Below are 72,089 nucleotides of genomic sequence, written 5' to 3' on the forward strand. Positions count from 1 at the left end.
TGTCGGTGTGTGTTTGTGTGCGCGTTTGTGTGTGAGAGGGAGTGCGTGTATGTGGATTAGAGAGACCACTAATGATGTAAACCTAGTATAAGGGAAGGGGGAATGGTGTGACATGTGTGTCACAGAGAGACAAAGGCATGTGTAGTAGCGGAATAGCGTGGGTGCGGGCGGGGAGCAGACTATTTGGAAGAGACATCGAGTGTGTGTGGGAGAGGGGTGTGAGAGCGAGCGAGCGAGAGAGAGAGATAGACAGACAGAGAGAGAGAGAGAGAGAGGGAGAGCGACGGAGAGAGAGAGAGGAAGAGAGGGGGGAGAAGGGTGGTTTGTGTCCATAAATGGCGTATAGATATGGAGACAATGTTGATGTTGTTCGAAATTGGCCTATGTACAGAGACGCAAGGGAAGCGAGTCATCGTGTGTGTGATAGGGACTTCATGAGAGATCTAGAATAGACGGTGTAGAGAACAACATGCGAGATTGAGAACGATGATACATTAGGGAGCTATGGAAAGAGTCATGGCATATATGTATACAGGGAAGGAGCTGGGGCGGGTCCGCATGTGGGAGAGGTGTGTGAGGTGAGTGTGCGAGAACCACATAACTAGGGAGTTAGACATTGGGGGCGACGTTTTGTGTGTATGGCAAAGATACACTCTACATAGTGTGTGTGCTTGGCAAAGAGAGATGCCGGGAGACCTAGAGAGTGGGGGAAGAGATGTGTGCATGCTCAAGAGACAAGATAGAGACCTATATTGGGGTCCGGACTTTAGAAGAGAGGGGGCGTTAATGTGCTCATGTGTTCGTGTCTGGGGGAGAGAACGACTTGTGTATTGAGATATATATGGTCAATAGTGTGTGCACTCATGGTTGATCAATTTGTTTCACAGTTTGGACTATGAGATAACGATACTTTTGAACATGCGTGATATACATTGATGTACCAGAATTACAAACCTAAGATTGGAATTTTGGAATTCGACTCCATCATTAGCTTTTGTAATTCATTTAAACGGAGATACATTTTTAAGCCGGGATTTCGTGATTTCAAATTCATATATCAAACCTAGAGATATACACATAGGGGCATGTTCAAACTTTATAACCATCCACTTTATTCATACACATACACATTTTTGCTTCAGTCATCATATTTAGGATAAACACATTTGGAATTTCATTTGAATTGGACCGTATGATGGTATTTGCTTGTACTAGCTCAATGATCCATATTTGAATTTAATGGACAATCTAAGTTTCGAGTTGGAGACATTGATTTTCAAAACTTGCACTTTTTTTGCATGCAAAACAAATAAATTCTCACCCATGATATCATAGTTGGCCGTACAAGAGCAGAACACTTATAATTTCAGGCGCCAAAAGCTTTGAAACTTCCCGCTCACATCGAAATATCTCGCGCCCGAAAGTTTAGCCCTGCGATATTCCTGTTTTACCCCTGCCACATGAACGGAAAAGGGCTGCTTTGGTAACTCCATTGTTTTCCCCTCTTTGCCCCCAACATTCTTCCCCAGAGCCCCTCCCCGACCCCCCAACCCCGGCAAGCCGCCGAATCTAGTCCTCCACCACAGCGGTGGGCCTCACACCCCGCCGGATCTACCTTACGCACCTTGGAACCCCCAACTGCCAACTCACCACTTCACCGGAGCCGCTTCAGCGACTGGCTTGTCCACTACTCCAGATCTCCTTGACCGCCATCATGGTCCACCACACCGGATCTGCTTAACCGGCGCCCTCGTCCACCACAGTGTAGGCCCTTCACTGACTCCCTCGTCCGCCCCATCGCTGGCCCTTCATACAAGCCCTCGTCCGCCGCAACAGATCCGCCTCACCGAAAGCACTGTACACCGCGCCCGCCGAAGCCTTCGTCCACTGCATCGGACCTGCTCCACGGATGCCATATTCAACTCCACCGGCTCCTGCTTTACTGATGCCGCAGCCTCATCAGGTTATTTTGATTTGTACTCCTTAGGTTTTTCTCTTCTTGGTCGTGCAACTATTCACTTACCACAGATGAGCTTTCTTGCATGTCAACAGGCGCCGCAACCGAAGCACCGGAGTCGCTTGAGCGACGGCGATAGCCGGCCCAAACTCAACCGTAACACGAGCACCATCGACGATCCTTAGCTATCAAGTATGACAACGATACCCATACGCCGCCGAGAATCGGGTATTATTATCCAACGGCCGGTGCCCTAGGTTCACTTTCTTAGCATAAGCACCACACCATTGAATTTATTCAGGACATCATTCAATTTTTCATGAGACGCGTTATTCTGCTTGCCCCTATAGGGCCATACTTCTGGCAGTGAACATGTTACATGTGCTAAATTACATACCAGTGCACATATAGTTAATATGCTTTAGTTTTGTCCTAAGTATTATTGTACTTCCTAGATATCATTGCCTACTATTTTACTTCTTGCATGCTATATTTATGATAATGGTGTTGTTCTGATGCCACCTGTTGGTTCCATCAGACTGCTTCATGTTCTCTATGCTTAATTACACATCAGCAAACTAGCATGTGGTTCCGCTGCTTTTTGTTCATTTTACCCTACATTTTCTGATGCTAGCTATTACATCACTGCTCCGAGCCTCTGTTCATTACTTTTTTGTGTGTTCTTGATCTTCCCAAGTTGCATGACTAATTTGATGCTTCTATTAATTGTGGAGCTGCCAGCCCCATCAAGCAAAATATTTGTTCTTTTGGGGCTGGCACCTCGAACAAGCATAAAAATAGAGGGAAGCAGATATATTGTCGCGTATGCACATACCCTTCTTTCATTAGTTTAGATGAACCATTGATGATCAATTCGAACCAGTGCATGCGATTAAAATTAATTTTACCTAAATAGAGGGTGCAGAATAAACTACAACAACTAGATTTGCAACCATGGGATGTTGATGATATCTTCAAAGAACATTGCAACAGCAGCGAGGCTTCACAACAACATATGGTAAGCCAGTGTGTTTTAGTACATGACAAATGTAATGCGTGTGGCTGCTTTCTTGGCTTGTGCCCTCAGCCTGTAATCCTACAGAATTACAAATAGTTCAGTTGTCTGCTTTGCTGTATTGCTTGATTCGAATGCTTGATTTGAATGCTTGTTTGTTGCTTGTTACACTATACCTGAGTTGGCCAATATGTCAGCAGTGCCTGTTGTACTGTCGTAAAGAAATGCATGCCTAGTTCATTTGAGTCCTTAACTTTTCCTCTGAACTTCATCACAAGACTGTCTTCGTAGTTTATATGAGGCCACACTATTAAGTGCTTTCTCAGATTATTTCAACTGCTTAGATGCTTTGGCAACTTAAATATAGCGGTGGTACACTCCCTTTCAACTAGGGATGTCAACTGGGTCCTGTTTAATCCCGATTAAAGTCCACTAGTGGTATGATAATTCAAAAGAGTTTTTGTTTTTTGAGGAAAATGAACTAGGGAGCTAGCAAAAACTAACTAGATGGGACTGGCGAATGTCGTTTATTTGCCACTTACATCCCTAGTTTCATCTTACCATTTTAATCTCTTTTCGGCTGATGCTGCTTCGAACCATTTAAATATAGCTTGCCATGCTCAGCAATAATTCGTATGTCGTTTACCATGTAAGCTTACTGCCTGGATCATGCGATAACCATCTCTTACTTATGTCCAGCGGAAACCTTTCAGGATGCCGCTCATACTAGGACACAATGTACAACCCCAGAATCTATTTGTGGAAGCAGTGCGCCATCCATGTTACCAGATGGTAGTATTTCAGAGGCAACACCGCTGGAGAACAGTCTGAGCACAGATATTATAGTTCTTGAGGCTCTACTAGAGGCAGAAAGAGATGGTGTGGCTGCCATGAATGAGGTAATCTCGACCTTGAAGCTGGAAATCATGCAATTAGCTGCACGCATTATGAAAGCAACCCAAGAATTGGAGGAAGTAAGAATGTTGCATTTGAAGACGGAGGAGGTCCTGCTGCTTCTGCTATCTGAAGCCCAGGGTAATCTCAGTTCTTCTTTAGATACTAGTTGAAATTGTCATTAGATTATTGTACTTGCATGTTGTGTCATGTCTCTGAATGGATTATGTTGTAAGACCCCCTATGTTGTCCATGAGTTGTAATGATCCGAATTTTGCACGCGAGGTAATCCTCAGTACTTGTATGATTGACATAAGGTGAACTGTTTTTTGTGTGAGCATATTGTATTGGATGAAATAACTGTTTGACTCAAAGTGTATCCAACCTACTGAATTCAAGGTCATGGCATTTCTAAATCATAATCATATATAAAGGTGGAATAAATCTTTGTTGTGGTTTTGAAGAAATAAATAACAAAACGTAGAATTATCTGTGGATATTCGTAATCGAATAAAAATTGGATTTGGATTTAGTTGCCAGGGCCCAGGGCAAACATGAATGCTAATTCTCCCAAGTTTTGAACGAAGTGGCTAAACACCCACTATCATTTGTGGGCTGCCCGAAGCAAGTGTTTGCGAGATGGAAATTACTGTCTACCCCTGACACTTGACATCCTTATCGACCGGATTTACACTGTTGTCGATAGGGGTAGACTTGTAACTTCAATCAGACGTGACATGACGGCCTCTGAGCCCATTCAGACACGGTGGGAACCAAACCTGGGCGGCAAAACACATTTGATTCAAGCTCGTCCGAAAGACATGTGTCTCTCCCTCCATTTCCCCATTCATCCACGGTGGGCGGCAAAACAAACTCTCCTCGTCCGAAATTGATGTAGGCTAATATTTTAAATAGGGGTAGATGTGTAACTTCCCTCAGACGTGACACAACCGCCCTACCTGTCAGCCCCGTTCATACACCGTGGGTGCCAACCATGGGCGGCAAAACACCCTCTCCTTGCCCGAAATCGTTACCGCCAAATATTTGGGAGATGCGAGATTACCGTCCTATCCCCAACCGACGTGATGTTCGAAATTTTAAACGGGGGATAAGTTCGTAACTTTCCCACATTTCAGACAAGCACGTCCCAAAGTTACGAACTTATCCCCCTCCCTTTCCCCATTCATACACCCTCGGCGCCACGACAACCTCCCCACTACGGCCAGCCTCCTCCGTCCGCCACCCCATCCTCCACCTTGCCGGAGCCGCTACCCCTACCCCGTCGTCCACTACAAGAGATGGACGTCTCTCATCCATGGCGCCGGACCAGGATCCTTTCATTGCGTCATCTCGCTTCATCGGCGCCGTCGTCCACCTTGTCGTTGCCGCTCCTACGACCGCCTCGTCCGCGGCAACATGATTTATCCCCCGACTCGGCCGTCTGCCGTCTAAAGTCTTCTTCCCCGCCGCCGACAGCCATCGCACTCACAGCACCCTCAACGAATCAGCAGGGGCCTACACGGCGTCGCAAGAGAGGTGGTACTCTTCCATATGTGCTTAAGTTATTGATCTCACCCGGAAAATAGATCGTAAATTGTTTACTGTACTTTTATTGTCCGTACCAAATCGTAGTGGATAGTTGAAAGCAAACATTGGTTGCGAAGTAGCTTCGTCTGGTTTGCACCTTCAGATCCGCCATGGCACGGTCACTATACTCGTAAAGCTTATGGTTTCCCCCTTTGTATTCACTACCATCATCGTAGGTGCTTCACTGCTTCGTGTCATGCTAGCACTGCTTTTCGAGACCTCAACCCATCAAGCGAAACAACATGCCACTCATAATTCCAAAGCTTACGTCTTGAAATATGAATCGGATATGATGCTCGTATTACTAAAACAGAGAACGTTTAATTGATCACCTAATGTTCCTATATTCGTTTCGAAAAGCATGTGCGCCACCCACTGGTCCAGCTAGTTCCACTTTCCTGATTTTACTCTTGATGCTTAGGGTTGTCCCCTTTTATCTACTCTACTATGATCTGTGTACGTGCTTTCTGTCATACTAGCCTTACTCCACCCTTCAAGCTAAACAACACAACACTCAAAATTCCAAAGCTTAATTGTTCAAATATGATTGTGATATGATATTGATATTAGTTAACAGACACATTTAATTAGTTAGCTAAAGGTCCCACTTGAGTTTCCAAATGCATGTCGCGACATATAGAGAGACAGCAGAATTGCATTTCTTTGTCACTTGTTGATTGTACTTTCTTGTCCATACCAAATCTTAGTTGTTATTTCAAAGCAAACATCGGTTGCTAACTACACTTTGCGCGGTTTGTAGCTTCAGATCTGCCATCCCACTGCCACGGTCAACACTATACTCATCATGCTTACGGTTTCCCCATTTTATGATGACCACGATCAGCCTACGTGGTTCGTGTCGTAATAGCACTGCTCCACCCATCGAGCTAAACAAGCTTAGTTGTACAAATTCAAATATGATATTATGCTGATATTAGTAAAACTGAGAGATGTTTAATTGGTCAGCTAAATGTTCCTACTTTAGTTTCGAAATGCATGTGAGCCACATATGGAGAGACCGGAAGGAATAGTATTTCTCTGTGCACTCTGGTTCATCATGGGTGGCCAACCGACATTGTATAGAAAGACTTGTAATATCTTCAATCTGCTTGCTCTTCTGCTCTTCTTTAAGATGATCCTCTTCTCTTGCGGTCGACTGGGTCAGGTCGAGTTATTCTCCCTTAGTATATTTTGAATATGTCAGGTCAGGTCGACTTGTTCTTCTTTACTATATGTTGAAGATGTCATCTGCGAAGTATCATCACTTCTGGAGCTATCATATTTTCAGTAGTAGGCCACATTATATTAATGCACATACGAAATTACAGCATGCATGGCACCTCTTAGAAGAATTGCAGAGATAGCACAAAGTGGTTTACAGGGAGGAAGTATTGGATTAGAATCACTTCTGCATTACAAAGATAATCTCACTTGTTTTTATGTTTTCATGCATGTCAGGTATTGAACATTATCAAAATGAATATGAGAATGGGCGCACGAGAGGAATATTGCGGCACAATCCACTGGCTAACAAACTTGGCATGGTGGAGGATGGCCTATCTTATTCACCCATAAAGGTGCTTGCTCTAACTTGGCAAGGTTGTATTGGTCGCACATATTTTGCATCTGACCTCTTGCATTACTTCTACTTTGTTACACCATCTGCTTAGTTTAAGCATCATATATGAGTATACGCCATACCTATCCATTTTATGTACCTATTCCATGTGTCGTCATACTATGTTTTTTCAGTCAAATGTTGTTCTTTCGTAATAGATGTCCAAAAGGAAGAGGGTGAGTGCAGATCCTCAAGGAGTACAAACTGGGTATTTGGAAAAGGTAGTGATACCTGTTAAATCAGATAGATCAGCAGCCACAGAAAACATAGGCCCAACTGTACCACACTTTACCCCTACTCCAGTGGCCAAACCCCTATTAGAACTGCAGAGAGCCCAGCGTCAGGTACTGTCTATGATATCAATTCAAAATTTGAACTCCTAAATTTCTGCATGTGCCTTACTTTCTCTCTTGTATGAAAACTAATTTCAGATGAATCTCCTTGCTCAAAGGATCATACGATCTCACGACAATACTGGGCTCTGCATTGCTCTTGTCAGTACCTCTTTCCCTTTGTCAGCATACTTACACTCATTGATGTTTGATTATGTAGCATCACTGTAAATGTTCACTTCTTTATCCTCCCTTTGCTTGAAATTAAAAGATCTATATTTACTCTTAGATAAATGTAGAACTAACACAATGGTTATGAAGTTTTGGATTGCTCATGTAAGTACCTGTTGTCATGTACTCCCTCTGTATCGAATTAATTGTTGATCAATTGGATGTATTTAGAACTTAATAGTGCTAGATACATCCATTTGAGCGACAAGTAATAACGGACGGTGGTGGTATTACTGTACTTCCATCGCGAGATAGTTGCTTGTCTAGCATTACTCTGCATCTTATCTGCCCTGCCCTCCACTTTCTCCAAATTATCATATCTACATTTACTCTTACCAAAATGTTGAATAAAGCCAATGCCACTGCACACGTTGATGTCTGCATTCCTCTTGTCAGTACCTTTTGCCTTGTAACGATGTACTTAATTAATTGCTATTTGATTATGTATCATCAGTCTACACCTGAGCTTCATTATCCTCTGTTTCTTCCAATATTATTTGATCTATATTTACTCTTTGCAAAATGTAGAATAATGGCAACGCTTATAAAGAATTTTCTTTGGGGAATTTATTGAATTATCCTTCCATCAACATGGAGAAGGGCTTTGTCCAGCCCGTGTTAACATGTAATGTAAGTTCATCCTTCTCAAGCCTTCAAACTTTGTTCTAGTATAGATTTGGATAGGCATCATTTCCTCCACTTCTGTTTACTTTGCTGTTTACATCTGATTGGATGTTTGCAACAACTACCTGTTTTAAATTGTAGTTGTAAAAACATGTTTCTTATGCAGAACAGATCCATTTACTTGCTTATATAATTGTAAAACCTGTTACGTGTCTCCTTATTTCTCTTTCAGAGTCGTATCTCTTATGCCAGGTGATACGTCTCCAACGTATCTATAATTTTTTATTGTTCCATGCTATTATGTTATCTGTTTTGGATGTTGATGGGCTTGATTATACACTTTTATATTATTTTTGGGACTAACCTATTAACCGGAGGCCCAGCCCAAATTGTTGTTTTCTTGGCTATTTCAGTGTTTCGAAGAAAAGGAATATCAAACGGAGTCCAAACGGAATGAAACCTTCGGGAGAGTTATTTTTGGAACGGAAGCAATCCAGGAGACTTGGAGTAGACGTCAGGGAAGCTTCGAGGTGGCCACAAGGCAGGGAGGCGCGCCTGCCCCCCTGGGCGTGCCCCCCTGGGCGTGCCCCCCACCCTCGTGGGCCCCTCATGGCTCCCATGACCGACTTCTTTCGCCTATATATGTCCATATACTCTAAAAACATCGGAGAACACAATAGATCAGGAGTTCCGCCGCCGCAAGCCTCTGTAGCCACCGGAAACCAATCTAGACCCGTTCTAGCACCCTGTCGGAGGGGGGATCCCTTACCGGTGGCCATCTTCATCATCCCGGCGCTCTCCATGACGAGGAGGAAGTAGTTCACCCTCGGGGCTGAGGGTATGTACTAGTAGCTATGTGTTTGATCTCTGTCTCTCGTGTTCTTGAGGTGATATGATCTTGATGTATCGCGAGCTTTGCTATTATAGTTGGATCTTATGATGTTTCTCCCCCTCTACTCTCTTGTAATGGATTGAGTTTTCCCTTTGAAGTTATCTTATCGGATTGAGTCTTTAAGGATTTGAGAACACTTGATGTATGTCTTGCATGTGCTTATCTGTGGTGACAATGGGATATCACGTGATCTACTTGATGTATGTTTTGGTGATCAACTTGCGGGTTCAGTGACCTTGTGAACTTATGCATAGGGGTTGGCACACGTTTTCGTCTTGACTCTCCGGTAGAAACTTTGGGGCACTCTTTGAAGTTCTTTGTGTTGGTTGAATAGATGAATCTGAGATTGTGTGATGCATATCGTATAATCATACCTGTGGATACTTGAGGTGACATTGGAGTATCTAGGTGACATTAGGGTTTTGGTTGATTTGTGTCTTAAGGTGTTATTCTAGTACGAACTCTATGATAGATCGAACGGAAAGAATAGCTTCGTGTTATTTTACTACGGACTCTTGAATAGATCGATCAGAAAGGATAACTTTGAGGTGGTTTCGTACCCTACAATAATCTCTTCGTTTGTTCTCCGCTATTAGTGACTTTGGAGTGACTCTTTGTTGCATGTTGAGGGATATTTATATGATCCAATTATGTTATTATTGTTGAGAGAACTTGCACTAGTGAAAGTATGAACCCTAGGCCTTGTTTCAACGCACTGCAATATCATTTGTGCTCACTTTGATCATTAGTTACCTTGCTGTTTTTATATTTTCAGATTACAAAAACCTATATCTACCATCCATATTGCACTTGTATCACCATCTCTTCGCCGAACTAGTGCACCTATACAATTTACCATTGTATTGGGTGTGTTGGGGACACAAGAGACTCTTTGTTATTTGGTTGCAGGGTTGCTTGAGAGAGACCATCTTCATCCTACGCCTCCCACGGATTGATAAACCTTAGGTCATCCACTTGAGGGAAATTTGCTATTGTCCTACAAACCTCTGCACTTGGAGGCCCAACAACGTCTACAAGAAGAAGGTTGCGTAGTAGACATCAAGCTCTTTTCTGGCGCCGTTGCCGGGGAGGTGAGTGCTTGAAGGTATATCTTTAGATCTTGCAATCGAATCTTTTAGTTTCTTTTTTTATCACTAGTTTAGTTTATAAAAGAAAAATACAAAAAAATGGAATTGAGTTTTTCTCATATGCTTCATCTTTTTATATCTTTCGTGAGAATGATGGAAAGGAAAATTGTGCTCAAGTGCTAGAAGAAGAAGTTTATAAAATGTTTGGCACTAAATCTTTTAATGATGAGCATGATTGCAATGTTGTTAGTATGAACTCTTTGAATATCCATAGTACTAATGATGATTGCACTAGTCATGATGAAAATGTCTCTTATAAGCATGTCAACTTTTGTGGAGTGCATAGAGTTTGCAAGTACACACCAAACAGGGAAGATAGATTTTGCAAGAGGCATAAGTATTTGGAAACTAAATGGTTGCAAGAGAGGCTAGATGTTTGTGCTGAAAATTTAAAATTTCTTTGCCCTACTTGTGAACTTTGCAATGAACGTAGTCATTTAAATCTCCAATGCAAATTGTTTCATGATTGAATCATGTCCAAAAATTGTGATGACTTGATTTTCCTTGCACATCATAATGAACTTAGTTTGCTTTTGGGTTACGAAGAAATGAAACATAGAACTAAGCATATTCCATAATATAACCTTGAGAAATTCCTCGATATTGATCTAGAAGAAATTTTTATGTATTGTGCGGTGAATTGCATTGAAAATCCTTATATTGCCAATTACATAAAGAAAAGAAAACAAGTAGAGGATGAAGAGAATACTAATGAAAGGGAAGAGACTTCCCAATATCCTCCTATTATTTCTTATGATGAATCAGGTAACGAGGAGGAGCCTTCTATTCAACCCATCTCATTAATAAGGAGCTCAAAAAAGAGGGTCAAACCCACACATGATGTGAAGAATAAAAAGAAAAGACGGAGAAGCAAAGGTAGAAAGGTATCCCTCCCAAATGATGTTGCTCCTATTACTCATTGTGATGATGATAATTGCTATACTATTGGTGCTATCCATACTATTAATGATGAGAGTGATTATGCTTATGATATGAAAAGGCCCGAGCTTGGGGATGCTATGTTAGATGAGAATGACATGTTTGAGAATATATTTGATGCAATTAATGTTTGTCCCAAGCTTGGGGATGCTATGTTTAATGAAGATGATATTTTTAGCCTCCCAAGTTTTGATGAGCAAATTTATTATGATGATAGCATGCCTCCTATTTATGATAATTATTGTGATGACACTTATGCTATAAAGAGTAGTGATGATTATATTTATAAAACTTGTCATGATTATGATTACCCTTTTTCTGAACACTACTCTTTTAATGTGGAAACAATTTATAGTATTCGAGTCTCTTATGATACTCCCACTATTCCGAAAGAGAAGAATTTTGCTTATGTGGAGAGTAACAAAATTTCTATGCAAGTAGATCATGAAAATAATGCTTTAGGTGATGGTTATATTGTTGAATTCATTCATGATGCTACTTAAAATTATTATGAGGGAGGAACATATGCTTGTAGGAATTGCAATAATATCAAGTTTCCTCTCTATGTGCTTAAAGTTTTAAAGTTATGCTTGTTTTGCTTTCCTATGCTAGTTGATTCTTGTTCCCATAAATTGTTTGCTCACAAAATCCCTATGCATAGGAAGTGGGTTAGACTTAAATGTGCTTTCCATGTGTTTCATGATGCTCTCCTTATGTTTCAATTCTTATCTTTTATGTGAGCATCATTGAAATCATCATGCCTAGCTAGGGGCGTTAAACGTTAGCGCTTGTTGGGAGGCAACCCAATTTTATATTTGTTCCTTGATTTTTGCTCCTGTTTAGTAATAAATAAGTCATATAGCCTCTCATTAGATGTGGTTTTATGTTTTAATTAGTGTTTGTGCCAAGTGGAACCTTTGGGAAGACTTGGGTGAAGCCTTTGTGATCTTGCTGTAAAAAACAGAAACTTTAGCACTCACGAGACTAGCTGCCATTTTTTACTGGAGAGTGATTTTAGGTTGATTCTTTTTGCAGAGGATTAATAGACAAATTCCTCAGGTCCATCAATTTATTTCAGAATTTTTGGAGTTCCATAAGTATACGTTTGATACAGATTACTACAGACTGTTCTGTTTTTGACAGATTCTGTTTTCTATGTGTTGTTTGCTTATTTTGATGAATCTATGGCTAGTATCGGAGGTTATGAACCATAGAGAAGTTGGAACACAGTAGGTTTAACACCAATATGAATAAATAATGGGTTCGCAACATTACCTAAGTGGTGATTTATTTTCTTATACTAACGGAGCTTACGAGTTTTCTGTTAAGTTTTGTGTTGGGAAGTTTTCAAGTTTTGGGTAAAGATTCGATGGACTATGGAATAAGGAGTGGAAAGAGCCTAAGCTTGGGGATGACCAAGGCACCCCAAGGTAATATTAAAGGACAACCAAAAGCCTAAGCTTGGGGATGCCCCGGATGGCATCCCCTCTTTCGTCTTCGTTCATCTGTAACTTTACTTGGAGCTATATTTTTATTCACCACATGATATGTGTTTTGCTTGGAGCATCATTTTAGTTTCTTTTGTTTTGCTTGCTGTTTGAATAAAATACTAAGATCTGAAATTCTTAAATGTTAGAGAGTCTTCACATAGTTGCATAATTATTCAACTACTCATTGATCTTCACTTATATCTTTTGGAGTAGTTTGTCATTTGCTCTAGTGCTTCACTTATATCTTTTTAGAGCACGGCAGTGGTTTTATTTTGAAGAAATAGATGAACTCTCATGCTTCACTTATATTATTTTGAGAGTCTTTAGAACAGCATGGTAATTTGCTTTGGTTATGAATTTAGTCCTAATATGATGGGTGATACGTCTCCAACGTATCTATAATTTTTTATTGTTCCATGCTATATTATATTCTGTTTTGGATAATTAATGGGATTTATTATACACTTTTATATTGTTTTTGGGACTAACCTATTAACCGGAGGCCCAGCCCAAATTGCTGGTTTTTTGCCTATTTCAGTGTTCCGCAGAAAAATAATATCAAACGGAGTCCAAACGGAATGAAACCTTCGGGAACGTGATTTTCGGAACAAACGTGATCCAGAGGACTTGGAGTGGACGTCAAGCAACAGACGAGGAAGCCACGAGGTAGGGGCGCGCCTACCCCCCATGGGCGCGCCCTCCACCCTCGTGGCTCCACCGACCTACTTATTCCTCCTATATATACCTACATACCCCCAAACCTTCAGAAGCGACCACGAAAACCTAATTCCACCGCCGCAACCTTCTGTACCCGTGAGATCCCATCTTGGGGCCTTTTCCGGCGTCCTGCCGGAGGGGGCATTGATCATGGAGGGCTTCTACATCAACACCATAGCCTCTCCGATGATGTGTGAGTAGTTTACCTCAGACCTTCGGGTCCATAGTTATTAGCTAGATGGCTTCTTCTCTCTCTTTGGATCTCAATACAAAGTTCTCCTCGATTCTCTTGGAGATCTATTTGATGTAACTCTTCTTTTTGCGGTGTGTTTGTCGAGATCCGATGAATTGTGGGTTTATGATCAAGATTATCTATGAACAATATTTGAATCTCCTCTGAATTCTTTTATGTATGATTGGTTATCTTTGCAAGTCTCTTCGAATTATCAGTTTGGTTTGGCCTACTAGATTGATCTTTCTTGCAATGGGACAAGTGCTTAGCTTTGGGTTCAATCTTGCGGTGCTCGATCGCAGTGACAATAGGGGAAACGACACGTATTGTATTGTTGCCATCGAGGATAGAAAGATGGGGTTTATATCATATTGCATGAGTTTATCCCTCTACATCATGTCATCTTGCTTAAAGCGTTACTCTGTTCTTATGAACTTAATACTCTAGATGCATGCTGGATAGTGGTCGATGTGTGGAGTAATAGTAGTAGATGTAGAATCGTTTCGGTCTACTTGTCATGGACGTGATGCCTATATACATGATCATACCTAGATATTCTCATAACTATGCTCAATTCTATCAATTGCTCGACAGTAATTCGTTTACCCACCGTAATACTTATGCTATCTTGAGAGAAGACACTAGTGAAACCTATGGCCCCCGGGTCTATTTTCCATCATATTAATCTCCCAACAACTAGCTATTTCTGGCGCCGTTTATTTTGCTTTATTTACTTTTACTCTTTATCATAAAAATACCAAAAATATTATCTTATCATCTCTATGAGATCTCACTCTTGTAAGTGACCGTGAAGGGATTGACAACCCCTTTATCGCGTTGGTTGCGAGGTTCTTATTTGTTTGTGTAGGTGCGTGGGACTCGCGCGTGGTCTCCTACTGGATTGATACCTTGGTTCTCAAAAACTGAGGGAAATACTTACGCTACTTTACTACATCACCCTTTCCTCTTCAAGGGAAAACCAACGCAGTGCTCAAGAGGTAGCAAGAAGGATTTCTGGCGCCGTTGCCGGGGAGTCTACGCACAAGTCAAGACATACCAAGTACCCATCACAAACTCTTATCCCTCGCATTACATTATTTGCCATTTGCCTCTCGTTTTCCTCTCCCCCACTTCACCCTTGCCGTTTTATTCACCCTCTCTTTTCGTTCGCCTGTTTTTCGCTTGCCCTTTTGTGTCCCATGTGCCGTCATGGCTAGTCCTTTATCTACTCCTTTGTCTCCCGAGTTTGAGGTTCTTCACTTCAAACAAAGACAAGGAGAAAACTTAAAAGATGCTTGGTTTAGAATGATGGAATCTTATCGTAATTGTACCCTAGAGGTGAATTTTAGAATTTTGCTTCGCAACTTTTATGTTGGATTGAATATGTCTCATAGACAACTCTTGGATTGCGTTGCCAAAGGCAATTTTATTGAAATTGATCCCAGTATTGCGCATGAAATTATAGAAGGTATAGTTGGAAAACTACCTCAACAAAAGGGGCCTCATCATACCTAGGAAGAAACGCAAGTTTTTGAGAAAATTTGCGAAGTAACAAAGATTTTACAAAAATCTCTTGAACCTCTCAAGAGTGTTAGCGGAAATCTCCACCGCATGAATATGTTGATTACCCTTTGCAATAAGCGGTTGGATTCTTTAGGTCTCAAAGTTTCCGAATATGAAGGGAAATGTAAGGAACCTCCCGGATTCGAGCATAACTCCGCTAAAAAATTAAAGACCCAAGATGATAATACCTAGATCTATCCTTGTTTTTATGCCTAGCTAGGGGCGTTAAACGATAGCGCTTGTTGGGAGGCAACCCAATTTTATTTTTAGTATTTTTGCTTCTTGCTTCTGTTTAGGAATAAATCTTTGATCTAGCCTCTGGTTATATTTGTTTTTATGTTTTAATTAGTGTTTGTGCCAAGTTAAACCTATAGGATCTTCTCCGATGATAGTTATTTGATCTTGCTGAAAATTCCAGAAACTTTCTGTTCACGAAAACAATTGTTAAAGATCACCAGAACGTGATAAAATACTGATTCCAATTGCAGTAGATCAATAAACAAATTATCTAGGTCTTCCTGTTTTGGTAGATGTTTCTGAGTTCCAGAAGTTTGCGTTAGTTACATATTACTACAGACTGTTCTGTTTTTGACAGATTCTGTTTTTCGTGTGTTGTTTGCTTATTTTGATGAATCTATGGCTAGTAAAATAGTTTATAAACCAAGTTGGAATACAGTAGGTTTAAAACAAATATAAATAAAGAATGAGTTCAATACAATACCTTGAAGTGGTGTTTTGTTTTCTTCTGCTAACAGAGCTCACGAGATTTTCTGTTAAGTTTTGTGTTGTGAAGTTTTCAAGTTTTGGGTAATGATTTGATGGATTATGGAACAAGGAGTGGCAAGAGCCTAAGCTTGGGGATTCCCAAGGCACCCCAAGGTAAATCTAAGGACACCAAAAAGCCAAAGCTTGGGGATGCCCCGGAAGGCATCCCCTCTTTCGTCTTCGTCCATCGGTAACTTTACTTGGAGCTATATTTTTATTCACCACATGATAAGTGTTTTGCTTGGAGCGTCTTGTATGATTTGAGTCTTTGCTTTTTAGTTTACCACAATAATCCTTGCTGTAAACACCTTTTGAGAGAGACACACATGATTCGGAATTTATTAGAATACTCTATGTGCTTCACTTATATCTTTTGAGCTATATAGTTTTTGCTCTAGTGCTTCACTTATATCTTTTAGAGCACGGTGGTGGTTTTGTTTTATAGAAACTATTGTTCTCTCATGCTTCACTTATATCATTTTGAGAGTCCTATAAAACAGCATGGTAATTTGCTTAAATTGAGAAATTAGTCCTAATATGATAGGCATCCAAGATTAGTAAAAACTTTCTTATAAGTGCGTTCAATACTAAGAAAAGTTTGATGCTTGATGATTGTTTTGAGATATGGAGGTAGTGATATTAAAGTTGTGCTAGTTGAGTAGTTGTGAATTTGAGAAATACTTGTGTTGAAGTTTGCAAGTCCCGTAGCATGCACGTAAGTAAACGTTGTGTAACAAATTTGAAACATGAGGTGTTCTTTGATTGTCCTCCTTATGAGTGGCGGTCGGGGACGAGCGATGGTCTTTTCCTACCAATCTATCCCCCTAGGAGCATGCCCGTAGTGCTTGGTTTTTGATGACTTGTAGATTTTTGCAATAAGTATGTGAGTTCTTTATGACTAATGTTGAGTCCATGGATTATACGCACTCTCACCCTTCCATCATTGCTAGCCTCTTCGGTACCATGCATTGCCCTTTCTCACCTTGAGAGTTGGTGCAAACTTCGCCGGTGCATCCAAACCCCGTGATACGATATGCTCTATCACACATAAACCTCCTTATATCTTCCTCAAAACAGCCACCATACCTACCTATTATGGCATTTCCATAGCCATTCCGAGATATATTGCCATGCAACTTTCCACCGTTCCGTTTACCATGACACGTTTCATCATTGTCATATTGCCTTGCATGATCATGTAGTTGACATCGTATTTGTGGCAAAGCCACCGTTCATAATTTTTCATACATGTCACTCCTGATTCATTGCCCATCCCGGTACACCGCCGGAGGCATTCATATAGAGTCATACTTTGTTCTAGTATCGAGTTGTAATAATTGAGTTGTAAATAAATAGAAGTGTGATGATCATCATTCATAGATCATTGTCCCAAAAAAAGAGAAAGGCCAAATATAAAAAGAAAGGCCAAAAAAAGAATAAAAAGGGGCAATGTTACTATCCTTTTTCCATACTTGTGCTTCAAAGTAGCACCATGATCTTTATGATAGAGAGTCTCTTGTTTTGTCACTTTCATATACTAGTGGGAATTTTTCATTATAGAACTTGGCTTGTATATTCCAACAATGGGCCTCCTCAAATGCCCTAGGTCTTCGTGAGCAAGCAAGTTGGATGCACACCCACTTAGTTTCTTTTGTTGAGCTTTCATGCATTTATAGCTCTAGTGCATCCGTTGCATGGCAATCCCTACTCCTTGCATTGACATCAATCGATGGGCATCTCCCTAGCTCGTTGATTAGCCGCGTCAATGTGGGACTTTCCCTTTTTGTCTTCTCCACATAACCCCCATCATCATATTCTATTCCACCCATAGTGCTATATCCATGGCTCACGCTCATATATTGCGTGAAAGTTGAAAAAAGTTTGAGATTACTAAAGTATGAAACAATTGCTTGGCTTGTCATCGGGGTTGTGCATGATGAGAACATTCTTGTGTGATGAAAATGGAGCATGACCAAACTATATGATTTTGTAGGGATGAACTTTCTTTGGCCATGTTATTTCGAGAAGACATAATTGCTTAGTTACTATGCTTGAAGTATTATTACTTTCATGTCAATATTAAACTTTTATCTTGAATCTTTCGGATTTTAATATTCATACCACAAATAAGAGAATTACATTGAAAATTATGCTAAGTAGCATTCCACACCAAAAATTTTGTTTTTATCATTTACCTACTCGAGGACGAGCAGGAATTAGGCTTGGGGATGCTTGATACGTCTCCAACGTATCTATAATTTTTTATTGTTCCATGCTATATTATATTCTATTTTGGATGATTAATGGGCTTTATTATACACTTCTATATTATTTTTGGGACTAACCTATTAACCGGAGGGCCAGCCCAAATTGCTGTTTTTTTGCCTATTTCAATGTTTCGCAGAAAAAGAATATCAAACGGAGCCAAACAGAATGAAACCTTCGGGAACGTGATTTTCGGAACAAACATGATCCACAGGACTTGGAGTGGACGTCAAGCAACAGACGAGGAAGCCACAAGGTAGGGGGCGCGCCTACCCCCCTGGGCGCGCCCTCCACCCTCGTGGGCCCCTCATGGCTCCACCGACCTACTTCTTCCTCCTATATATACCTACGTACCCCCAAACGATCAGAAGCGACCACGAAAACCTAATTCCACCGCCGCAACCTTCTGTACCCGTGAGATCCCATCTTGGGGCCTTTTCCGGTGTCCTGCCGGAGTGGGAATTGATCATGGAGGGCTTCTACATCAACACCATAGCCTCTCCGATTTTGTGTGAGTAGTTTACCTCAGACCTTCGGGTCCATAGTTATTAGCTAGATGGCTTCTTCTCTCTCTTTGGATCTCAATAGAAAGTTCTCCTCGATTCTCTTGGAGATCTATTTGATGTAACTCTTCTTTTTGTGGTGTGTTTGTCGAGATCCGATGAATTGTGGGTTTATGATCAAGATTATCTATGAACAATATTTGGATCTCCTCTGAATTCTTTTATGTATGATTGGTTATCTTTGCAAGTCTATTCGAATTATCAGTTTGGTTCGGCCTACTAGATTGATATTTCTTGCAATGGGAGAAGTGCTTAGCTTTGGGTTCAATCTTGCAGTGCTCGATCCCAGTGACAGTAGGGGAAACGACATGTATTGTATTGTTGCCATCGAGGAGAAAAAGATGGGGTTTATATCATATTGCATGAGTTTATCCCTCTACACCATGTCATCTTGCTTAAAGCGTTACTCTGTTCTTATGAACTTAATACTCTAGATGCATGCTGGATAGCGGTCGATGTGTGGAGTAATAGTAGTAGATGCAGAATCATTTCGGTCTACTTGTCACGGACGTGATGCCTATATACATGATCATACCTTGATATTCTCATAACTATGCTCAATTCTATCAATTGCTCGAGAGTAATTCGTTTACCCACCGTAATACTTATGCTATCTTGAGAGAAGCCACTAGTGAAACCTATGGCCCCCGGGTCTATTTTCCATCATATTAATCTCCCAACAACTAGCTATTTCTGGCCCCGTTTATTTTTCTTTATTTACTTTTACTCTTTATCATAAAAATACCAAAAATATTATCTTATCATCTCTATCAGATCTCACTCTCGTAAGTGACCGTGAAGGGATTGACAACCCCTTTATCACGTTGGTTGCGAGGTTCTTATTTGTTGGTGTAGGTGCGTGGGACTCGCGCGTGGTCTCCTACTGGATTAATACCTTGGTTCTCAAAAACTAAGGGAAATACTTACGCTACTTTACTGCATCACCCTTTCCTCTTCAAGGGAAAACCAACGTAGTGCTCAAGAGGTAGCAATGGGCATCCAAGAGGGATATAATAAAAAACTTGCATATAAAGTGCATTGAATACTATGAGAAGTTTTATACTTGATGATTGTTTTGAGATATGAAGATGGTGATATTAGAGTCATGCTAGTGGAGTAGTTGTGAATTTGAGAGATACTTGTGTTAAAGTTTGTGATTCCCGTAACATGCACGTATGGTGAACCGTTATGTGATGAAGTCGGAGCATGATTTATTTATTGATTGTCTTCCTTATGAGTGGCAGTCGGGGACGAGCGATGGTCTTCTCCTACCAATCTATCCCCCTAGGAGCATGCGTGTAGTACTTTGTTTTGATAACTAATAGATTTTTGCAATAAGTATATGAGTTCTTTATGACTAATGTTGAGTCCATGGATTATACGCACTCTCACCCTTCCACCATTGCTAGCCTCTCTAATACCGCGCACCTCGCCGGTATCATACACCCACCATTACCTTCCTCAAAACAGCCACCATACCTACCTATTATGGCATTTCCATAGCCATTCCGAGATATATTTCCATGCAACTTTCCACCGTTCCGTTTATTATGACACGCTTCATCATTGTCATATTGCTTTGCATGATCATGTAGTTGACATTGTATTTTGTGGCAAAGCCACCTTCATAATTCTTTCATATGTGCCACTCTTGATTCATTGCACACCCCGGTACACCGTCGGAGGCATTCATATAGAGTCATATCTTGTTCTAAGTATCGAGTTGTAATTCTTGAGTTGTAAGTAAAGAAAAGTGTGATGGTCATCATTATTAGAGCATTGTCCCATGTGAGGAAAGGATGATGGAGACTATGATTCCCCCACAAGTCGGGATGAGACTCCGGACGAAAAAAAAAGAGAAAAAGAAAGAAAAGAGGCCAAAGAAAAAGAAGAGAAAAAGGCCCAAATAAAAAATAAAAAATGAGAGAAAAAGAGAGAAGGGACAATGCCACTATCCTTTTACCACACTTGTGCTTCAAAGTAGCACCATGATCTTCATGATAGAGAGTCTCCTATGTTGTCACTTTCATATACTAGTGGGAATCTTTCATTATAGAACTTGGCTTGTATATTCCAATGATGGGCTTTCTCAAAATGCCCTAGGTCTTCGTGAGCAAGCGAGTTGGATGCACACCCACTTAGTTTCTTTTGTTGAGCTTTCATACACTTATAGCTCAAGTGCATCCGTTGCATGGCAATCCCTACTCACTCACATTGATATCTATTGATGGGCATCTCCATAGGCCGTTGATACGCCTAGTTGATGTGAGACTATCTTCTCCCTTTTTGTCTTCTCCACAATCACCATTCTATTCCACCTATAGTGCTATGTCCATGGCTCACGCTCATGTATTGACTGAAGATTGAAAAAGTTTGAGAACATCAAAAGTATGAAACAATTGCTTGGCTTGTCATCGGGGTTGTGCATGATTTAAATATTTTGTGTGATGAAGATAGAGCATAGCCAGACTATATGATTTTGTAGGGATAGCTTTCTTTGGCCATGTTATTTTGAGAAGACATGATTACTTTGTTAGTATGCTTGAAGTATTATTATTTTTATGTCAATATTAAACTTTTGTCTTGAATCTTATGGATCTGAATATTCTTGCCACAATAAAGAGAATTACATGGATAAATATGTTAGGTAGCATTGCACATCAAAAATTCTGTTTTTAGCATTTACCTACTCGAGGACGAGCAGGAATTAAGCTTGGGGATGCTGATACGTCTCCAACGTATCTACAATTTTTTATTGTTCCATGCTATTATATTATCTGTTTTGGATGTTGATGGGCTTGATTATACACTTTTATATTATTTTTGGGACTAACCTATTAACCGGAGGCCCAGCACAAATTGTTGTTTTCTTGCCTATTTCAGTGTTTCGAAGAAAAGGAATATCAAACGGAGTCCAAACGGAATGAAACCTTCGGGAGAGATATTTTTGGAACGGAAGCGATCCAGGAGACTTGGAGTAGACGTCAGGAAAGCTTCGAGGTGGCCACGAGGCAGGGAGGCGCGCCTGCCCCCTGGGCGCGCCCCCATCCTCGTGGGCCCCTCGTGGCTCCCCTGGCTGACTTCTTTCGCCTATATATGTCCATATACCCTAAAAACATCGGAGAACACAATAGATCGGGAGTTCCGCCGCCGCAAGCCTCTGTAGCCACCGAAAACCAATCTAGACCCGTTCTGGCACCCTGCCGGAGGGGGGATCCCTCACCGATGGCCATCGTCATCATCCCGGCGCTCTCCATGACGAGGAGGGAGTAGTTCACCCTTGGGGCTGAGGGTATGTACCAGTAGCTATGTGTTTGATCTCTGTCTCTCGTGTTATTGAGGTGATACGATCTTGATGTATCGCGAGCTTTGCTATTATAGTTGGATCTTATGATTTTTCTCCCCCTCTACTCTCTTGTAATGGATTGAGTTTTCCCTTTGAAGTTATCTTATCAGATTGAGTCTTTAAGGATTTGAGAACACTTGATGTATGCCTTGCATGTGCTTATCTGTGGTGACAATGGGATATCACGTGATCTACTTGATGTATGTTTTGGTGATCAACTTGGGGGTTCAGTGACCTTGTGAACTTATGCATAGGGGTTGGCACACGTTTTCGTCTTGACTCTCTGGTAGAAACTTTGGGGCACTCTTTGAAGTTCTTTGTGTTGGTTGAATAGATGAATATGAGATTGTGTGATGCATATCATATAATCATACCCGTGGATACTTGAGGTGACATTGGAGTATCTAGGTGACATTAGGGTTTTGGTTGATTTGTGTCTTAAGGTGTTATTCTAGTACGAACTCTATGATAGATCGAATGGAAAGAATAGCTTCGTGTTATTTTACTACGGACTCTTGAATAGATTGATCAGAAAGGATAACTTTGAGGTGGTTTCATACCCTACAATAATCTCTTCGTTTGTTCTCCGCTATTAGTGACTTTGGAGTGACTCTTTGTTGCATGTTGAGGGATAGTTATATGATCCAATTATGTTATTATTGTTGAGAGAACTTGCACTAGTGAAAGTATGAACCCTAGGCCTTGTTTCAACGCATTGCAATATCGTTTGTGCTCACTTTTATCATTAGTTACCTTGCTGTTTTTATATTTTCATATTACAAAAACCTATATCTACCATCCATATTGCACTTGTATCACCATCTCTTCGCCGAACTAGTGCACCTATACAATTTACCATTGTATTGGGTGTGTTGGGGACACAAGAGACTCTTTATTATTTGGTTGCAGGGTTGCTTGAGAGAGACCATCTTCATCCTACGCCTCCCACGGATTGATAAACCTTAGGTCATCCACTTGAGGGAAATTTTCTACTGTCCTACAAACCTCTACACTTGGAGGCCCAACAACGTCTACAAGAAGAAGGTTGCGTAGTAGACATCACCAGGCAGAACTTTAGGGAAGATAGTGAGCCAAACCATCTTGAGGATAGCAAGATGACCCCAAGGTCCTGTCTTGATGAAGACAGTGAGTTGAAGCTACTCACCAGCAGGTGTGAGACAACCTCTGTGCAGCCGCTGCCTCAATCAGTTCAACTTCTTCAGTCTCAACTTAAAGCGGAAAGGCTTGCTTCAGCTCAGCTCCGACTTGAAGTCAAAGATATAATGAAGATGTCAGGGGACTGCCGTGCACACTATGGTGCCATACAGCTAGGGATGAAGCATCTATCGTTGACACAACTAAGGTCTCATCAGCTTGTTCGGCTGCTTGCAGGGCCCGACCTTGCCAGGCCTAGTGCCTTTTGAAGTGTTCTCAGTTTTGTATATTCTTTTGTCAGTGCGTTTATATGCACTGGTGGCGACCTTTGATGCCCAGTGTATGTAATCCGCGGTCATGTTGTGCTTTATTATCACCGGTAGCGAACTTTGATTCCCAGTGGATGTAATATGCCATAATTTCTTTATTGTATAGTCTAGGTTTATTCTTTGGTCAGTATGCTGTAATTTAGGCCGGAAGGTTCAGTGGATCTCAGTGTTGTCGGTCTTCAGGCCGGCCCGTTACTCATATGGTCCAAAACGTGGGCCTGTAATCATCTTGGGTCATTAGCAGGTCTAAACCTATAGTAGTTTCCCGCCTTTAACAGGCCGAATAAAGTTCTGGCCAGCTGCGCCAGAGAATACCATGGGCTTTTAACAGGCTAAAACCTAGATTGGGCTAGCGTTGAGCCGAAAAATTCACGGGCAAATACAGGACGAAACTACCTAAGGCCCATGTTGGGCCCAAATAGGATGAGCAGTTAACATGCCAAAATATATCTCGGGCCTGTTTGGCCCAATAAAATTGTGGGCTTTAAGCAGGCCGGTATCCACACGGGCCATAGGCCCAAAAGTGTCACGGGCCATTATCAGATGGGCTGTAACCAGGCCGGATTCAACGCGGGCTGTGATTAGGCCCAACTGTTACACGGGCCATTAACAGGCCGATAGGCCAATTGGGCTGAAATTTATCCACGAAGACTACGGGCCATTAAGAGGCCTAAAGTTACTTCGGACAAGAAATAGCCTAGTTTCTGCGTGGGCCGTTAAATGGCCTAAAGTTAAACCGGGCCGACAACGTCCCAGATACTCCACGGGCCGCTAATAGGCCGAAACTATTATCGGGCCGAACTGGTAAACGGGCATTTAACAAGCTGAAATACAAACCTGTCTTAGAATGGGCCCAAAGGTACATTGGCCTGTTAACGGGCCTGATCCAATATGGGCCGTAATTTGGCCCAAAACTCGGCAGGCTGTGAATGGGCCTGATCTGATATGGGCCTCGATTTGACCCAAAACATGGCAGGCTGTTAACGGGCCAGCCCACTAGTGTCTGAAAAAACATGGTGGGCCTTTAGCTGGGCCGGCCTTTTCACCGGAATGGGCCTCTATTGGGCCATGCCACGTGTCGACATATCATAAGCGCCTCCTGTCCAATGAGTGGATGACATCTGTCCCAACAAGGAGCTGACACGTGGTTCCGTCGGCCAATGAGAATTTTACACGTGGAAAATCCCCATTGGTCCGGGCTGTTAACGGGTTATCGGATCCAAAACCGCACCCGATAGCTTAACGGCGAGCCGTTACGGTCGATGCCACATGTCGGTCACCCTTGACGCAAGCACTTCTACGCGCGATTTATCGTCATGGAAGTGGACACTTCCGTGATGATAATTTTGGTAATGTCATGGAACACTTCTACGACAGCACATGTATGACTATCTTGATTCTGTCATAAATTTGTCATGGATGTACATGCATGACAGAAAACGTGACCTACTGTGACAAACACGTATCATCACGGAAGTGTATTTTTTTGTAGTGTTGGGGGAGGCTTTGCCAGTTACTTAATCTTTTCCTGATCATCCTCTTAAGAAAAATGAAATACTTGATATCTTCTATAATGGGCTAACCGATGCTTCTAGGGACTTCCTAGATAGTTGTGCTGGTTGTGTTTTCAGGGAACGAACTGTTGGACAAGCTGAAGAATTATTGAATAACATATTGAAAAATTATGATGATTGGACTCTTCCTGAACCACCGGCTAAACCCACTCTGTCGGGGATATACCCCGCGGTATGACCCAGCCGGGAGTATGACCCGGCCAGACTTGACGCTTCATCGTAACCCGCCGGAAGATTGGCAACTCATGAGCCTGGCGACTTAATGATGGCCCCGACGGCGGGTCAGACGGATGACAAGGGCCCAAGGCCCAGTAGGTCGGGACGTGTTATTATGGGCCGGCTTAAGATGGAAGGCATGAGGAATACTTCCTTTACGAGGAAGCAAGACCCGTACTTGTATCCGACTTGTAATAGAGAATAAGTTAGTTCTAATCCTACTAGGACTCTACATGTAAAGCCGCCTCTTCAACTTATATAAGGAGGGGCAGGGCACCCCAAAGAGGGACAAGGAACAAGAAACAATCTTTAGGGCTAGACACAAAGAGCCGGCTTACCGGCGATTCACTCATGATCATAATGAGACCTAGCCTCAAACAGCATGTAGGGTTATTACCGGATGATGTTTCCCGGGGCCCGAAGCTGTCTAGACCCTTGTCTTGTGCGTTGATCCGCCCTGCGTCTCTCGATTCCGCTCAACCCCTCTCAAGCTACTACATAGATGCGCTGGCCTCGCGACTAAGTCCTCACCCTAGAACATCTGCCGTGACAATTCCACGACAGTTGGCGCCCACCGTGGGGCCTGCGCACGGTGGTGATGAGTTCTTGGAGGGATCTTCCCAGGGATCGAGGAGTTCGCAATTTTTTGGATGAAGAAAAGATCTACGTCAAAGATGAACAATCAGAAGAGCATATACAAGATTATGATCGAGAGAGAACTAGGGTTGCGTCGGCTCCTCCGCCGCTGTCCAGAAAAATCACGGAGATCGAGATTAAATCTTTCCGATGTAATTTTTCCTCCCCGGATTACGCGGCGTATATGCCGAGGCCGACGTAAAGCAAACTTGCGCTATGGTCCGAGTCATCGTAGTCCTTGTTTTCCTCCAATCGACCAAGTTGGGCATGTGTACATACAAGGGATCAGACCAGCTGCCACGTGAAAGCTTGCAAAACAATGGGAAGGGCCCACAGTAGCAATGGTACTACTTCAATTAGTATTCTGCTACGTGATGGCCAAGTTGATCTACAACTCCAAATTTTTTATTGGCCAAAATTGTTACATGGGGAAGCGACCAGGTGGGATTTGCTTTGGAAAATTCATGCAGGAAGACTATCACGTGGTCAAAAAGCAAAACACCAGGGATTAGCGAGGGTTTAAAAAAAATATGGCCACGACCCGGAAACGGAGCCGGCCATGATCTAGATTCCTCCTGCGGCCGCGACCTCGTTTCGGGCGCCCGCCTCTGCTACCTTGCGTACGCCCCGGTGGTTTCCGACGCGTCGCCGTCCTCCACACGGCGGCCTACCTCCGCCGCCCGGCTCCAGGCCGCCGCCGCAGGCCCGCTTCGACCACTGCTGTGAAGCGCCACGGCCTCCTGAGCCGCCCATGGACGGCGCCTCTCTGACTCGCCGCCAGCCCTGCTGTGCCTCACGAGGACCTCCGCCGTGGCGACCGAGCCCGCCTTGAGCCGCGTTCCGCCGGTCTCCGCAGATTCCGCTCCGAGTCGCCCTCGCCTCCATGGCCTTAAAATGTCTGTGTCATTGACTCCAAGCCGGCCTCTGCTTCAAGTTTGTCGCCTCGCCGCTGCGGGCGCATCTTGCGCCGAGCCGCCCCACGTCGAGTGGTCTCCGCTGTTGTGAGCCGCCCGGCCATCGAGTGACCTTTGCCTGCAAGCCGCCGCTGCAGTTTGGTTCCACCCCGGGCGTCGGGTGGCCTCACGCCAAGTCACCTGAATATTTGTGTCACATTTGCTCTTGACGGACTGAAAGTTTTTACTGGTCATTTTGTTTAACCCACCGGGACGGAGATACTAGCTACTATTGCTATCGTTCAAGTGATACATGCCAATTGACAAGAAGAGAAAACTGAAAGTGTCGATCATTGGTTCTCTCAAAATAGTGGATAATAACATACTACTGATGAACAAGACATTGGGATTTAATGCTGCAGTGGAACCAGTATAAGGAGATATCAATTCTGCGTATATTGAGGAACATTCTGGATTTCATGGCATCAGCTAAGTGGAGCTGGTAGGAAGAAGTAGCGGATTTCCCAAAATACATGTTCGGGCGAGATGATTTTTGCCTGGTACATAAGGTCAAATTGTTCAAATATACTGTGTACTATTCGCCCTTGATGGACCAAACAGAATTCTTCGGCACCTTGAGTACTTGGTAGAGACCGCTGATCATCAAAGTGATGTGTTTACGCTGGATGGGCGGTACTCAGCAGAATTTTTCTTGGCCGGCTGACTGTATCTACCGGCTTATCTTTATGGTCGCCTTGTTATCACAACTGGATCGACCTCCGACAAATACCAGGTGCTATTTACCTTATTTACTTTTAAGCACATATTAATTCATCCGAGCAAAACTACTTTGCCTTGCTGTATTTTATGTGCAGGAGAATTATCCATTACAAAGTGGTATTATGCCGCGGAGATGGCGGCACGCCAACATCTTTTGGCACAGGTGGTCGTCGTTACTCAACGGACTCCCGCACCGGCTTACAACGCCGTGACCGTCTCTCGTGACCGCGCCGGCTTACAATGTCGTGGCCGTCCCTCGCGACCACGCCGGCTCACAACAAGGAGGACAACTTGCCCGTCCGCACCGGCTTACAGCGCCACGGCCGGTTCATCTGTCTGTGTCGCCTCAGATGTTGCGGTCGTCTTTACCGTCCGTCTCTCGCGGCCTGGTCTACATCAACACACCGGGCCGCACCTGTCTGCATGAGCTGTTTATTGAGTATGAGCAAGTCACTGCTTGGGTAGCCCGGTTTTCTTCCAACAAATTGGAGGCAAGTTATCATGTCTTATCAGCCGCCGTCTGCACTAGATGGCTCAATGGGTAGGTGCACAAGTCGCCGCCACTACGGTTTTGTTAACTTCAAACAGTCAGTTGGAAGGAACCATTGGCCGAGTTGCTGACACGGCTCATACGAGATCATTTATAACCCGCCGCAGTCACCTCAACCTTCTGTGGATTCACATCACGCTATCAATGCCAATGATGTACACCTTCTGCTATGGTCAAATATGGAGAATCTCAAGCCAACTCCTCGAGTCATCTTGAGACTCGAGGGCTATAATGGTATGACTCGGCAAAATTAGCCGGTTTCAATGAATTCAAGAACTCTGGGTCATTGAACGGAAAAATAACCCGGCCCCGGAGATTACTGCTAGATCGATGAAAATTTAAAAGCCGTCAGAAGATTTCCGGCTCAAGATAAGGATTCTGGTTCAAAATCCAGTTCAAGGGATATTTATCTGCCACAAAGTTTTGAAGCTCTCAAATCCGGTTCAAGGTAAATTTGTTTATCATAAAGCTTTGAAACTCTCAATATCCGGTTTTTTCCGGTTCAAAAAGAATTTATCTCTCGCAAAAGTTCGAGTTCTCAGGAAAAATTAAAGGGACCAAAGAGAGTCTGTTACAAAGCACAACTCAAATATAGGTACCCTACTTTAATGACCATTGGGAGCTAATTGTATTGGAATTTAACTTAACCCTTTGGGTGTGACCCTGATCGTATTCGAATCAGAGTCGTTAAATATTCTCATGATCACTAGGGGGCTTCCTGTTCAAACATAGGTCGTATTCGAACCAAAGAGAACATAGCTGCCGGTACCCTCTTGATCGGCACACTGCCAAGCTCACTAGGGGGCTTCTTGATCGTATTCGAATCATAGCTCAACCCCTTTTGGGAACCGACGTGGATCGTATTCGAATCAGCGTCGTTAAACAACTTTCAAGGTCATTTGGGGGCTTCCTGTTCAAACATAGGTCGTATTCGAACCAAAGAGAACATAGCTGTCGATACCCTCTTGATCGGCAACGCCAAAGCCACTGGGGGCTATATGATCGTATTCGAATCTTAGCTTAACCCCTTTGGGACGGTTTTCTGATCGTATTCGAATCAGAAGCCTCAAATTTTTGAAGTCTCTTTTTGCAAACAATTTTTGGATTTTATTTGAAGCTCTTTTGATCATATCTAAAGTGTATATGAGTGGTTGCTATTTAACCCGGTTTGACTTTGGATGATAAGTCGCCATCATATGACAATCATAAACATTTGGAAGTCTTGATTTCTAAAGATTGGGTTATCACCCTTACTGCACAGGTCACATAAACCGGCAGTGAAAATTCAATATCACAGGTATAATATTATTATTATAGTTATGTTTCAAAGTTATGATTCATAACAGGCTTATCTGTGACTCCTTGTTACACATCAATGGTTATATGTGAGATATTATGACCCGCCCTGCGGTAAACCGCCAAGGGATCTTGTGATCTAATTATGTGCAGGATAAGACTACATTTGGGTAGTTACCCGCCCTGGTTTTTGACGTAAAGTCGCCAGGGCATATGTTGTTTAAACTCTGCAAGATTTACAGAGCTATGACTTACATAAATGATTAAATTCAAGCCCATCATCAAAGATGGAAATTGGTGTCTCAAAAGGGTTATCAATTCTTGATTTTCTCAATGGCTATAAGCCGCCGGGTTGTACAAATTCCGGCTTACAATGGAGGCGTATTAAATCGCCATCAGCCAAGAGCCGTCGGGTATTTAAGCTCCGGAGTTAATTATCAACAGATGAGGTTTTCAAAGTCGTTGTGGCGCAATGGCTATTATTTTATCAATGTATATGATTTATTCTACAATGGAAGGAATAGTCCTGAGTCGCTGCAGGCTTACGACCTGGCACTTGGGGGCTACATTATTCAATTTGATATTACATCGAATATGCAAGTCCCATGTCACTGCCAGCATGTACCATGGCACTTGGGGGCTAATGCAAAGTCATTTTTTGCTCAACTTATTGAAGACCCGACTCATCATTCTAAATGAGCCGGCCCTTGGGGGCTACCAATTGGTCCTGTCAAAAGTTCAAGGTACACAAGCATTAATCCATTATATTGAACTATCCACTATTCAGTTGGTAGAGTACAAAGCTCTTAACCTTGTGGACGTGGGTTCAAGCCCCATGGTGGAGATTGTATTATATGATGTTATTATCAATAAATTATATACAAAGTCCCAGCTCAGTATTATCTTACGAAGCCGGCCCTTGGGGGCTACACATTGTTGTTCAAGTTTACATGGTTATATCTACAAAGTCCCTGCTCATTATTGCATAATGACCCGACCCTTGGGGGCTACACTGGTTGAAGTTTTCATGAGCATAAGACAATTACAAGTCCCATGTTGCTGCAAGCATGACAACTCGGCACTTGGGGGCTATAGGTGATATGCATATAAGGGAGAAAAAATCTTCAAATTCTCAGTTTGGAGCAGACCAGATTAACCCGGTGTCTGCAGCAATCATGACCCGGCATCATTTATTTATAACCCAACAATTTTGGCAATCATAAGTCGGCAAGATCTACATCTTTAAGCCGACTGAATATCAGTTGAATATTTCAAGACCAATATTTTTGTCAATTCAGAGCTTTGAAGGCTGACTCAAATGGATTATTTCTTATAATATTTCTCTACAAGAGCCAATGTTAGCAAATTGGTTATGAAGCTGGCCTATTGACCCGGATTTTTTTAGAAGAAGTGCCTGGATATTTTGCATTGGCAAGGTTTGGACATATCTGTTTAAAGAGATTTGCTATAAGATCTTGAGTATGCATCCAGGAGGAAAATGACAAGGACTTAAAGATGATCAGGTGCCGGTTCAGGAAAATATTTAACCCGGAGCACAACCTATCAAGTTTGTTCTTGTGTTTATTTTACAGGATCAGTTTAACATGGATAAATCCAAATTAAACTGGGGGCTAATGTCGGGGATATACCCCGCGGTATGACCCAGCCGGGAGTATGACCCGGCCAGACTTGACGCTTCATCGTAACCCGCCGGAAGATTGGCAACTCATGAGCCTGGCGACTTAATGATGGCCCCGACGGCGGGTCAGACGGATGACAAGGGCCCAAGGCCCAGTAGGTCAGGACGTGTTATTATGGGCCGGCTTAAGATGGAAGGCATGAGGAATATTTCCTTTACGAGGAAGCAAGACCCGTACTTGTATCCGACTTGCAATAAAGAATAAGTTAGTTCTAATCCTACTAGGACTCTACATGTAAAGCCGCCTCTTCAACTTATATAAGGAGGGGCAGGGCACCCCAAAGAGGGACAAGGAACAAGAAACAATCTTTAGGGCTAGACACAAAGAGCCGGCTTACCGGCGATTCACTCATGATCATAATGAGACCTAGCCTCAAACAGCATTTAGGGTTATTGCCGGATGATGTTTCCCGGGGCCCGAAGCTGTCTAGACCCTTGTCTTGTGCGTTGATCCGCCCTGCGTCTCTCGATTCCGCTCAACCCCTCTCAAGCTACTACATAGATGCGCTGGCCTCGCGACTAAGTCCTCACCCTAGGACATCTGCCGTGACAATTCCACGACACACTCCGAAGAAGAGGGGTATATTATATCTCAGTCCCGAAGATATGCAAGAGGCAAAGAAATCAATGAAGGAAAAAGGTATTAAAGCTGAGGATGTTAAAAGTTTACCTCCTATTGAAGAAATACATGGGCTTAATACACCACCATTTACTAAGGTGGTAGAGGTAAATTCTCTAATGAAATTCAATGATAATGATAATCCTCACAATATGCATCCTAGTCAATGCCTTTATGAGTTTGAAAACTATATTAGAAAGCAAGATCACTTCAATGCAAATGTTATGAAACAATTGAAATATAATTCTGATATGATTGCTCGCTTGAGTGACTTGTTATTTAGAATCTCAAATGATGTTAGAGGTATTGGAAAGCATGCTTCTATGGTTCAAACTCAATTAGAACAAGTTGCTAAATCACAAAGAGAATTACTTGATGAAATGAAATAATATGCATGACTTTGCTGTTAGAGTTGCAACTAGAGGAGGTAAAATGACTCGGGAACCACTTTATCCTAAGGGACACCCAAAAAGAAGTGAACAAGACTCACAAAGATTAGACACTGATGCACCTAGTCCTTCTAGAAAGAAAAAGAAAAAGAAAAATGATAGGACTTTGCACACTTCAAGTGAACCTGAAATAGAGAAACCTCCTGATAATGATAATGAAACTTCTATCTCTGATGCTGAAACTCAATCAGGAAATGAACACTCACCTAGTGATAATGAAAAAGATAACGATGAGGTTCATGAAGACTCTCAACCAAATGAAAAAGAACCAGATAATGATGTTGAGATAGAAGCACCTGTTGATCTTGATAACCCACAACGTAAGAATAAAAGGTATGATAAAAGAGACTTCATTGCTAGAGAACACGGTAAAGAAAGAGAACCGTGGGTTCAAAAACCTATGCCTTTTCCACCCAAGTCAACTAAAAAGAAAGATGATGAAGAATTTGAACGCTTTGCTGAAATGTTGAGGCCAGTCTTTTTGCGTACTCGCTTGACTGACATCTTGAAAATGCCTCCTTATGCAAAGTATATGAAAGACATCATCACAAATAAGAGAAAATACCAGAAGCTGAAATCTCCACTATGCTTTATAATTACACTTTTAAAGATGGAGTACCTAAAAAACTTGGAGATCCGGGAATGCCAACTATACCTTGCTCTATCAAAAAGAATTATGTGAAAACTGCTTTATGTGATTTAAGAGCTGGTGTTAGTGTTATGCCTTTCTCTTTATATAAAAGACTTGACTTGAATAAGCTCACACCTACTGAAATATCTTTGCAAATGGCTGGCAAATCAACTGCCATACCTATCGGTATTTGTGAGGATGTGCCCGTTGTTGTTGCTAATGTTACTATTTGGACTGACTTTGTTATACTTGAGATGCCCGAGGACGACAATATGTCGATTATCCTTGGTAGACCCTTCTTGAATACTGCAGGGGCTGTTATTGATTGCAATAAAAGCAAGGTCACTTTTCATATCAATGGTAATGAGCATACGGTGCACTTTCGGAAGAAACAATTCCAAGTGAATGGTACTAACGTTATTGAAAAATCTCCGACAAGCACTATTGGAAGTTTTCAAATACCTCTACCTACTGCCAAAAAGAAATATGAAATGCTTATTGTTGGGGACATTCATATCCCCATTGAGGTAACTTAGTGATTTACGAAAGTTCTTTGGTTTCATGCTAATCGAAAGTGGTTGTTAATAAGACCTGATCAACCTTATTAATGAATCATTTTTTAGCGGTATGAAGTTGATGAATTCAGTAAGCACTATCTTCTGTCCTTACTTTTAGTTTTCTGTTTTTATTAGTTAAATAAAATAAAATGCCATTTTTGTCTGTTTTCTGAATTTCCCGTGCAATAAAAAATGACCCAAAAATAAAAGTTCTCAGAATGCCCTGAAAATTGAATACGATTTTTTTCTGAATATTTCTGAATTTCTGGTGCAAATAATATCAGAGGGAGGTGCACCAGGTCGGCACAACCCACCTAGGCGCGCCAGGACCCCCAGGCGCGCCCTGGTGGGTTGTGGTCCCCACGTGGGCCCCCTCACTTATCACTTTAGCCCACATCATCACTTACCTGCAGAAAAAAATCTCCATTGCTCTCTCTCCCGTGTTCTTGCTCTCAAACCTGTGAATTTCGATCTCTTTGCTCGAAGCTCCGTTTCCGAAACTGTTTCGGGGGATTGTTGCTTGGTATGTGACTCCATCGTTTGTCCAATTAGTTTTTGTTTTAGTAGTTTATATTTTGAATAATTAGCTACTCTTGGTGCTGCTATAGATGAGCTTGCATGTTGAATTCTTAGTGTTCTAAGTAGTTTGAATGCTTGCTATGGCCTCTATGTATCCCTATGAGTAGTTGCTATCAATTTGATAAAGTTTTGTTGACAAATTTTTGTCACCCCAAAAAATTTATTTTCAGAAAATTGTACGCGGACATGAATATCTTCAGGAAGTTTGGCTCTAAGAAGAACTCCAAGGGTGTTATTGGGGAGTCTTGTGATAGTGATCTCCACCCTCGGAGGCTGGCGGAGGTACGGCCGTGCGAATGGCCGCACACCCCGTTCCTGGAAGAGGCTGGAATTCTTCAGGAGTTCACACAATATGCTGCTAATGCCGGCCTCACCGACTTCATCACAGATGAGTGTGACCAACATCAAATCCTCACAAACATCTTTGTTCAAAGCTTTACTTTCTTGCCTAGAAATAATCCTCCTGAAGTGAGCTTTGATTTATATGCTGAAAACCATCAGATACCACTTACTGAATTTTGTGACATATTTATGATCCCCTCTGATGGGAGCTTAGCTGAGCCTAGGCCGGCTGGGTTTGAGGACTTTTATCGCACTTTGACTATGGGAGATGAGAGAGGGGTGTCAGCCACCATTGCTGCTAGCGTACACTTTCCTACAGTACATTATTTTGCGTTATTTGTTTCTAAGTGCTTGCTTGCTAGAAAGAAAGTAAGTGCGCTCAGCACACCAGACTTTGTTGTTTTACGCCGGGCATTAGAAGGCGACAACACTTATAGCTTGGGAGCTATTGTGGCTCGTTGCCTCCATCTTAATAAATCCCAGGGGGAAATACATGGTGGGATTTTTTCTACTCGTTTGGATACGCCCTCATGATTACCCTCTGACCAAGGTTTACCTAGACCGAGCAGCCATGGATCACCACCATTTCACTGATAACAAATCTCCTAATATTCATATTCCTTATAACCTGGTCTTTAGCGTTAAAACTCGTGATATTATTCCTTTGCCTGCACCTGCTTTGTTTGACTCTATTGCCAGGGGCGGATACCGGATTATGCCTGCGGACATCATCACCTACCGGAACGCTCAGGCTGCTGCAGAAGCAGAGGAGGAGCCTCAGCAGTGGGATGAGTGGATGCCTGCTCCTCAGGATCCCTACTACCCTCCAGGCTACTGACCGATTACCAACTTAGGCCAAAAGCCTAAGCTTGGGGGAGTACGTGTTTCTCACCGACATTATATTCATGTTCATGCATATCATTCCATTTGTCGGTGTTCACACTTTTTCATTGTATCATCCATGCTTAAATTTATTTTCTTGCTTTCTTCTTGTGTGTTTGAAAAACTTTAGAAAAAACAAAAAATAGTTGTAGTAGTTTACTTTCTATGCATGCTTAGTAGTAGCACTAAAAAGAAAACCCAAAAATATTTCCTTGTTCTTCTTTTGCTTTTTGGGAGCTTTCCCGTGTAAATAGTTTTTCTCGTTTTTGCTTTTCCCTTTTATTTGCTTGTTCAAGAAAACCAAAAACTCCAAAAATATTTCAGTGTGTTTCTCTGAATTTCTTTTCCTTTTTATTCGAGTCTTACCGAGGAGAAGACCACGATGAAAATGTTGAGTGGCTCTCATATGAATATCTGTTGATCTAATAAAGAGCACATTTTACCTTGTCTTCTCCTATTGAATAAAATGTTTTGCAGATTCCAGCTTAGTCCACGACACTCTTGCACTATTATTATTTTCATATCATTCGGTCGTGCAAGTGAAAGGCAATAATGATGATATTCGATGAACTGGCCGTGGCAGAGAGAAACTGGTATGAACTCGACTTGTTCTGTTTGTGTAAATATGTTTAACCTAGTATCCATGATTCAGTCCATTATGATTAAACATGCTGCAATGACAATTAGAGATTATAGTTTCTCATGCCATGCATAAGTAGCTGGGAGTTGATAATGATTTATCTTGGATATCAACATAGCGTTAAAATGATTGTGATGTAGTATGATGATATGGTATCCTCCTCTGAATGTTCGAGCGGCTTGACTTGGCACATGTTGATGCATGTAGTTGAATCAAAACCAACATAGCCTCTATGATATTTATGTTCATGGTGTTCATATCCTACTCATGCTAGTGTCCAATGTTACTTATGCACAATGCATGGTTATGATCGTTGTTGCTCTCTAGCTGGCCGCTTCTCAATCTAATTGCTAGCCTTCGCCTGTACTAAGTGGGAACTTTGCGTGTACATCAAAAACCTTGAACCCAAAGTTATTCCAGATGAGTCCACCATACCTACCTATATGCGGTATTACCATGCCGTCCTAAGTAAATTTGCATGTGCCACCTCTAAAAACTTCTAAAAATCATCCTTTTTGTGTGCTTGAATCGTTCATGGAACAACAGGAGGTGGTCGGTATCTTCCATGCTAAGCGGGTTATTCTCAGGTCGAGTGTTTATTCACTCGCCATCGCACGAGAAAAGGGCGGTATTAGGGATGCCCAGTCCCAAACTGCAAACATGAAAAAGAGTTCATCTTTGAAATAATCAAACAAAAACTCCCAATGGAGTTAAAACCTTTACTTTTATCGCTTGGGAACCGCCACTAGCGTGCTTAGCATGGAAGATGTTGATAACTGATGGTCGTGAAGTGAATAAGAAGGATGCATGTCTCAAAATACCATTTACCTCTGTTTTAAAACTTGAGCTCTGGCACCTCTGCAAATCACTGCTTCCCTCTACGAAGGGACTATCTATTTACTTTTATGTTGTGTCATCACCTTCTTAAACAAGCGCCAGAAACTGAGAGAGCACAACTGTCATGATTTATGCATTGTGTGTAGCTAATGTTGGGTGCATCATGAGTGGATCTTTCCTACCATGAATAATGTTTAGTCACTGCTTGAACTTTGGAGGTGCTCTGCATTTATGTTTTGCGGTCTCGGAAAGGGCTAGCGAGATACCACTATTGTCATATTATATCATGGTTGTTTTGACAACGTGTTGCTGTTTGAGATCTCTTATTATTGCTCGCTAGCTGATTATGTCATTGATATGAGTAATATAATCTTTAAGAGTTATTGTTGACATGGTTAGTTATAATGTTGGCTGAAAACCTGGGTGTTGTTTAAGCTTATTTATGCAAACAAGAGCAAAAGAGTTCGTAAAAGTTTTCCTTTCTCACTTTCAGTTTATCAACTGAATTGCTTGAGGACAAGCAAAGGTTTAAGCTTGGGGGAGTTGATACGTCTCCAACGTATCTACTTTTTCTCATGCTTTTCCTCTTGTTTTGGACTCTAATTTGCATGATTTGAATGAAACTAACCCCGGACTGACGCTGTTTTAAGCAGAACTACCATGGTGTTGTTTTTGTGCAGAAATAAAAGTTCTCGGAATGGAACGAAACTTTGCGAGAAATTTTTATATAATATATAAGAATTTCTGGAGCCAAGACCTACTGGAGAGGGGCCCCTGGGTGGGCACGCCCCCTCTCCTAGCGCGCCCAGGTGGGTTGTCCCCACCTGGTGGCCCCGCAGACCTTGAAACCAACGCTATAAAATCCTATTTTTCCAGAAAAAATCAGGGAGAAAGAATTATTGCGATCCACGAGACAGAGCTGTCGTCACCTTCTGTTCTTCATCGAGAGGCCAGATCTGGAGTCCGTTTGGGGCTCCGGAGAGGGGGGTCTTCATTCTTCATCATCACCAACCCTTCTCCATCGCCAATTCCATGATGCTCCCCACCGGGAGTGAGTAATTCCTTTGGAGGCTCACTGGTCGGTGAGGAGTTGGATGAGATTCATCATGTAATCGAGTTAGTTTTGTTAGGGCTGGCTTGATCCATAGTATCCACTATGTTCTTAGATTGATGTTTCTATGACTTTGCTATGCTTAATGCTTGTCACTTTGGGCACGGGTGCCATGAACTCAAATCTGAACCATTTATGTTATCATAATTATATCCATGTTTTAGATCCAATCTTGCAAGTTATAGTCACCTACTACGTGTTATGATCCGGCAACCCCGGAGTGACAACAACCGGGCCCACTCCCGGCGATGACCGTTGTTTGAGGAGTTCATGTATTCACTATGTGTTAATGCTTTGTTCCGGTTCTATATTAAAAGGAGGCCTTAATATCCCTTAGTTTCCAATATGGACCCCGCTGCCACGGGAGGGTAGGACAAAAGATGTCATGCAAGTTCTTTCCATAAGCACGTATGACTATTTACGGAATACATGCCTACATTATATCGATGAACTGGAGCTAGTGCCGTATCGCCCTAGGTTATAACTGTCACATGATGAATATCATGCAACAAGTCACCGATCCAATGCCTACAAATTTATCTTATATTGTTTCTGCTAAGTTACTACTGCTATCATCACTGTTACACTTGCTACAAAAATACTGCTATCATTGTTACTGTTACCGTTTCTACTGTCACTACTATCAAAAATATCATATTACTTTGCTACTGATTACTTGCTGTAGATAATTAATCTCCAGATGTGGTTGAATTGACACTCAGCTGCTAATACCTTCAAATATTCTTTGGCTCCCCTTGTGTCGAATCTATAAATTTGGGTTGAATACTCTACCCTCGAAAACTGTTGTGATCCCCTATACTTGTGGGTTATCAGACATGTGCTATCATTTGATGAACGGGATCACATCATTAGGAGAATGATGTGATGGACAGGACCCATCCGTTAGCTTAGCATAATGATCGTTTAGTTTTATTGCTATTGCTTTCTTCATGACTTATACATATTCCTTTGACTATGAGATTATGCAACTCCCGAATACTGGAGGAATACCTTGTGTGCTCTCAATCGTCACAACGTATCTGGGTGATTATAAAGATGCTCTATAGGTGTCTCCGAAGGTGTTTGTTGGGTTGGCATAGCTCGAGATTAGGATTTATCACTCCGAGTATCAGAGACGTATCTCTGGGCCCTCTCCGTAATGCACATCATGATAAGCCTTGCAAGCAATGTGACTAATGAGTTAGTTACGGGATGATGCATTACGGAACGAGTAAAGAGACTTGCCGGTAACGAGATTGAACTAGGTATGATGGTACCGATTATCGAATCTCGGGCAAGTAACATACTGATGACAAAGGGAATGACGTATGTTGTTATTGCGGTTTGACCGATAAAGATCTGCATAGAATATGTAGGAACCAATATGAGCATCCAGGTTCTGGTGTTGGTTATTGATCGAAGATATGTCTTGGTCATGTCTACATAGTTCTCGAACCCGTAGGGTCCGCACGCTTAACGTTCGATGACGATTTGTATTATGAGTTATGTGTTTTGGTGAGCGAAGATTGTTTGGAGTCCTGGATTAGATCACGGACATGACGAGGAGTCTTGAAATGGTCGAGAGGTAAAGATTGATATATTGGACGATGGTATTCGGACACCAGAATGGTTTCGGAGTGGTTCGGGTATTTTTTGGAGTACCGAGGGGTTACCGGACCCCCCCCCCCAGGGGAAAGTAATGGGCCTACATGGGCCATAGGGGAGAGAGGAGGCAGCCCACAAGGGGTGGCCGCGCCCCCCTCCCGTAGGGAGTCCGAATTGGACTAGGGGAGGGGGCGCACCCCCCTTTCCTTCTCCTCCTCCCTCTCCTCCCCCCTTTCCCCCTCCGGAAGAAGGAAGGGGGAGGCCAAATTGGACATGGAGGCCAAATTGGACATGGAGTCCAAGTCGGTTTCCTCCCCCCATGGCGCGCCCCTTGGCCGGCCTCCTCCCTCTCCTCCTTTATATACGGGGGCAGGGGCACCCCATAGCACATCAATTGTTCTCTTAGCTGTGTGCGGTGCCCCCTCCACAGTTTACTCCTCCGGTCATAGCATCGTAGTGCTTAGGCGAAGCCCTGCACGGATCACATCACCATCACCGTCACCAAGCCGTCGTGCTGACGAAACTCTCCCTCGACACTTTGCTGGATCAAGAGTTCGAGGGACGTCATCGAGCTAAATGTGTGCTAAACTCGGAGGTGCCGTACGTTCGGTACTTGATCGGTTGGATCGCGAAGACGTTCAACTACATCAACCGCGTTAAAATAACGATTCCGCTTTCGGTCTACGAGGGTGCATGGACACACTCTCCCCCTCTCGTTGCTATGCATCTCCTAGATAGATCTTGCGTGAGCGTAGGAATTTTTTTGAAATTGCATGCTACGTTCCCCAACACTTCACGGGAGTGACAACTTGCTTGCCATTCCTCTTGAAGTTCCCTTTTCTTTCCCTTGCCCTTTTTCTTGAAACTAGTGGTCTTGTTAACCATCAACACTTGATGATATTTCTTGATTTCAACCTTCACGGATTTCAGCATCGCGAGGAGCTTGGGAATCGTTTTTGTAATCCCTTGCATTTTATAGTTCATCACAAAGTTCTAGTAGCTTGGTGATAGTGACTAGAGAACTCTCTCAATCACTATCTTATCTGGAAGATTAACTCCCACTTGATTCAAGTGATTGTAGTACCCAGACATTCTGAGCACATGCTCACTAGCTGAGCTATTCTCCTCCATCTTGTAGACAAAGTAATTGTCAGAGGTCTCATACCTCTCAACATGGGCATGAGCCTGAAATACCAATTTCAGCTCTTGGAATATCTCATATGCTCCGTGGCGTTCAAAACATTTTTGAAGTCCCGGTTCTAAGCCGTAAAGCATGGTTCACTAAACTATCAAGTAGTCATCATATCAAGCTTGTCAGACGATCATAACGTCTGTATCTGCTCCTGCAATAGGTCTGTCACCTAGCGGTGCATCAAGGACATAATTCTTTGTGCAGCAATGAGGATAATCCTCAGATCATGGACCTAGTCTGCTTTATTTCTACTATCATCTTTCAACTTAGTTTTCTCTAGGAACATATCAAAAATAGGGGAGCTATATCACGAGCTATTGATCTACAACACAGATATGCAAAAATACAAGACTAAGTTCATGATAAATTAAGTTCAATTAATCAAATTACTTCAGAACTCCCACTTAAATAAACATTCCTCAAGTTATCTAAGTGATACATGATCCAAATCAACTAACCCATGTCCGATCATCACGTGAGATGGGGTAGTCATCAATGGTGAACATCTCTAAGTTGATCATATCTACTATATGACTCATGTTCGACCTTTCAGTCTCCAGTGTTCCGAGACCATGTCTGTACATGCTAGGCTCGTCAAGTTCAACCCAACTATTCTGCATGTGCAAAACTGTCTTACACCCGTCGAATGTGAACGTAGAGTCTATCACACCCGATCATCACGTGGTGTCTCGAAACGATGAGGTGCATACTCAGGGAGAACACTTTTGTCTTGAAATTAAGTGAGGGATCATCTTATAATGCTACCGCCGTTCTAAGCAAAATAAGATGCATAAAGGATAAACATCGCATGCAATCAAAATATGTGACATGATATGGCCATCATCATCTTGTGCTTTTGATCTCCATCTCCAAAGCATCATCATGATCCCCATCGTCACCGGTTTGACACCTTGATCTCCATCATAGCGTCGTTGCGTCAAGGTCGTCACGCCAACTATTGCTTCTACAACTATCGCTAACGCATAGTGATAAAGTAAAGCAATTACATGGCACTTGCACTTCATACAATAAAGAGACAACCCTAAGGCTCCTGTCGGTTGTCGATATTACAAAACATGATCATCTCATAGATCAACATATGTCACATCATATCTTGACCATATCACATCACAACATGCCCTCCAAAAACAAGTTAGACGTCCTCTACTTTGTTGTTGCAAGTTTTACGTGGCTGCTACGGGCTTCTAGCAAGAACCGTTCTTACCTATGCAAAAACCACAATGATGATTTATCAAGTTTGCTGTTTTAACCTTCTTCAAGGACTGGCCGTAGTCAAATTCGATTCAACTAAAGTAGGAGAAACAGACACCCGCCAACCACCTTTTATGCAAAACTAGTTGCATGTCAATCGGTGGAACCGGTCTCATGTGCGTGGACATGTAAGGTTGGTCTGGGCCGCTTCATCCCACAGTACCGCCAAATCAAGATAAGACGTTGCTGGTAAGAAGTATGACTATCACCGCCCACAACTCTTTGTGTTCTACTCGTGCATATCATCTACGCATTGACCTGGCTCGGATGCCACTATTGGGAATCGTTGCATGGAAAACAAAAAAAATCTACGCACACACAATTATCTATCCATGGCGATGCATAGCAACGAGGGGAGAGTGTGTCTACGTACCCTCGTAGACCGTAAGCAAAAACGTTTCTCAACGCGGTTGATGTAGTCGAACTTCTTCGCGCTTCAACCGATCAAGTACCGAACGCACGGCACCTCCGCGTTCTGCACACGTTCAGCTCAGTGACGCCCCTCACCTTCTTGATTGAGCAAGACATCGACGTAGTAGATGAGTTCTGTCGGCACGACGGCCTGGTGACGGTGATGGTGAAGTGATCTTTGCAGGGCTTCACCTAAGCACTATGAAAATATGACCGGGGGTGTAAACGGTGGAGGGGGGCGCCGCACACGGCTAGGCAATTGCCTGGTGTGTGTTAGGCGCCCCCCTCCCACATATATATAGGTGGGAGGGAGGGAGGAGCAGCCAAAGGAGGCGCCCAAGTAGGAGGAATCCTACTTGGGGTCCCTCCCAAGCCGCGCCCCCATCTTTCCTTATTTGGAGTGCGGGGAAAGGCACGGGAGGGTGGCGCCCCTCCCTTTCCTTTCTTCCATGAGAGGGAAAGGCAGGAGGGGCTAGCCCTCCCCATTTTCCTTCCCTAGGGCTGTCCAAACAAGTGGAGGGGCGCACCAGCCCCTTAGTGGGCTGGTCTGTCCCTCCCTTTGGCCCACTAAGCCCATAACTTGCCGGGGGGTGCCCGGAACCCCCTCCGGTGACCCGATTCCTTTCCGGTACGTCCTGAAACACTTCCGATGTCCAAATACCATCATCCTATATATCGATCTTTACCTTTCGACCATTTCGAGACTCCTCGTCATGTCCATGATCTCATCCGGGACTCCGAACAACATTCGGTCACCAAATCATATAACTCATATAACACTATATCGTCAACGAACGTTAAGCGTGCGGACCCTACGGGTTCGAGAACTATGTAGACATGATCGAGACACCTCTCCAGTCAATAACCAATAGTGGAACCTGGATGCCCATATTGGCTCCTACATATTCTACGAAGATCTTTATCGGTCGAACCCTTATGACAACATACGTAATTCCCTTTGTCTATCGGTCTGTTACTTGCCCGAGATTCGATCGTCGGTATCTTCATACCTAGTTCAATCTTGTTACCGGAAAGTCTCTGTACTAGTTCCGTAACACATCACCTCGCGACTAACTCCTTAGTCATTTTCTTGCAAGCTATGATGTGTATTACCGAGAGGGCCCAGAGATACCTCTCCGATACTCGGAGTGACAAATCCTAATCTCGATCTATGCCAACTCAACAAGTACCATCGGAGACACCTGTAGAGCATCTTTATGATCACCCAGTTACGTTGTGACGTTTGATAGCACACAAGGTTCCTGCGGTATCCGAGAGTTGCATAATCTCATAGTCAAAGGAATATGTATTTGACATGAAGAAAGCAATAGCAACAAACTGAACGATCATTATGTTAAGCTAACGGATGGGTCTTGTCCATCACATCATTCTCCTAATGATGTGATCCCGTTATCAAATGACAACTCATGTCCATGGTTAGGAAACCTTAACCATCTTTGATCAACGAGCTAGTCTTTGTAGAGGCTCACTAGGGACACGGTGTTTGTTTATGTATACACACATGTATTTAAGTTTCCGATCAATACAATTCTAGCATGAATAATAAACCTTCATCATGATTTACGAAATATAATAATAATCATTTTATTCTTGCCTCTAGGGCATATTTCCATCAGCTACTATTTGTTCAGCTGAATGCTTAGGTTGAATACATTTTGAGTTTACATCCATGTCTATTTGTAGTGGAGAATGTCATGCTCCTGCATACTCCACCTTAGGATGTTCAAGTGTGATAAAAAATGTCGTTTGTACCATTTTTATCCTTTATCTTTCTTGGAATAAGAACTGTTATCAATTTTCAAACGTGTATGCATAGCTACAATCAAACAATCTTCTCTATGGCTAGCAGTTGGATATTATTTCTTCAAACCTAGGTGTTCACTTTACAAATTAATGAAGGATCTAATGAAATAGAGCCCTATCAAATGTTTTATCAAAGTACTATATTTAGTTTTTTGTAATGCATATTACTTTTCCACTATGAAGATATCACTATTTCATTGTTCTGGTGGTAATGACAAGTCTAGCCTAAAAGGTCTACCTTTGTTGAGAGGACCATGTATGACTCACTCTACTTGGCCTTTGGTTTATTATTCTACGTTTGTGTGTGTGTGTGTGTGTGTGTCTATTTCTATTGTCCTACTTAGGAACCATGCTATTTCTATTCAAGCACGTTAACACTGTGAACTCGCCCATTAACATGGAATCTCTTCGTTTCTTGCTCTGGTACACTTACAACAAAGTCAAGATATTATCTTGAATTATCACGGGAAAAGTCTCATCATATTTCATGTTAGCTATGCATTAATCATGGAAATATTGAGATACTTATTATAGCCACATGAACACGTAACAAGTATGACAACAATGCGCGGGGTATTATCTATTTAATCATTAACTTTTTGAAATTCATGAGATTTTTTAAAAGTTGTTTACATTTTTTGAAACTCCAGACTATTTTTTGAATCTACAATTTTTTTTTTGAAATTCATGAATTTTTTTTAAAATTCATCAACATTATTTGTTTGACTAACATTTTTTTAGAAATGCATGAACATTTTTTTTGAAAGTAACGATTTTTTTTTGAATTTATGAACTTTTTTGTAATTCGTGATAATTGTTCAATTTTTGTGAACATTTAGAAAAAATCCAAGGACAATATTTTGAATTTGCGAACGTTTTTTCAAATTCACAAACATTTTTTAATATGCAAAGATTTCTCAGAATCATGAACATTTTTTTAATCCATGAACATTTTTATGAATTCTTGAACATTTTGTGAAAATTCATATTTTCTGAAATTTGAAACATTTTTAAAATAGCCTAATTACGCTAAAGAAGAAAATACAAAAAACAAAAATAAAAAATTAAATGAAAAAAACAGGGCACGTCCCACCCCACGCATGTGCCGGCCCAAAAGGGGGGCGCGGGGGAAGGAGGTGCAGGATTGCTTGATGGATGCGGTAAATAGGAGCTCCACTGGTTTATGATAGGTCCTTTTTTTGAAGTGCGTTGATGATAGGTCCTGAGCTCCACTGGTTTATGATAGGTCCTATACGGCGCTTTTAGCGCCGCTAACCGCTGCTGGCGCCCACGCGCGAGCTAGAGACTTGACGCAACAAGCAATGCACCAGGAATACTTTGCGGATTACAATCCGAAAACAATTCTATTTAACAACAGTTTTAGTACAAAATATTAACATATATTTTGAACATATAATCATTTATAAAAAATAAAAACGTGAAATTGGGAAAAATCATAGAGTTGCTATAAAAAAGGTCCGCCCGTATATGAGAAAATAGTTCCAAATTTTGAAAAAGTTCATGGAATTAAAAAACACTAAAAATTCACGAAATTCTGGAAAAGTTTCATGAATTTGAAAAAAATTCATCAGTTTTGTAGAAAAGGTCAAAATTTGAAAAATGTTCATCGAAATTAGAAAAAGTTCATTGAATATGAAAAAATGTTAATCGACTTGAAAAAAAGCTCATCAAATTTGGAAAAAGTTCATCACTTTTAAAAAAAGTAGATCGATTTTGTAGAAAATTTCAAAAATGTGAAAAAATGTTCATCTAATTAAAAAAATTCATCAAATTTGAAAAAAAGTTCATAAAACTTGAAGGAAACTGCATCAAATTTGAAAACTAGTTCATCAAATTTGAAAAATAGTTCCTCAAATTTGAAAAAGTTCATTAAATTTGAAAAAAAGGTTCATTAATTTTGAAAAGTGTTCACCGAATTTGAAAAAGGTTCACTGATTTTGAAAAAAAGTTCACCAAATTAGAAAAATGTTCATCAAATTTGAAAAAAAGTTCAACAAATAAGAAATAATTTTATCAAATTTGAAAAAAGAAACTTCATCAAATTTGGAAAAACCGATCATAAAATTCGGTGAACTCTTTGCATCAAATTAGTGAAAGCAAAAAGGAAAAAGAAGAAAGAAATCAAAAAAAGAAAAAGAAAAAATAAAAGGAAAAAGGAAAATAAAGAACAAAAGAGGTGAGAAGTTGTTAGTTATCACAGAAGGTGAAGTTGTCGGGTGGTTAGCGCTTGATGCTTTGAACCCCTTTGGCGCGGGTTCAAATCCCACCTCAGGCGCGTCTTCTTTGCATCATTTAAAAAAGAAAGGGAATGAAGATGGGCTGGCCCAGCGCGGTGGGGGGTGTACACCCTGTATCGGTAAGCCTATATAATGGGCTCTTAGAGCGTCGTTGCCCTTATTCAGCGCTTTGAGCGCGTGGAAACTCTCTTGGCGCACACTAAAAGATCGTACTAGGCCTCGTCCACTACTTGTCATTTCGCTCGTTCACCTGTATCGCAAGTACTCCTGTTCAATTTTTCATGCTCCCTGCTTTCTTATGCTAGTACTTACAAAAATGAAAAATAAAAAGTTCACAAAATAGAAAAAAAATTCATGGATTTGTAAAAAAGTTGAAAAGAGCAGACTGTTGATTAGCTAGCCATTAACCTTTGAGTTCTGACAATATCCATTGACCTCCTACTTTGAGAAACATTTCACTGATTTGAGGAAAAAGTAGAATATTGCAGACTAAGGCATAGCCTAGTGGTGGGAAGGGGCTGATGCCTTCCCACCCACCCAGGTTCAAGGCATGGTACTTGCAATTTGGGTTTGTTGCACCAATTATACTCTAAGGGGTTCCCTTACAGCCTTTCTGTCAAAAAAAAGTAGAATATTTTACAATACCTGAGTTTTAAAAAAGTTCTCGAATTTTTAAAAAGTTCATGAGTTCGACAAAAAATCATGTTTTTTTTAAAATACACAAATTAAAAAATATCAAAACATGGAAAATTTCATAATTTGGAAAAGGTTCACAAAATAAAAATCATGATTAAAAAAACACAAATATTTGAAAATAAAGTTCATAAAATTTAAATTAAAGTTCATGAACTTGAGAAAAGTTAAAAGATTTGATCAGAAATTTCACGAAAACTTGGAAAAAGTTTTTTTTTTTAAATGTCCACAATTTTTATAAAAACAATAAATAAATAAAAAGGAAAACTGAATCCAAAAAAAGGAAAAATAAGAAGAAAATGAAAAATGAAAAAGAAAATATGAAAACTGGCAAAAAAATGATGCCGAGAAAACCAAAATAAAAACCACCAAGAAGAGCCGTCAGTACAAATCATTGGAAAGTTTCCCAAAAAATATCCAATGAAAGAAGGACCTACATGGGCCAACCCATTTACATGCATGTTGTAGTGGATGTTGTGCCTTGGCTAACGATTACCCTGTAACCGGCGCTGAATGCGCGGAATAGGAACTGGGCTGATGCACAGCTCCCGAGGTCGTTCGTATGCATATGGTGTGAAAAATCAAAGCTTGGAGCCTCATTTTTCTATATCCAGGTTGCTACTATAACCAGGCCAAGGCTGACTCCATAAGAAAATGGGAAGAAAATATAGATTGGCCCTAGGAGAGGATTTATAGCACCTGGGTGCTCCACGCCCCTATATGAACATTAAGTTCAAAAAATACCGGGAAATTTCAAGAAAAAATATGGGGTTTCGGGATATGAAACCTGGATGCTCAATCTACTTTCGTGTGAAATTTCGTGAAAACATACCAAAAATGTATCCGTGGCAAAAAAGAAAAAAAATCTATGTATAGAGGAAAAACTGTTTGGATGGACTTTAGTTCGGACTGTACTTTCTTCGTCAGGGGTACATTTCCTTGTATTTTTCTACAAAACTTCATACAGAGGTAGATTGGGCACCCAAGTTTGAGATCCCAAGATTTCGGATTTTTTTTTATTTTTCCTGATATTTTTCTAATTTATTTTTCGTATGGGGGATGGTGCACCCTCCGATAGTCCGATTGACTCTTCTCTTCCTTTCTACAGCTCAAAGGGCCCTTTTTTTTGCGGAGAAGCTCAAAGGATCTGTTGGCGCAACTACTGTCTACTGACGAATGAGTCATGAGTCCAGTCCTTGAGCTAAAAAAAAGTCCATTGCTCCAGTCCATTGCCACCGCTCTCACGCAACCAGTACAGTCAAAAGCAAGGCCACACTGGCAACCTGAGCCTACGACATGAATGCATGGGACCAGAAGCTTCGAAGCTTCCAAGCCATGTACGCTGTACCACAAGATAAATGCGCAGACGGCCGTTGTGATCTTGTAGAGAAGAAGTCTGAGACGGGTGCCCACATGCCAAGGGACCCGGCCGACCGATGGATCACCCAGGCGTCACGTACACGGCAGTACGGTACACCCGTCATAAAAGAGCCGAAAGTCCCCAAGCCCACCGCTGGTGCCGCATGACCCCATCCTGTTGGACGTTAATGCGGCGCGCACAAAGGTCTCGTCACGCCCGACTTGGCACGAGACAAACGCACGTAGTACAAGTGAGACGCCGATCCGGTGCAAGCAATGATGCGGAAAGGCCCTGGAACCCGTTTTTCTGATGGCTGCTGCTCAACTTGCTGCTAACCGGATCGGTTATCCGGCGCCGATGTGCCAGTGCCGTCTCGTCGATGGCCCTATTGGTCCACCGTCCGCTTCGCCGTAATCCAAACTGAAAGAATATGGAATGTTTGATCCCCTGCCTCCAGGTCTCTCTGCGGTGTAATTAGGTGATGTGAAGCTGCCATAGTTGAATGTATGATTAGCTCCACTCGCTGTCATGTCCTGCCGATCGCGGAGTGCCGCACACATGTCGTTCAAACGACCGTGAAAAGAGAGGAGGATTTTACCTCCCACGGCCACACATTTTTTTTAGAATTCCGCAGCCACACATGTGAAATGATGGATAATCAAGGACGTATTTGGTTGCCTGCATGCCATATAGGACAACCAGGCCCGCACGGGATGATTGTTGTCCGTTTGGTTGTCCGCGTTCACTGTTGGGCTTGTATAGCACGAAACTAAAAGCACATCTGGGTCTGTCTTGCTAGGAACGCTGGAATCAGCAGTTTCTTCAGAGCCAGACCCGTGCGATGCACGTGGTCGGCGGGGCCTGCACGCGAGGAGCCACGCTCGAGAAGGCACGTTGCTTCCCGAAGCGTCGGCAGTTATTACCCCCCACCGCTCCCTCTTCCTTCTCTCCACTCTCACCGACGGTGGCGGCGACAACGTTCAGCAGATCGGAGAACAACAAGGCAACCTCCGGCCCCTTCACCGGCATCTGCATCATCACCTCCCGCACTTCGGCAATGGCGGTAAGCACTTTTTTCACCTCCTCACGTACTCATTCACACTCGATCCACATTTAAGTTCGACCCATGTTAGGGGAATGGGGAATCGGGGTAAATAGCCAAAGGAGTGATCATAACATCGTCATGAGTTTGTAGTACCGATGGATTTGAGGTTCCTTATCCGGATTGAGTACAATGGTAATGGGGATTGGGGGTAAATCTTACACATTAGTCTTAGATCTTAGCCTCGGCGACCCTGGAGCTGGTTGGAGCGGCGGGTGCCCTTGGCCTTATTCTTCTCCTCGAGCTGCACCACCGTCTCTTCTTCCTTGCCGGTGTCCAGCTCGATTGTGCTTCGGTGTCCTAGCTCCGACGCCTTTACAACCATCGCCACCGCATCTTCTTCTTCGACCTCCATCGCCACCGCTTCTTGTTCCTCCTCCACTGCCACCACAGTCCTTGTTGCGAAGTACACTGCAGCACGATGGTCATGAGGACGTCTGTACTCTCTGTACTTGACCCACCTTGCCCTCTATCGATTGTCGCCGGACTCGACCTGATTCATGGCCCAGCGAAGGATTCGATTGACATAGCGCCCTTCGCTGGGTCAGGAATCAGTGAGGGAGTCCTGGATTAGGGGGTCCTCGGGTGTCCGGGCTATGTGATATGGGCCGGACTGATGGGCCATGAAGATACAAGGTGGAGGGCCTTCCCCCGTGTCCGGATGGGACTCTCCTATGCGTGGATGGCAAGATTGGCGTCCGGATATGTAATTTCCTTCTTCTGCAAGCCGACTCTGTACAACCCTAGGCCCCTCCGGTGTCTATATAAACCGGAGGGTTTAGTCCGTAGAGGCTACCAGAATTCATATAGGCTAGACATCTAGGGTTTAGCCATCACGATCTCGAGGTAGATCAACTCTTGTAACCCCTATACTCATCAAAGTCAATCAAGCAGGAAGTAGGGTTTTACCTCCATTAAGAGGGCCTGAACTTGGGTAAACATTGTGTCCCCTTTGTCTCATGTTACCTTCGATCCTCAGACGCATAGTTCAGGACCCCCTACCCGAGATCAGCCAGTTTTGACATCGACAATCAGCGTCTTCAACTCCTTCGGCGTCGCCTTCTTCACCGCAGCGTCTGATCTGTATGCATGTCTGCCATGTTGCTGAAGTTCGAGCAGACTTCCATGGTGTTCTCGAACTTGGTGCGGTCATCGAGCGAGCATCCGAGGAAGAAAGCCCTCCACATCCAATGGCCCAAGTGGAGGGGTTGGAGATGGGGTTGGAGCTGCTGCTGGAGTTCATGGCGATGGATAGGAGGAACAGTGAGAGATAGAGAGATAACTGAGTGAGATGGTGGGTAAGTAGTGACCGTGAGGATGGGTAAATAAAGGAGTTATGGACGATAGGTTTTAATGGCGATCAACCTAGGAACTTTGTGCTCTTTGTAATGCAGATCGACACGGAGATGATGTAGGGTAGAACCCTAGATGGCCGATCTTTCACGAAAGGAGCGGATCCCAACTAAGAACATGAAGAACACACGGGGAAACACAAGGGAAAACACAAGAGGAACTCTCAAACCAACAAGATATAGTCACACATATGCTAGATCCTCAAAACACGAGAGGAGATACAAGATCCAAAGTCAACAAGGGACGATAGAAAGGTAACCGGTTCTTCTCCGCGAGGAGGTCTGGATGGGGCCACCCAAGAGGGGGTCTTGAATCCAACGTGGATCGTCTCCGTAGAGGGGCCGCGGTCTCTCTCAAGGAGCAGATCCGTATGGACGAGCAAAGCTCTATCTCACATATGAGCTAAACCAATGCTAACCCTAGAAAGAGGTAGATGGGGGAGTATATATAGTCTAGGTGGGCGAAGGGGTACACGGGCCTCGGGCCCTTACACTGTGCGCAAACAGGGGAGGCCGGATGTTCGGGCGTCGGGCCGGATGTCCGGGCCTTCGCGAGGTGCCGGATGTCCGGGCTGGAGGGGCCGGATGTCTGGGCTGGCGCGATCGGCCTCGAAGCTCTCTGGATAGGCGGGGTCTAGATGTCCGGGCGAGGGGCCGGATGTCCGGGGGCTCGGGATAGGCCGGATGTCCGGGCCTTTGGCCGGACGTCCCGGCTGGAGCGCCCTTTCTTCTGTCCTCTGGATAGGCTTGTCCGGATGTCCGGGGAGGAGGCCGGATTTCCGGGCCGGTGGCCGGATGTCCGGGCCTTGCAGACTTGGCCTGGATTGCTGCTGTAGTGGACGAGGCTCCAGGGGCCAGATGTCCGGGGTCATGGCCGGATGTCTGGGGCCTGGAAGCTGTTCTTGGCTCCTTCCGTTGGTTCTCTTCATCCGTGAACTTGGCGGCTCGTCCGTCTTCACATGCATCCTCGGGAGGGTCCTCTTGACACCTAATCATGCACAACATCTCAAACTTGGGTAGTAGCCATGTCTCGAGTGGATCATAAGTGATATCACTAAGGAAGGAAGTCACCTCGTTCTCGAGAGCTCTAGCTCGTGCTTGTGTCATGGGTCCTCTTGGCTCTTGATGAGACGATGGTAGGTCCATGGGGATGACCATAGGATGCTCCGCATCATCTCCCCTCCCTTGGGAAAGATCCGTCCTCGGATCGAAATCCTCATCACCACGGGGAGAGATCTTTGACATTGAAGATGTTGCTCACGGAGTACTTGTCGCGTGGGATGTCGATCTTGTAGGCGTTGTTGTTGTAGCGTGCAAGCACCTTGAAGGGTCCATCCGCTCGGGGTAGTAATTTGGACTTGCGTTCATTGGGGAAGCGGTCCTTGCGAAGGTGTAGCCACACAAGATCTCCAACATTGAATATCATGGGTTACTTGTTGACGTTGAGCTTGGTCGCGAGTCGTTGTACTTGGCGCTCGATGGTGTGCCTTGTATCTTCATGCATCTTCTTGAGATAGTTGACTTGGGCACTCGCGTCCATGTTTGTGCGCTCTTGTAGCGGTAGAGGAAGAACGTCCAATGGTGACAATGGGTTGAAGCCATAGACGACCTCGAAGGGGGACTTGCCGATAGTCTTATGTCTTGCACGGTTGTAGGTGTACTCGGTGATAGGTAGGCACTCCTCCCACTCCTTGATGTTCTTCTTTATCAACACGCGTAGTAGAGTGGAGAGTGTACGGTTCGTCACCTCCGTTTGGCCGTCGGTTTGAGGATGGTATGCCGAAGAGAACAAGAGCTTGATTCTGAGCTTGGCGCACAAGGTCTTCCAAAAGTAGCTTAGGAACTTGATGTCACGTTTTGAGACAATCGTCTTTGGAACTCCATGTAGGCGCAAGATTTCCCTACAAAAAAGATTTGCAACATGTGAAGCATCGTCTATCTTGTTGCATGGTATGAAATGTGCCATTTTGGAGAATCGGTCCACAACAACAAACACAGAATCCTTTCCATTTCTAGTTCTAGGCAAACCGAGGACAAAATCCATGCTAATATCTTCCCATGGTTGGTACGGAATTGGAAGAGGCATATAGAGTCCATGAGATTGAGCTTTAGACTTAGCTTTGCGAGATGTAGAGCATCGGTGGTGAAGCGGTTGACGTCTCGAAACATCTTGGGCCAAAAGTAGTTCTTGGAGAGCGTAGCAAATGTCTTGTCGCGTCCAAAGTGTCCCATTAGTCGTCCTCCATGGCTTTCTTGCAAAAGTAACAAACGAAGAGAAGACTCGGGGATGCAAAGTTTGTTAGCTCTCATAAGATAACCATCTTTGATGTAATATCGATCCCAAGAAGTATGCGTCAAACACTTGGCATAAGGAAAAGCAAAAGCAGGATCATGCGCATACAAGTCTTTTATGTGCTCAAAGCCAATGACATTCAACTCAAGTTGGGTAACAAGCATGCATATACGGGAAAGCGCATCCACCACAACATTTTCCTTACCTTTAATATACTTGATGACATAAGGAAATGACTCAATAAACTCACTCCATTTAGCATGACGCTTGTTCAACTTAGTTTGACCCTTAAGATACTTAAGCGTTTCATGATCGGTATGAATGACAAATTCATGAGGGCGAAGGTAATGTTCCTATTCATGCAAAACTCGCACTAAAGAATATAACTCTTTGTCATTGATAGGGTAATTGAGTTGCGCTCCGGAAAGTTTCTCACTAAAGTATGCGATGGGGCGCTTCTCTTGCGTTAACACACCTCCTATGCCATTACCACTAGCATCACAATGAATCTCAAAAGGTTTGTTAAAGTTGGATAATGCAAGCACGGGAGCATGAGTAAGCAAATTCTTAAGCTCATTGAATGCACTATCTTGATATGGTCCCCAAACAAAGGGTGCATTCTTCTTGCTCAAAGCATGTAAAGGAGATGCAATAGTGCTAAAATCCTTCACAAATCTACGGTAGAAACCGGCTAAACCAAGGAAACTACGCACTTGTTGCAAATTGGTTGGTTGGGGCCAACTCTTAATAGCATTGATCTTAGATTCATCAACATGAACACCCTTAGAAGATACAACAAAACCCAAGAAAACAAGCTTATTAACACCAAAAAGGCATTTCTCCATATTAGCATAAAGACGCTCTTTTCGAAGAGTTTGTAGCACGGTGCGAACGTGGGTGACATTCTCTTTGAGAGATTTGCTAAAAACAAGGATATCGTCGAAGTAGACAACAACAAATTCACCAATGTAAGGGCGAAACACATAATGCATAAGACGCATGAAAGTACCGGGTGCTTCCGATAAACCCATAGGCATAACTAACCACTCATACAAACCAAACTTTGTTTTGAAAGTGGTTTTCCATTCATCACCCCCTTGTATGCGTATTTGATAGGAACCACTTTTGAGATCAATTTTTGAGAAAATAGGGGCACCGCTAAGTTCATCAAGCATATCATCAAGGCGTGGAATGGGGTACCTATAGCGAACGGTGATAGCATTGATAGGTCTACAATCGGAACACATGCGAAAGCTACCGTCTCTCTTTGGCACAAGAATGACCGGGACGGCACAAGGGCTCAAACTTTCACGCACATGCCTATGGTCTATGAGATGCTTTACTTGCCTTTGTATTTCTTTGGTTTCTTAGGGGTTGACGCGCTAGGGAGCTTTGTTAGGAAGGGGTGTTCCGGGGATGAGATCGATTCGGTGCTCAATGCCTCGTAGTGGAGGTAGACCCGGAGGTAGCTCATCGGGGAAAACATCTTGGAATTCCTGCAAAAGAGAAGATAACACTAGAGGTAGATTGTGTGAGGTGTTAGCTTTTGGTGCCTCATCTTTGCACAAAAGGATGATACGTCTCCAACGTATCTATAATTTTTGATTGCTCCATGCTATATTATCTTCTGTTTTGGACATTATTGGGCTTTATTATTCACTTTTATATTATTTTTGGGACTAACCTATTAACCGGAGGCCCAGCCAGAATTGCTGTTTTTTTTTCCTATTTCAGAGTTTCGCAGAAAAAGAATATCAAACGGAGTCCAAACGGAATGAAACCTTCGGGAACGTGATTTTCAGAACGAACATGATCCGGGAGACTTGGACCCTACGTCAAGAAACAAAACAGGAAGCCACGAGGTAAGGGGGCGCGCCTACCCCCCAGGGCGCGCCCTCCACCCTCGTGGGCCCCACATTGCTCCACCGACATACTCCTTCCTCCTATATATACCTACGTACCCCCAAACGATCAGATACGGAGCCAAAAACCTAATTCCACTGCCGCAACCTTCTGTACCCATGAGATCCCATCTTGGGGCCTGTTCCGGAGCTCCGCCGGAGGGGGCATCGATCACGGAGGGCTTCTACATCAACACCGTAGCCTCTCCGATGAAGTGTGAGTAGTTTACCTCAGACCTTCGGGTCCATAGTTATTAGCTAGATGGCTTCTTCTCTCTTTTTGGATCTCAATACAATGTTCTCCCCCTCTCTCGTGGAGATCTATTCGATGTAATCTTCTTTTGCGGTGTGTTTGTTGAGACCGATGAATTGTGGGTTTATGATCAAGTTTATCTATGAACAATATTTGAATCTTCTGAATTCTTTTATGTATGATTGGTTATCTTTGCAAGTCTCTTCGAATTGTCAGTTTGGTTTGGCCTACTAGATTGATCTTTCTTGCAATGGGAGAAGTGCTTAGCTTTGGGTTCAATCTTGCGGTGTCCTTTCCCAGTGACAGTAGGGGCAGCAAGGCACGTATTGTATTGTTGCCATCGAGGATAACAAGATGTTTTTTTATCATATTGCATGAATTTATCCCTCTACATCATGTCATCTTGCTTAAAGCGTTACTCTGTTCTTATGAACTTAATACTCTAGATGCATGCTGGATAGCGGTCGATGTGTGGAGTAATAGTAGTAGATGCAGGCAGGAGTCGGTCTACTTGTCTTGGACGTGATGCCTATATACATGATCATACCTAGATATTCTCATAACTATGCTCAATTCTGTCAATTGCTCAACAGTAATTTGTTCACCCACCGTAAAATACTTATGCTCTTGAGAGAAGCCACTAGTGAAACCTATGGCCCTGGGTCTATTTTCCATCATATTAATCTTTCAACACTTAGTTATTTCCATTGCTTTTATTTTACTTTGCATCTTTATCATAAAAATACCAAAAATATTATCCTATCATATCTATCAGATCTCACTCTCATAAGTGACTGTGTAGGGATTGACAACCCCTTATCGCGTTGGTTGCGAGGATTGATTTGTTTTGTGTAGGTGCGAGGGACTCGCGCGTAGCCTCCTACTGGATTGATACCTTGGTTCTCAAAAACCGAGGGAAATACTTACGCTACTTTGCTGCATCACCCTTTCCTATTCAAGGGAAAACCAACGTAGTGCTCAAGAGGTAGGAAGAAGGATTTCTGGCGCCGTTGCCGGGGAGGTCTACGCAAAAGTCAACATACCAAGTACCCATCACAAACCCTTATCTCCCGCATTACATTATTTGCCATTTGCCTCTCGTTTTCCTCTCCCCCACTTCACCCTTGCCGTTTTATTCGCCCTCTCTTTTTTGTTCTCCTCTTTTTCGCTTGCTTCTTGTTTGCTCGTGTGTTGGATTGCTCGCTTATCACGATGGCTGAAGATAATACCAAATTATGTGACTTTACCAATACCAACAATAATGATTTCCTTAGCACTCCGATTGCTCCTCCTACCGATACTGAATCTTGTGAAATCAATGCTGCTTTGTTGAATCTTGTCATGAAAGATCAATTCGCCGGCCTTCCTAGTGAAGATGCCGCTACTCATCTGAATAGCTTCGTTGATTTGTGTGATATGCAAAAGAAGAAAGATGTTGACAATGATATTGTTAAACTGAAGCTATTTCCTTTTTCGCTTAGAGATCGTGCTAAAGCTTGGTTTTCGTCTTTGCCTAAAAATAGTATTGATTCTTGGAATAAGTGCAAAGATGCTTTTATCTCTAAGTATTTTCCTCCCACTAAGATTATCTCTCTTAGAAACGATATTATGAATTTTAAGCAACTTGATCATGAACATGTTGCACAAGCTTAGGAGAGGATGAAATTAATGATACGTAACTGCCCTACTCATGGTTTGAATTTGTGGATGATTATACACAATTTTTATGCTGGATTGAATTTTGCTTCTAGAAACCTTTTAGATTCGGCCGCGGGAGGCACTTTTATGGAAATCACTTTAGGAGAAGCTACTAAACTCCTAGATAATATTATGGTTAATTATTCTCAATGGCACACTGAAAGATCTAGTAATAAAAAAGTGCATGCGATAGAAGAAATTAATGTTTTGAGTGGAAAGATGGATGAACTTATGAAATTATTTGCTACTAACAGTGTTTCTTCTGATCCCAATGATATGCCTTTGTCTACTTTGATTGAGAATAATAATGAATCTATGGATGTGAATTTTGTTGGTAGGAATAATTTTGGTAACAACGCGTATAGAGGAAACTTTAATCCTAGGCCTTATCCTAGCAATTCCTCTAATAATTATGGTAATTCCTACAACAATTCTTATGGAAATTTTAATAAGATGCCTTCTGAATTTGAGACTAGTGTTAAAGAGTTTATGAATTTGCAAAAGAATTTCAATGCTTTGCTTCAAGAGAAATTGCTTAAAGTTGATGAATTGGCTAGGAACGTTGATAGAATTTCTCTTGATGTTGATTCTTTAAAACTGAGATCTATTCCTCCTAAGCATGATATCAATGAGTCTCTCAAAGCCATGAGAATTTCCATTGATGAGTGCAAAGAAAGAACCGCTAGGATGCGTGCTAAGAAAGATTGCTTTATGAAAGCGTGTTCTTCAAATTTCTATGAAAATAAAGATGAAGATCTAAAAGTTATTGACGTGTCCCCTATTAAATCTTTGTTTTTCAATATGAATCTTGATAATGATGGGACTGAATATGATCCACCTTTACCTAGAAGGTGTTCAAAAAATTCGGAGTTTTTAGATCTTGATGCTAAAATTGATAAAAGTGGGATTGAAGAGAACACAACCCTAGATATTAATAAACCCACTATTTTGGATTTCAAGGAATTTAACTATGATAATTGCTCTTTGATAGATTGTATTTCCTTGTTGCAATCCGTGCTAAATTCTCCTCGTGCTTATAGTCAAAATAAAGCTTTTACCAAACATATCGTTGATGCTTTGATGCAATCTTATGAAGAAAAGTTCGAGTTGGAAGTTTCTATCCCCAAAAAACTTTATGATGAGTGGGAACCTACTATTAAAATTAAGATTAAAGATCATGAATGCTATGCTTTGTGTGATTTGGGTGCTAGTGTTTCCACGATTCCAAGAACTTTGTGCGATTTGCTAGGTTTCCGTGATTTTGATGATTGCTCTTTAAACTTGCACCTTGCGGATTCCACTATTAAGAAACCTATGGGAAGAATTAATGATGTTCTTATTGTTGCAAATAGGAACTATGTGCCCGTAGATTTTATTGTTCTTGATATAGATTGCAATCCTTCATGTCCTATTATTCTTGGTAGACCTTTCCTTAGAACGATTGGTGCAATTATTGATATGAAGGAAGGGAATATTAGATTCCAATTTCCATTAAAGAAAGGCATGGAACACTTCCCTAGAAAGAAAATAAAATTACCATATGAATCTATCATGATAGCCACTTATGGATTGCCTACCAAAGATGGCAATACCTAAATCTATCCTTGCTACTATGCCTAGCTAGGGGCGTTAAACGATAGCGCTTGTTGGGAGGCAACCCAATTTTATTTTTAGTTTTTTTGCTTTTTGCTTCTGTTTAGGAATAAATATTTAATCTAGCCTCTGGTTAGATGTGTTTTTATGTTTTAATTAGTGTTTGTGCCAAGTTAAACCTATAGGATCTTCTTGGATGATAGTTATTTGATCTTGCAGAAAATTCCAGAAACTTTCTGTTCACGAAAACAATTGTTAAAAATCACCAGAACGTGATAAAATATTGATTCCAATTTCTTATGATCAATAAACAAATTGTCTAGGTCGTCCTATTTTGGCTGATTTTTTGGAGTTCCAGAAGGTTGCGTTAGTTACAGATTACTACAGACTGTTCTGTTTTTGACAGATTCTGTTTTTCGTGTGTTGTTTGCTTATTTTGATGAATCTATGGCTAGTAAAAGAGTTTATAAACCATAGAGAAGTTTGAATACATTAGGTTTAACACCAATATAAATAAAGAATGAGTTCATTACAGTACCTTGAAGTGGTCTTTTGTTTTCTTTCGCTAACGGAGCTCACGAGATTTTCTGTTAAGTTTTGTGTTGTGAAGTTTTCAAGTTTTGGGTGAAAGATTTGATGGATTATGGAACAAGGAGTGGCAAGAGCCTAAGATTGGGGATGCCCATGGCACCCCCAAGATAATCTAAGGACACCAAAAAGCCAACGCTTAGGGATGCACCGGAAGGCATCCCCTCTTTCGTCTACTTCCATCGGTAACTTTACTTGGAGCTATATTTTTATTCACCACATGATATGTGTTTTGCTTGGAGCGTCTTGTATGATTTGAGTCTTTTCTTTTTAGTTTACCACAATCATCCTTGCTGTACACACCTTTTGAGAGAGACACACATGATTCGGAAATTATTAGAATACTCTATGTGCTTCACTTATATCTTTTGAGTTATATAGTTTTGCTCTAGTGCTTCACTTATATCTTTTAGAGCACGGTGGTGGATTTGTTTTATAGAAACTATTGATCTCTCATGCTTCACTTATATTATTTTGAGAGCCTTAAAATAGCATGGCAATTTGCTTTAATTAATATCATGAGAAATTTGATGCTTGATAATTGTTTTGAGATATAAAGGTGGTAATATCATAGTTGTGCTAGTTGAGTAATTGTGGAATTGAAAAATACATGTGTTGGAGTTTGTGATTCCCGTAGCATGCACGTATGGTGAACCGTTATGTAACGAAGTCGGAGCAAGAAGTATTTGTTGATTGTCTTCCTTTGTGTGGCAGTCGGGATCGCACGATGGTTAACTCCTACCAACCCTTCCCCTAGGAGCATGCGTAGTAGTACTTTGCTTAGAGGCTAATAAATTTTTGCAATAAGTATATGAGTTCTTTATGACTAATGTGAGTCCATGGATTATACGCACACTTACCTTTCCGCAATTTTTAGCCTCTTCGGTACCGTGCATTGCCCTTTCTCACCTTGAGAGTTGGTGCAAACTTCGCCGGTGCATCCAAACCCCGTGATATGATACGCTCTATCACACATAAACCTCCTTATATCTTCCTCAAAACAGCCACCATACCTACCTATCATGGCATTTCCATAGCCATTCCGAGATATATTGCCATGCAACTTTCCACCATTTCATTTATCATGACATACTCCATCATTGTCATATTGCTTTGCATGATCATGTAGTTGACATTGTATCTATGGCAAAGCCACCGTTTATAATTCTTCCATACATGTCGCTCTTGATTCATTGCATATCCCGGTACACCGCCGAAAGCATTCATATAGAGTCATATTTTGTTCTAAGTATTGAGTTGTAATTCATGAGTTGTAAGTAAATAAAAGTGTGATGATCATCATTATTAGAGCATTGTACCAAGTGAGGAAAGGATGATGGAGACTATGATTCCCCCACAAGTCGGGATGAGACTCCGGACTAAAAAAAAGAGGCCATAAAAAAGGAGAAAAGGCCCAAATAAAAAAAATGAGAGAAAAAGAGAGAAGGGACAATGTTACTATCCTTTTACCACACTTGTGCTTCAAAGTAGCACCGTGATCTTCATAATAGAGAGCCTCTCATTTTGTCACTTTCATATACTAGTGGGAAATTTCATTATAGAACTTGGCTTGTATATTCCAATGATGGGCTTCCTCAAATGCCTGAGGTCTTCGTGAGCAAGCAAGTTGGATGCACACCCACTTAGTTTATTTTTGAGCTTTCATACACTTATAGCTCTAGTGCATCCATTGCATGGCAATCCCTACTCCTTGCATTAACATCAATTGATGGACATCTCCATAGCCCGTTGATTAGCCTCGTTGATGTGAGACTTTCTCCTTTTTTGTCTTCCCACATAACCCCTACCATTATACCTTATTCCACCATAGTGCTATATCCATGGCTTGCGCTCATGTATTGCGTAAGAGTTGAAAATGCTGAAGCGCGTTAAAAGTATGAACCAATTGCTTGGCTAAAACCGGGGTCGTACATGATATGAATATTTTGTGTGGGAAAGATGGAGCATAGCGAGACTATATGATTTTGTAGGGATAACTTGCTTTGGCTATGTTATTTTGATAAGACATAATTGCTTAGTTAGTCTACTTGAAATATTATTGTTTTTATGTCAACATTAAACTTTTATCTTGAATCATATCAAATCTGAACATTCATGCCACAATAAGAAGAATTACATTGAAATTATGCCAAGTAGCATTCCACATCAAAAATTCTGTTTTTATCATTTACCTACTGGAGGACGAGCAGGAATTAAGCTTGGGGATGCTTGATACGTCTCCAACGTATCTATAATTTTTGATTGCTCCATGCTATATTATCTTCTGTTTTGGACATTATTGGGCTTTATTATTCACTTTTATATTATTTTTGGGACTAACCTATTAACCGGAGGCCCAGCCCAGAATTGCTGTTTTTTGCCTATTTCAGAGTTTCGCAGAAAAAGAATATCAAATGGAGTCCAAACAGAATGAAACCTTCGGGAACGTGATTTTCGGAATGAACATGATCCAGGAGACTTGGACCCTACGTCAAGAAACAAAACAGGAAGCCACGAGGTAGGGGGGCGTGCCTACCCCCCCAGGGCGCGCCCTCCACCCTCGTGGGCCCCATGTTGCTCCACCGACGTACTCCTTCCTCCTATATATACCTACGTACCCCCAAATGATCAGATACGGAGCCAAAAATCTAATTCCACCACCGCAACCTTCTGTACCCACGAGATCCCATCTTGGGGCCTGTTCCGGAGCTCCGCCGGAGGGGGCATCGATCACGGAAGGCTTCTACATCAACACCATAGCCTCTCCGATGAAGTGTGAGTAGTTTACCTCAGACCTTCGGGTCCATAGTTATTAGCTAGATGGCTTCTTCTCTCTTTTTGGATCTCAATACAATGTTCTTCCCCTCTCTCGTGGAGATCTATTCGATGTAATCTTCTTTTGCGGTGTGTTTGTTGAGACCGATGAATTGTGGGTTTATGATCATGTTTATCTATGAACAATATTTGAATCTTCTGAATTCTTTTATGTATGATTGGTTATCTTTGCAAGTCTCTTCGAATTATCAGTTTGGTTTGGCCTACTAGATTGATCTTTCTTGCAATGGGAGAAGTGCTTAGCTTTGGGTTCAATCTTGCGGTGTCCTTTCCCAGTGACAGTAGGGGCAGCAAGGCACGTATTGTATTGTTGCCATCGAGGATAACAAGATGGTTTTTTTATCATATTGCATGAATTTATCCCTCTACATCATGTCATCTTGCTTAAAGCGTTACTCTGTTCTTATGAACTTAATACTCTAGATGCATGCTGGATAGCGGTCGATGTGTGGAGTAATAGTAGTAGATGCAGTCAGGAGTCGGTCTACCTGTCTCGGACGTGATGCCTATATACATGATCATACCTAGATATTCTCATAACTATGATCAATTCTGTCACTTGCTCAACAGTAATTTGTTCACCCACCGTAAAATACTTATGCTCTTGAGAGAAGCCACTAGTGAAACCTATGGCCCCCGGGTCTATTTTCCATCATATTAATCTTTCAACACTTAGTTATTTCCGTTGCTTTTATTTTACTTTGCATCTTTATCATAAAAATACCAAAAATATTATCCTATCATATCTATCAGATCTCACTCTCGTAAGTGACCGTGTAGGGATTGACAACCCCTTATCGCGTTGGTTGCGAGGATTTATTTGTTTTGTATAGGTGCGAGGGACTCGCACGTAGCCTCCTACTGGATTGATACCTTGGTTCTAAAAAACCGAGGGAAATACTTGCGCTACTTTGCTGCATCACCCTTTCCTCTTCAAGGGAAAACCAACGCAGTGCTCAAGAGGTAGCAAAGGACATAGTGTATGACACTTGATGGGTTCTCACACACTTCTCTCATCTCACGTTTGGTGGCAAATAGGACTAAGTTCTTCTTGTCGCTCATCGTGGAGGCACTCAATTTTGGCTTGTGGCACTCACTCTCTTTTTGGTGGCTCGCTCTCTCACCATTCTCTCCACGACGGGTGGCTTGCTTGTCGGCGATCACTTGGCTTGGAGACATAGGTCGTAGAACGTACTCTTTGCCTTTCATCTTGAAGCTATAGTGATTTGTACGTCCTTTGTGGATGACACCTCGGTCAAATTGCCATGGCCGTCCAAGAAGGAGGTGGCGAACGGTCATTGGAATGACATCACACTCCAAAGTGTCTTTGTATGCTCCTATCTTGAAGGAAACTTGTAGCTTATGCTCGACTTGGATTGTGCCGGAGTCACTTAGCCATTGAACCTTGTAGGGGTGAGGGTGCTTCATTTTGATCAATTGGAGCCTGGAGCATAGTTCTTCACTTGCTAAGTTATGGCAACTCCTCCATCGATGATGACCTTGACGGACCTTCCATTGATGCCGGCCTTGGTGTGGAAGATATGGCATCTTTGGTCTTCTTCTTGTTGATGTTGAAGAGTCAACACCTTGGAGACAACAAGAGCGGGGCTCGAATCTTCATCGCAAAAGACTTGATCATCTTCATCTTCGTTCACTTGCCGGTGCATGGCCACTTGATCAAGGGCTTCCATTTCTCCTTCACTCATGGAGTCATAAGTTCCGTCGTTGTTGAGGATCATGGTGCGCTTGTTTGTACACTCAAAGGACTTGTGGCCTCGGCCGCCGCATGTGAAGCATTTGAAGGAACTCGTCTTGATGGTCTCATCGGTTGGGGTAGATGATGATGAAGCTTTCGGCTTGAAGTTGCTTGTAGTAGGAAGACGGCTTGAGGTTGTCTAAGTTTTCTTGTAACTCGACTTGTCGCCGTTGCTTGTAGATGGCTTGGTTGAGGTAGAAGGTGTTGGAGTCGTCGAAGCTTGGTTGTTGGAGAAGCCGTAGGACTTGGATGAGAACTTGGCGTACTTGAAGTCATCTTACACTTGACGTTCCGCTTTGGTACCTTGATGCACTAGCTCGATGAGGTTTGAGTATGGTTGGAAGTCGGCGATCTTCTTGATAGGATGATTGAGTCCATTCAAGAAACGTGCCATGGTTTGCTCATCATCTTCCATGACATTGGCTCGTATCATGGCAATCTCCATTTCCTTGTAGTACTCTTCAACGCTCTTGGTTCCTTGCTTGAGTAGTTGGAGTTTCTTGAAGAGGTCGCGATTGTAGTAGTTTGGCACGAAGCATGCTCGCATGACATCCTTCATTTGAGCCCAAGTGGTGATGGGTGGTTCACCTCTTGCTTCTCGGCGCTCAATGACTTGTTCCCACCAAATGAGGACGTAGTCTTGGAACTCAAGGGATGCCATCGCGATCTTCTTCTCTTCTTCATAGTTGTGCAAGTGGAAGATTTTGTCAACCTTCAATTCCCATGATATGTACTCTTCGGGATCATTGCTTCCAGAAAACTTGGGCATGGTGAACTTGAGCTTGCCATAGCGTTGTTCTTCATTGTGTTGGGGTCGGGGATGATGACGCCCATGTCGTTCAGGATTGACGAACTCATGTTGCTCTTGGCGAGGAGGGTTGTCTTCCTCATGTTGCTCTTGTCTTGGAATATTTCCATTGTTTTCATGCTCTTGGCGAACTTGAGGTTCTTGTCTAGCTTGATGAGGAGGTTGAGGAGCTTGTTGATGCACGCGTGCTTGGTAAATCCTCTCTTGAAGTTCATCGCGAAGCGCTTCTTGGTGCTCACGGGCTTGTCGGCCTCGATTGGCTACGGCTCGACTTGAATCTCGAAGGGGACGTTGTGGCTCAAGTGCTTGATCTTCTCATAGTTGTTGTTCTTGGTGTTATGCCTCGGCATCTTGTGCATCTTGGTGTAGTCGCGCTCGCTCCTCTTGTTCTTGTTGTTGTTGACGTTGCCGTTCTTGTGCTTGCGCGAAAGTAGCTTGGTTTTGACGATGTCGATGCTCTTGAGAGTCGGTGTCGTGTAGAGGATTGCGGTTTGCTTGACGATCTTGACGCGCGGCACGACGAAGAGTGTTTGATGTCGGGATACTTGAGCCGGAAATAGTGTTGTCGGAGTGTCGATTTGAGTGGCTCCTTCTTGAGTAGGACGAAGTGGTAGAAGAGCGGTTGACCAACAAGGCGCGAATCTCGTTCATTCTTGCGTTGTTCTCTTGCTTTTGTTCGTTGAGCTTCTTGTCGAAGTAGTCTCTTGTATGTTGCTCGGAGAGTCGCAAGTCGGTGGCGAGGTTGTCGATGCGGTCACTCATTGCTAGTTGTTCTTGATGCAAGGCTCGTTGCGTTCCAAATAGGTGTAGCTTGGTGACGTAGTTGTTCAGGTCGTCGTCTTACTCAAGGAAGAGTGGGCTGGTAGAGGAACTTGGCCTATCCATCATTTCAAGCAAATATTTGAGTGGGATAAAGAGAAGAACTTATACCAAATGTACCTTGACCGATGTTGAAGATGGATCAATGATCACTCAATGTGTAACAAGGAAATAGCACAATTGGTACCAATTCTTGTCAGTTTCTCACACCTACACAAGTAAAGCTTATAGTGGAGCTTGGTTAGGATGGTGGCACAAAATTTGATGCAATTGTAAGTGAGCTTCAATAATGTTGGAAAAGATCCGCAAATTTGCAAATGCAACAAGTAGGCCAATAGCAAAATAAGGTACACAGAAACACACACGCAAATAGATAAATGGGGTCGTGCAACCACGGAATGAGCCAAAATGTGGAGTCCACGAAAATGCTCTTTGTTGCACAACACTAGAGAGACGCTAGCACAATTGCACAATAGGCGGATACGAAACTTGTGCACAACCTATTAAGCAAAAATGCAATGACTTCTATCCCAAGTATGCTATATGTATGGTATTCCGAAGGTATGATCCAAGACGATCGAATATGAAAATCTTAATGTTGTATGATGCTATGGTTCTTGCTTATAAGCTCTTTGCTTATCTCTTCCTTTTTGCTTAAAAGCTTGTTTGGATCTTTCTCTTTGGAGCTCTTTTCTCATGCAAAACTTCATGACCAATATAGCAATTGAGTATATGTGATGACAACTTTGTGACACAAGAGATGATACCAAGATATGCAACATGATGATATGGTATGTATGCTATGGGAAGTATGACCACTAATGTGCACAAGTCACGTTGCCGGCAATACTCAAAAGCTAGTGTCGATGGGTAAGTGACGCAAAAGTAAGGCTATGGGGTTATCAATGCAATTGCAAGAAAGTATGATGATATCACGATACCAAGATGAAGTTGATACCAAAGTGATGTAACCATTTGTAGTAGTCCGTGGCGAAGATGAGCGGTGGTGATGTTGATGTCGAACCGTCCCTAAGTAGCCTAAACACGTTAGTAAACGGAGACCACAACTCAAATTCTCAATGCAAAATGGGTCAAAATTGTCGGAGTTGGTAGCGGGAGAGCTATGGTGGTGCTATGCGAAAGTGGTGGTAGTATGCGGAAGTGGATGTGGGAACCGGAACAAAATTTGGGCGAGAGTTTGGCGGGAAACGGAGTGGTTGATGGGAGTGATGCTGTCAGGGGCCGGATGTCCGGGGTGGCCGGATGTCCGGGCTGTCGGGCCGGATGTTCGGGGTGGCCAGATGTCCGGGCTGTCGGGCCGGATGTCCGGGCTCTGGATCCGTGGACGAACTCGATGAACACCGTGTGGAGAGGTCAAATCCGGGGAAAAATTTGGAATATTTTGTGGATGGAAATTGGGGAAAAGATGGGGAAAAGCTAGATCTACCTGCAGCACACGAAATCCGCGGATCAAATACAACAAAACTTCATCACACCAACAAATCACAAAAAAATTAGGGGCTATTTTTGTGGGGCAATTCTCGAATTAGGAACAAAATCAACAAAACTAGGCTAGAAAACAAAGAGAGGGGCTCCGAAATCATGATCAACGTGGCTCATGATACCAAGATATCATGAGACAAGCTCGCTCTGATCCAAGATGATGTAGGGTAGAACCCTAGACGGCCGATCTTTCACGAAAGGAGCAGATCCCAACTAAGAACACGAAGAACACACGGGGAAACACAAGAGGAACTCTCAAACCAACAAGATATAGTCACACATATGCTAGATCCTCGAAACACGGGAGGAGATACAAGATCCAAAGTCAACAAGGGACGATACAAAGGTAACCGGTTCTTCTCCATGAGGAGGTCTTGATGGGGATGTTGAATCCAACATGGTTCGTCTCTGTAGAGGAACTCTCAAACCAACAAGAGGGGGTCTTGAATCCAACGTGGATCGTCTCCGTAGAGGGGCCGTGGTCTCTCTGAAGGAGCAGATCCGTATGGATGAGCAAAGCTCTATCTCACATATGAGCTAAACCAATGCTAACCCTAGAAAGAGGTAGATGGGGGAGTATATATAGTCTAGGTGGGCGAAGGGGTACACGGGCCTCGGGCCCTTACACTGTGCGCAGACAGTGGAGGCCGGATGTCCGGGCGTCGGGCCGGATGTCCGGGCCTTCGTGAGGTGCCGGATGTCCGGGCTGGAGGGGCCGAATGTCCGGGTGATAACCCACAAGTGTAGGGGATAATTGTAGCCGCTTTCGATAAGTAAGAGTGTCAAACCCAACGAGGAGCTAAAGGTAGAACAAATATTCTCTCAAGTCCTATCTGCCACTGATACGACTCTACGCACGCTTAGTGTTCGCTTTACCTAGAACAAGTATGAAACTAGAAGTACTGTGTAGGTGTTTTTGGATAGGTTTGCAAGAAAATAAAGAGCAAGTAAATGAAAAGTAGGGGCTGTTTAGATAAAGACACAACCAAAGTTAGTATAGCGAGTGTGGAAAAGTGGTGGTAGGAGTTGCGAAATTGTCCCTAAGCAATTGACTACTTTACTAGACCGATAGCAAGTTTTATGTGGGAGAGGCCACTGCTAGCATGTCATCCCTTACTTGGAATTCTATGCACTTATGATTGGAACTATTAGCAAGCATCCGCAACTACGAACGTTCATTAAGGTAAAACCCAACCATAGCATTAAGATATATTGGTCCCCCTTCAATCCCGTATGCATCAATTTCTATACTAGGTTGAAGCTTCTGTCACTCTTGCCCTCCAATACATACTCCTATCAACATACAACTAACCCTATGGTGTGATCCACGCGCGCGCTCATATGATGGGCACCAAAGGACAGCAACATAACCACAAGCAAATTAAATCAATCATAGCAATTCATCAACCACCAATAGGACAACGAAAATCTACTCAAACATCATAGGATAGCAACACATCATTGGATAATAATATGAATCATAAAGCACCATGTTCAAGTAGAGGGTACAGCGGGTTGCGGGAGAGTGGACCGCTGTAGATACAGGGGGAAAGGTGATGGAGATGTTGGTGAAGATGGCGGAGGTGTTGGTGAAGATCGCCGTGATGATGATGGCCCCCGGCGGCGTTCCGGCGCCACCGGAAGCGAGGGGGGAGAGCCCCCCTCCTTCTTCTTCTTCTTCTTCCTTGACCTTCTCCCTAGGTGGGAGAAGGGTTTCCCCTCTGGTCCATGGTCTCCATGGCGTGGGAGGGGCGAGAGCCCCTCCGAGATTGGATCTGTCTCTCTATCTCTCTCTGTTTCTGCGTTCTCCTCCGGTGCCCTTTCACCGTTTCGTATATATATGGAGATCCGTAACTCTGATTGGGCTGAAACCTTCGCCGTGATTTTTTTACCAAAAATTATCTTTCTTGCGACCGAAGGAGGGCATCAACCGCCTTACGGGTGGCCCACGAGGGTCAGGGGCGCGCCCAGGGGGGCAGGCGCGCCCCCCTGCCTCGTGGCCACCTCGGGCACCGTCTCGCGCTGATTCTTCTTCCGGAATTTTCCAAATATTCCAAAAATAAGTTCCGTCCGTTTTTATCCCGTTTGGATTCCGTTTGATATGGATATTCTGCGAAACATAAAACATGCAACAAACAGGAACTGGCACTGGGCACTGGATCAATATGTTAGTCCCAAAAATAGTATAAAAAGTTGCCAAAAAGTATATGAAAGTTAAATAATATTGGCGTGGAACAATAAAAAATTATAGATACGACGGAGACGTATCAGCATCCCCAAGCTTAATTCCTGCTCGTCCTCGAGTAGGTAAATGATAAAAAGGATAATTTTTGATGTGGAATGCTACCTAGCATAATCTTGATCATGTATCTAATCATGGCATGAATATTAAGACACGAGTGATTCAAGGCAATAGTCTATCATTTGACATAAAGACAGTAATACTTCAAGCATACCAACCAAGCAATTATGTCTTATCGAAATAACATAGCCAAAGAAAGCTCATCCCTACAAAATCATATAGTCTGGCTATGCTCCATCTTCACCACACAAAGCATTCAAATCATGCACAACCCCGATGACAAGCCGAGCAATTGGTTCATACTTTTTAACGCGCTTCAGCTTTTTCAACCCTCACGCAATACATGAGCGTCAGCCATGGATATAGCTCTATAGGTGGAATAGCATATGATGATGGAGGTTGTGTGGAGAAGACAAAAAAGGAGAAAGTCTCATATCGACGCGGCTAATCAACGAGCTATGGAGATGCCCATCAATTGATGTCAATGTGAGGAGTAGGGATTGCCATGCAACGGATGCACTAGAGCTATAAGTATATGAAAGCTCAAACTGGAAACTAAGTGGGTGTGCATCCAACTTCCTTGCTCATGAAGACCTCGGGCATTTGAGGAAGCCCATCATCGGAATATACAAGCCAAGTTCTATAATGAAAATTCCCACTAGTATATGAAAGTGATAACTCAAGAGACTCTCTATATGAAGAACATGGTGCTACTCTGAAGCACAAGTGTGGTAAAAGGATAGTAACATTGCCCCTTCTCTCTTTTTCTCTCATTTTTTTATTTTTATTTTTTTGGTGGGCTTCTTTGTCCTCTTTTGTTTTATTTGGGCTTCTTTGGCCTCTTTTATTTTTTTGTAAAGTCCGGAGTCTCATCCCGACTTGTGGCGGAATCATAGTCTCCATCATCCTTTCCTCATTGGGGCAATGCTCTAATAATGATGATCATCACACTTTTATTTACTTACAACTCATTATTACAACTCGATATCTAGAACAAAGATATGACTCTATATGAATGTCTCTGGCAGTGTACCAGGATGTGCAATAATCTAGCATAGCAAAGATATCAAAAAACGGACAAGCCATGAAAATATCATGCTAGCTATCTTACGATCATGCAAAGCAATATGACAATGATGCTCAAGTCATGTATATGATGATGATGGAAGTTGCATGGCAATATATCTCGGAATGGCTATGGAAATGCCATGATAGGTAGGTATGGTGGCTGTTTTGAGGAAGATATAATGAGGCTTATGTGTAATAGAGCGTATCGTATCACGGGGTTTGGATGCACCGGCGAAGTTTGCACCAACTCTCGAGGTGAGAAAGGGAAATGCACGGTACCGAAGAGGCTAGCAATGATGGAAGGGTGAGAGTGCGTATAATCCATGGACTCACATTAGTCATAAAGAACTCATATACTTATTGCAAAAGTTTATTAGCCCTCGAAGCAAAGTACTACTACGCATGCCCCTAGGGGGATAGATTGGTAGGAAAAGACCATCGCTCGTCCCCGACCGCCAGTCATAAGGAAAGCAATGAAAGAACACCTCATGCTCCGACTTCGTTACATAACGGTTCACCATACGTGCATGCTACAGGACTTGCAAACCTCAACACAAGTATTCCTCAATTTCACAATTACTCAACTAGCACGACCCTAATATCACCACCTTTATATCGCAAAACTATTACAAGGAATCAAACATATCATATTCAGTAATCTACAAGTTTTATGTAGGATTTTATGACTAACCATGTGAATGACCAATTCCTGTCATCTCTCTAAATAGATATAAGTGAAGCAAGAGAGTTTAATTATTTCTACAAAAGATATGCCCACGCTCTAACTAATATAAGTGAAGCAAAAGAGCATTCTACAAATGGCGGTTTTCTATGTGGAGAGAAATAGGCAATCCAAGCTTCAAATGATATAAGTGAAGCACATGAAGCATTCTATAAAGCCATACTCAAAAGATATAAGTGAAGTGCAAAGAGCATTCTATAAATCAACCAAGGACTATCTCATACCAGCATGGTGCATAAAAGAAAAAGTGAAAACTAAATGCAAAAGACGCTCCAAGATTTGCACATGTCACATGAATGAAACGAATCCGAAAACATACCGATACTTGTTGAAGAAAGAGGGGATGCCTTCCAGGGCATCCCCAAGCTTAGATGCTTGAGTCTCCTTGAATATTTACTTGGGGTGCCTCGGGCATCCCCAAGCTTGAGCTCTTGCCTCTTTTCCTTCTTCTCACATCGAAACCCTCTCGATCATCGAACACTTCATCCACACAAAACTTCAACAGAAAACTCGGTAAGATCCGTTAGTATAATAAAGCAAATCACTACTCTAAGTACTGTTGAAAGCCAATTCATATTTTGTTTTTGCATTGTGTCTACTGTAATATAACTTTTTCATGGCTTAATCCACTGATATAAATCGATAGTTTCATCAAAACAAGCAAACTATGCATCAGAAACAGAATCTGTCTAAAACAGAACAGTCTGTAATAATCTGAACATTCACCATACTTATGATACTTGAAAAATTCTGCCAAAATTAGGAAAAATAATTTTTTTTACATAAATACAGTTCAAAAAATTTCAGAACCGTTTGACGTTCCGGTAAAAAATGTAAAATCGCGCACTACAGCCAAAGTTTCTGTCCTGCACCGTACAAACCAACAAGCATTGTAAACATCCTAAAGG

The sequence above is a fragment of the Triticum aestivum genome, chromosome 2D, assembly GCF_018294505.1.
Source record: "Triticum aestivum cultivar Chinese Spring chromosome 2D, IWGSC CS RefSeq v2.1, whole genome shotgun sequence".
Classification (NCBI taxonomy): Eukaryota; Viridiplantae; Streptophyta; class Magnoliopsida; order Poales; family Poaceae; genus Triticum; species Triticum aestivum.